Source organism: Terrapene carolina, unplaced genomic scaffold (genome assembly GCF_002925995.2).
Source record: "Terrapene carolina triunguis isolate 2854851 unplaced genomic scaffold, T_m_triunguis-2.0 Scaffold211, whole genome shotgun sequence".
NCBI lineage: Eukaryota > Metazoa > Chordata > Testudines > Emydidae > Terrapene > Terrapene triunguis.
This window is the reverse complement of record NW_020664562.1, coordinates 18,797,218-18,869,306: the sequence shown is the minus strand read 5'-3', so window position 1 is coordinate 18,869,306 and position 72,089 is coordinate 18,797,218. Positions and strand designations below refer to the sequence as shown.

At 42.2% G+C, this 72,089-nt stretch overlaps 1 protein-coding gene and 2 long non-coding RNA genes across 3 annotated transcripts; all 3 read left to right on the top strand.

Moving 5' to 3' along the window:
* The first annotated feature begins 11,788 nt into the window (after positions 1–11,788).
* Positions 11,789–47,730, top strand: LOC113407354. The gene is made up of 15 exons (XM_029912440.1): positions 11,789–12,031; positions 27,615–27,810; positions 31,432–31,568; positions 32,635–32,726; positions 34,095–34,206; positions 34,627–34,662; positions 35,229–35,267; positions 36,273–36,317; positions 39,899–39,943; positions 41,372–41,410; positions 42,912–42,950; positions 43,918–43,947; positions 45,438–45,476; positions 46,581–46,598; positions 47,674–47,730. The coding sequence occupies exons 1-15, from the start codon at positions 11,789–11,791 to the stop codon at positions 47,728–47,730; spliced, it is 1,167 nt and encodes a 388-aa protein (XP_029768300.1).
* A 6,850-nt stretch (positions 47,731–54,580) lies between these two features.
* Positions 54,581–62,186, top strand: LOC115271265. Its single transcript, XR_003899871.1, has 5 exons — positions 54,581–54,610; positions 56,375–56,419; positions 57,125–57,157; positions 60,316–60,360; positions 62,146–62,186. It is a non-coding gene; the product is annotated as an uncharacterized LOC115271265 (long non-coding RNA).
* A 449-nt stretch (positions 62,187–62,635) lies between these two features.
* Positions 62,636–67,007, top strand: LOC115271268. Its single transcript, XR_003899874.1, has 6 exons — positions 62,636–62,711; positions 63,308–63,349; positions 63,935–63,976; positions 64,192–64,227; positions 65,601–65,630; positions 66,391–67,007. It is a non-coding gene; the product is annotated as an uncharacterized LOC115271268 (long non-coding RNA).
* Positions 67,008–72,089: the final 5,082 nt, after the last annotated feature.

The window sequence follows — 72,089 nt, the reverse complement described above, 5'->3', positions numbered from 1 at the left end:
TTCTTTCTACACGTCGGGATGGTTTGTTCCTGCAACCCCAATAAGAATTCTTTAAAATACAGCCAGCTCTCCTGGACTCCTTTCCCCCTCATGTTATTCGGCCAGGGGATCCTGCCCATCAGTTCCCTGAGGGAGTCAAAGTCTGCTTTTCTGAAGTCCAGGGTCCGTATTCTGCTGCTCTCCTTTCTTCCTTAGCCCTGGTTCCCTTGTATGGGGCTTAAACACCATATGCATTTTATGCTTCCTATATTATTTTACTTTTATTGACCAGTGTTGTTTGATAGCCAGAAAATGGCCTAATAACTGCAAGAGGGTAAGAGCAAAAGGAATTACAATCTTGAAACTAGGAGAGCAGTGAGTTTGCCTCATTAGAGTCTGAAAATTGGGAAGAGACGAGAAAGCCTGAGAAAGAAGCAGAGTAAGAAGTTTCCTCCAAATCCGCTGTTGCACATTGGTAAGTATTAATTTGTCTTACACTGAGGTCACTGGTGAATATTCTTTGATTAAATACATTATTAGACATGAGGTCAGACAAGCCTTAACCTCAATTACTGTAAAACGAACAGCCCAATCAACTTAATATGTGAAGTGTCTCTTTGCCTCAGTCCATTAATTTATTTTAACTTGATGTGTTGGTTTAATCATGATTAGATCTAATTAGAAAATGGGTGTCTTTTCACAATTTTTTTTGACTTGTTGAAAAACAAACTTTATGGCTGAAAACCAAAAGTTTTGGGCTGAAAGTTTTCGGTTATTGCCAAAAAAAATTTATAGTCTTCATTTTTTAAACAAAAACTTTTGGTTAAAAAACACTTTTAGTTAAAAAATGTGTTGTTAAAAAACTATTTAGGTGGAAATTTTTCACCCAGCCCTATAGTTAGGATCTTATTCTTGTGTAGACCAACTTTAGGATGTTGTTGACATTATTCCTTTTTCCAGACAGTGATCAACAGCAGCCTTTTATTGAAGACCCAGAGGTGGTTTAAGATCTTCTCCACCTTCTCTAGGGGTGGTTGGAACTTGAAGAAATTTTGCATTTTGGAAAGTTAAAAAATGTATGACTTTCTCTCTCTCCATCCTTAAAAGAGGAAGCAAACTTCAACAATGGGTGAGAATCCTCCAACTCATAACATACTAAAACAAGCAATTTACAGTGTCGTCGTAACTGTGTTGGTCTCAGAATATGAGAGAGACAGGGTGGGTGGACCAATGTCAGTTGGTGGAAGGTACAAGCTTTTGAGGTACACAAAGCTCTGGGGAAGGAAGCAGAGTGGCTGAGCTAAATACAAGATGATACATATTGTTAAGTAGAAGGGGTAACACATGTTGGAACTTGGAGGCAGTCACTTGAAATGAAGTGGGCAATTGGGGTCTATGCATAACATCTAACCCCCAATTTCCCACTTCATTTCAAGTGACCACCTCCAACATGTGTTACCCCTTCTGCTTCACAATGTGTCCCAACTTGCATTTAGCTCAGTTTCCTTCACCAGATCAGAAGAGCTCTGTGTAGCTCAGTAAAAGGTATTACCTCACCTACTTTGTCTCTCTCTTCAAAACAAGTGATGACTTTAATTAGGTAATGAATTGTTGTTTCTCCCATCCCTAACTTTATGCCAAGCAGAACAAGCATGTTAGAAGAAAACTGCATTAGCACAGAGACTAAACAGTCTCTCTAGCTGCTTAATATCTCTGTCATGTTTTTTATAGTAAATAAGTCTTTGACTATTTTTTCCAGTCCTATTATTCAGTGTGTCCCACTGAAAACTGTTTCCTTGAGGATACCGAAACTAGAGAGGTTTAACCATATCTACTAGAAATAATCAGAATACTACAGTAGTTAGGCTTCTTCTAGAAACATTGGCCTTTTCCAGAAGCTATCGTTTTTTGCTAAATAAACATATTAGTATGGCAAGGCTGGAATGTTTCTCTTACAGAAGGAACAACATAAAGTATTCATTTATATTTATGGTTTACTCAGTCCTCGTCTCTTATGTTTCCAGCTGTTCAGCTACCCAAATGGGCCACTTAAAAGGGAGCAACACAGTGGACAGAAAAGGGAAATGGACAGCAGCCGTGAAACAGAGAGCTCGCTGTTTGTCTATATGATTTACCAGGAGACTGTGTACTCTACGTGGGGAATACATGTGACTTGGCAGGTAGGCATGGTGGAAAGAAACAAGAGTTTAAGGAAAATATAGATCTCAGCAATGCAACATAACACAACTTTATTCTGTATAGCCATACAATCCTGTATTCCAAAGCATTTTGCAGAGTTAAATATAACAAGATTAAACAATAAATAAGGGCCCAGGGAAGACGAGAAATACACAAGAAACATGTTTTTTTCAGGTAAGACTTGAAAAAATGAAGCTAGTCAATAAGGTGGACTTATAAAGTTGATTAAATGAAAACAACAGATTTTTGAGAACAATCTGCAGAAAAGTCCTGTGTGAAATTGTGTAGAATCTTTCTAAGTGAATATAGTTGTAAGCTGAAATAGAAAAGGTTAAACAATACAACATCACTTGTTCATTCACTATTATTTCAGTGCAGCATTTACTACATGGTGTAAGTTTGCTGTAGCTTCAACAGACATTGGTATGGCTAAACGTCTAACCAAACTGCATAATTTGCAGATTTTTCTTTAATACACACGCGCACACACACACACACCCACTCCTGTTCTACTTCACTAAGAAAGCTTTTTGACTTTTTATAGAGGTGACTGAGGAAACTGTATAAGGGGTTCCTTGTTTAGTAGCTGGTAACGTCACATAACACTTTCCATTAACATATTTGAAATATTTGTAAGGGCTTCATTTAAATCAATGGGACTATTTGTGGAGTATGGTACTATTTAACCTGAAAATGGATGGCTCAATCTGGCCCATAATATTCTTCGGGGGATTGGGGGAGAGCCATTTTTATGTCAGACCAATACAGAATCAGCCAGGCAATGAGCTCCATGCATGACCAAATCTTATTTTATAATGATCTTAATATCAAATTATAGTGGTTCTTGGAAGGTCACACAGCCCATGCATCTGATTCTATTTTGCATGCACAAGAAGCATATATTTCTTCTAAAGGATACTGCTATTGTTCAGCCAGTCTACTTAATTTTCCAGCTCACAACAAGAGGAAGATCCAACCACGAATGTCAAGGTATGGGACTGACTAATTACAAGGGCCAGATTTTCAAAGGTATTTAGTCATCCAAATATGTAGCTAAGCACTTCCCTGGATTTTCAAAAGAGCCTAAGCAGGTTAGGCCTCTAATGTCCATTGATTTTCATGGCAATTAGGTGCCGAACCAACTTAAGTGCTTTTGAAAATCCAAGTAGGCACCTAAATCCCTTTGACAATCTGGCCCTAAAGGATCAGGGGAAGTTAATTTATTTTGAGTAATGTACTTTTAACCTGCAGAGTTATTAATACTCAGAGAAGGTTTGTATGTGTATGAGGCCTGGTCTACACTACAGAGTTAGGTCGAAGGAAGCCGCCTTAAGTCGACCTGTTAATGTATGTGTCTACACTACCGGGTCCTTTACAACGACCTAAGTCACCTCTAATGTCAACTTCCGTAATCCACCTCTGCGAGAGGTGCAACACTTAATTCGATTTTCATGGGTTGACTGCGAGGTACTGCAGACGCAGCGTTGTGTAATTCGACTTAATTGGCCTCCAGGTGGTGTCCCACAATGCTCATCTGTGACCACTCTGGAGATCATTCTCAACTCTGCTGCACTGCAGTCAGGTACATAGGAAACAGACCCTCCCCTGCTAACGCCCTGGGAATTTTTGATTTCCCATTTCCTGTTTGATCAGCATTGGGAGTGTGCCAGCTTGAGCACGGCTGATCATGGAAACTACACACCCCAAACGCGCTCCAGCTTGGTCTGCATAGGAGGTGCTGGATCTCATTGCTATGTGGGGCGAAGAGTCTGTGCAGGAAGAGCTCCGATCCAGCAGAAGAAACGCTGACATCTATGCAAAGATCGCTTGTGGAATGGGAGAAGGGCTACATGAGGGACACACAGTGGTGCGTGTGAAAATAAAAGAACTTCACCAAGTGCACCAGAAGGCAAGGGAGGTGAACAGTCGTTCTGATGCGGAACCCCACACATGCTAGTTCTACAACGATCTATATGTGATTCTCACAGTGACCCTACCAGTACCCACACAAGCAACGTGGACACCTCACAGGTGTGTGAGTCTAGGGACAACAGGGAGGATGATATGGTGGATGATGAGGAAGAGGAGGAGGAAGAGAATGGGAGACAGGCGAATGGTGGATCCATTCTCCCCAAGAGCCAGGAAATATTTTAACCTTGGAGCCTTGTGGGTCACAGGACATCACAGTGGCCAATGGTGATGCTGGGTAGGCACCTCTGGTGAGTAAACAGTTACAATCAGAGTCCAATTAAACTTTAATGGGCACACACATGCAGTGGTATTCCATGTTTACTGTGAAGAAAAAGCGATGTGCTGTGGTTCTCTGCTTACAAGAGGCCGCTCCAGCTATGCAGAGGGTGGCCCCCAGAAAAGACTGTTTATGTGGACTGGGATAGCCCAGGAATTCTCCATAGATATCTCTAGGAAACTTTTATGGAGGTACTCTGCAATCCTTTGCAGAAGGTTTCTGGGCAGACTTTTGCTGATTAGAAGGAGAAGAAAGAATGCAGGAGGATGTGTTCACCAAGATAATGAACGCCTCTGGGACAGCTGAGACAGAGCTGAGAGCGTGGAGGATTTCACTATCTGAGAAGTTAAACATGGACCTGGAGAGCAGCCAAGGTTCCCATGAGCATGAGTGTGCGGCGCAGAATAAGATGCTTCAGATTATGAGGGACCAATCAGACATGTTGAGGCATCTGGTTGAACTGCAGGAACAGAAGCAGGAGGGTAGAGTCCCTCTGCAGACCCTGGTAGACAGCCAGCCAGCATCGCCTGGCGCAGAATCACCCTCCCCCAAGTGTTCCATGAGGCGTGGGAGAAAAGTCCATTATCCCTTTCACTTAACTCAGGGGGAGGGTATAAGGAACAGAAGGTGCCTATTCACAGACCTTTGATGGTCTAGAATGCGGTGTTATGTTACACAGCTGAAAATGATTCTCATGGTCCAACTTTACAACCCCTTTACCTTTTCTTTCTGTTCTCCCTCTTTACTTATGTTTGTTAAATAAAAGTAAATAGATTTGAGAAATAAATGTTCTTTATTGAGTAGAAGCAGTGGGCTTGGGCAGGGGTTTGGCTTTACAGGGACAGTGTTACAAGCCAGATGAAGCTTTGGGAAAGCACAATGCAGACAAGCAGCTCACATTACTGTGACTCATTACTGAAACGGCTTGCTGTGCTCTTCTTATTGCCCTGGTGTCTGACTGCTCAAAAATGGCTGCCATGTGATCTGTCTCAACTGCCCATCCCTGTGGAAAATGTTCCCCCTTTTTCCCCACAGATATTATGGAGCACACAGCAGACAGCTAGAACCATTGGGATGTTCTCTTCACTAAGGTACAACCTTGTTAGTAAAACTTCCCCAGCGCCCTTTTAAATGACCAAAGGCCCATTCAACCACCATTTTGCACTTGCTGAGCCTATGGTTGAACCTTTCCTTACTGCTGTCCAGACGTCCGGTGTATGGCTTCATGAACCATGGGAGCAAGGGGTAGGCTGGGTCCCCCAGGATAAATATAGACATCTCAACATCATCAATGTTCATTTTGTGGTCTGGAAAGAAAGTCCTGGATTGCAGCTTTTTGAACAGACCCAAGTTCCTAAAGATGCATGCGTCATGCACCTTTCCCGACCATCCTACATTGATGTCGGTGAAACACCCCCTGTGATCCACCAGCGCTTGCAACACCATTGAAAATTATCCCTTTTGGTTTATGTACTCTTTGGCAAGGCGTTCTGGTGCCAAGATAGGGATATGCGTGCCATCTATCTCCCCATCGCAATTAGGGAACCCCATCACGGCAAAACCATCCACTATGTCCTGCACATTTCCCAGACTCACTACCTTTCATAGCAGAAGTCGATTAAAAGCTCTACCAACTTGGAGCACAGCAACTCCCACAGTTGATTTACCTACTCCAAATTGATTCCCCACTGACCGGTAACTGTCTGGCATTGCAAGCTTCCAAATAGCGATTGCCACTCGCTTCTCCACTGTCAGAGCAGCTCTCAATATGGGGTTCCTGAACTGAAGGGAAAGGGAAAGCTCTGAACAAAGTTCCTGGAAGGTGGCCTTCCGCATTTGAAAGTTCTGCAACCACTGCTTCTTCTCATCCCATTCCTGCAAAATGATGCCGTCCCACCAGTCAGTGCTTGTTTCACAGGACCAGAAATGGCGCTCAACAGAGTGCAGCTGCTTTGTGACTGTCAGCAGCAACTGTGAATTGCTTTTTGCAATAGCTTGCAGCAGGGCTGTTCTCAGGACATCGCTATGTTCCATGCGGCAAACCCTACTTCAGCTCTGGAAATACTGCAGGAGAAGGCGCGAGGTGTTTGAGACGCTCACAGCAAGACTGCACAACTGAGCAGGCTCCATGCTTCTGGGGTTATGGCGTTCACGTGGCAGTTTTAAGGCACGAAAACCACTGGGTTGTTTGCCATTGATATGAGGGAGGGAGGACAGTGCATCATGGGATGCTGAAGCAATGTTCCCATTCTCCCCTGCGATGATGTTTTGTCCATGAGGCATTGCACAAACTTCCCAAAACACACTGCAGCAAGTTGCACTTTGGGATAGCTACCCATGATGTAGGTGCATCCATGCAGGTGCTGCTAGTGAGGACACACTCCTTCAAGACAATAAGCATAGTGTGGCCCTGCACAATCGACTTAATTAATTCGGAGGCTCAAGGTCGAATTAGATAAAGTCGACTTAATTTTGTAGTGTACACAAGCCCTTAGTCTAATTTTTTTAGAACTTTTTTTAGAACTCAGTCAGCAGGTAGCAAATTTCCAAATATCTTTGTGATTTCTGTCTTTTTTCCCCTGAGTTTGGATACAGTGTCAATTTTACTATGTTACTGGTATTGTGGTAGGGCCTCGGGGCCCCAGTAATGGACTAGGCCCCACTGTGCTGTCCAATTATAACCAGTTCGCGTATATTTGAATCTTAATGAACATTTGCTTGACTAAGTTGAGAACTTGGCCAGACTTTCTATGGGTATAGTTAGGGCCCTACCAAATCCGCGGCCATGAAAAACGCATCGTGGACCCTGAAATCTCCCCCCGTGAAATCTGGTCTTTTGTGTGTTTTTACCCTATACTATACCAATTTCATGGAGGAGACCAGAGTCTTGACCCACAAGGGAGTTGCAGGGGTCACAAGGTTATTTGGGGGGGGGAGGGTTGTGTATTGCCACCCTCACTTCTGCGCTGCCTTCAGAACTGGGCAGTTGGAGAGCGGCAGCTGTTGGCCAGGCTCCCAGCTCTGTAGGCAGCACCCTGCCAGCAGTAGCGCAGAAGTAAGGGTGGCAATACCATACCATGCCGCCCCTACTTCTATGCTGCTGCCTTCAGAGCTGGGTGGCCGGAGAGTGGTGGCTACTGACTGAGGACCCAGCTCTGCAGGCAGCAGTGCATAAGTAAGGATGGCAATACCATATCATGCCATCTTTACTTCTGCGCTGCTGGTGGTGGTGGCTCTGCCTTCAGAGCTGGGTTCCTGGCCAGCAGCCGCCGCTCTCCAGATGCCCAGCTCTGAAGGCAGCACCGCCGCCTGCAGCAGTGCAGAAGTAAGGGTAGCAGTACCACAACTCCCCCACAATAACCTTGCGATCCCCTCACAATTCCTTTTTGGGTCAGGACCCCTACAATTACAACACTGTGAAATTTCAGATTTAAATAGCTGAAATCATGAAAATTACTATTTTTAAAATCCTATGACCATGAAATTGACCAAAATAGACATGAATTTGTTAGGGCCTTAGGTATAGTGTTTCAAGAACACACTTTTGAATTAACATGGTTTCTTAACAGAAGTGTAGATAGAAGAGCGCTGTCTGGAAATATAAGCTAAAATTAAATTCTATTATATGCCATTCATTGGCTATAAATAATCCCTAAAAATGTAATAATCAGTTATAAATAAACATAAGTGAAATTACAAAAGTTCAATTACATTTTAGTTCATTGAGCACCGAAAGGGACTAAATCAAATTTACCAGCTATTGGCTTGATCCTCAATGACATCAATTGTTATAGTCTATTTTGTTACTTAATCGTTTCTCATGCATATTTCTCATGCACAGGTCATCACAATAGGGGTGGAATGCCTCATGGCTCTTCCATGAAATATGCCATCTTGGTTCTCCTGTGAAATGACCAAATTACAGAAATGTTCAGGTGGCAGATAAGAGATAAGCAATCACTGTGTAAAATAATACTTGAAGGTAAGATACACCAGCAATAGCCATGGACTCCTCATCCTGATCTGACATTCCCAAAAGAACTTCAACCAAAAGAGTGAGCTTTCATAAGACATGAAATGTGATGACCATGCCAGTAAATCAGTATTCCTGGTACTGTAAGGTTATTGGAGAAGACAAAGCCTCCTAATATGGCAGCTTCCCTGCGGATAAACAAATGTATGAGTACTAAAAGAATTATCCTTCCAGCAACCTAGTAAATTCTGCCATCTCTGCAGGTAGCTAAATCTCATGGGAGCACCTATGATATAATCTGTGTAAAGTATGTATAGCCAGATTTATTTAATCCCATTAGATGCAACGATTCCAGGGGTGACCCAATAATAATTATTCTAAACCATTCAGAACTTCTCAAATATGTAAATGAATTGGCAAAGACAAGACACCAACCATCTTTTCTACTGCTGTCCCCACCGGGACGATGGATATTTGGGGATAGAGAGGGTTATCATTCAGCTATATAGCTGATTAGAGCACACATTCAGTTCTTTGATATACATACGTAGCATTTGGTAATTTTTCAATAGAGAATATGTGCATTGTATGTTGTCATATGGTGCTACCTTTTGATTAGTTCCACCCTTTTTTCCCAGCACACCTCCATACCCTTTCTCCCCAGGCCTTTTCTCAAAAGTACAGTTCCTGCCCTTGTATAACTACCAAGCTCTTTGAGATGAACTCTCTATTGGAAGCAGCAGAATATGACTTGGATGTGAAGTAGAAAACAAAGCCAAGAAAAGTGCTCCCACTGTGCAAAGCCCTTAGAAACAATGAGTTGCTATCACATAAGAGATTGCAAAATAGTCTGACAACCTATAGAGAGATAATAGGTATCATTAATGCCTGGCACACCCAACTTTTCATTTCACAGGCCAGGTGAATAAGATTCTTCTTTGCAACTGTAAGCAAAGCCACACCTCTACTATTCCATTTGAGTGTAGGAGGGGGCTTCCTTTTAGAAATATTACACCATATTTGGAAGCTGACACCCTCCTAATGATATGATTAGTCACTTAGAAATCCCAGTGTTGTTGTTACTAGTTTCTAAGCTCCATTTTTAGGAATCTGGTCTTAGATTGTCCCAGAGACAAGAACTGCTTCAATCTTCAATTCAGTTTGTTTTCTCTCATATTCTGTTTATTTTTACTTTCTTTTAATTTTATCAATTTTTAGAAATAGTCTTATTATGGAATAACATTTCAAACATGTTTTTCTACCTCCTGAACTTCACTTATTCTTAAAAATTTTCTTTCTAGACTTTCTGAACTCATTTCACTGAGGTTTTATCACCAGCTACTTTCTTGTCTTTTAATCTCACTAATAAAAAATCCAGGTTAGGCCATTTTAGAGTTTGTATGTTGTGCTTTCCCTCCTGACTCAACTGTGGGGAATTAATTTTCTAAAATCCATTTGCTTTCTGTATGTTTGGCAGACAACTGCTTCAAAGAGTCCCCTTTGTGTGTGCGTGGCTTTGGGGTGTTTTTGGATTAGGGTTCAAAGTAAAAAAAACTGTAAATGGTTTAGGAAGTAACTCAGAGCCCCATAGTAGAGTCAAGTGTGTGTCTCAAGCTTGCTGCTTTGCTCAGTGGCTTGGGAATGCTGCAGACAGGGCCGGCTCCAGGCACTAGCTGAGCAAGCTGGTGCTTGGGGCGGCAGATTGTTGGAGGCGGCATTCTGCCCAATCCTAGGGCGGCACGGCCGCTTTTTTGTTGTTGTTGTTCTTGTTCCGCTCCAGCTACCCTGTAGGGGGCGGCGGCGCAGAGAACCAGAGCGCCCTGCAGGGCAGTCCTCTTCCTTCCCTCCCCGCCAACCGGAGCGGAGCCCTCGCGGCAGGAGGCAGCGCAGCAGGATAGGCTGTGTATTCCTGGCCGCCCCCTTCTCTCTCTCTCCCACCCGCTCCCCCCCCCCAGCCGGTCCCCCTGCACTCGCGCTCCGGCCGCGCCGCAGGGTTTTTTTGTTTGTTTGTTTGTTATTTTGGTTTTTTTTGCTTGGGGCGGCCAAAAAGCCAGAGCAGGCCCTGGCTGCAGAACAGCGCTCCTCTGACCTCTGAGCAAACTTGAGGGTAGCTGGAAGAAGCCCAGGGCTCCATGGCTAGAAGAATAGTTGATTCAGTGTGGGGTTATTAAGAGCAAAATGGGGGAAAGAGTGAATATCCTTGGGGTGCTGTGAGATCTACTCCTAAAAATAATTATAGGTTAAGCCTGATGAAACAGTTCAAAACAGGATGTGCTGAAGCACACAGCCTTCCCTCTGCAGCTCTCCCACACGTACCTGGTGTTTGGCAAAGCTCTATCTACACCTGCATCGGGATAAACAGCTGCAAGTCCTTGGTATGAGAACACCACAAATGCTACACATTCCTTTTTAGAGTCCGGTGGCGGTTGTCGTTGTTCTAAATATTGGCTATCGAGAGTTATCGTGTGAGTGTGGTGTTTCTCTCTCTCATATCTCCATTCTCCTCTCCCCTGTAGGCCTACCAGTTGTGTACCCACAACCCTGGTAATTACACTCATGCAGCTGATAGGATAGTCAAATAACAGGAATTTATTGCCCTATGTTGCTTTTCTTTTAATAATTACTTTGTCTCTACTAGTATTTGGGCACCAAATAAGTAACAATCTCTTTGTAGGATTATTGTTAATTCACTGATATTGATTGCTTTCTTTAGGAGGATGAGGATTAATCCTCCTCCCATGTCACAATATTAAATTTACTCAGAGTTGCACCCAGTTCCAAATTTGTCACTACAGTGAAAAATACAACTCAGCAACTTTCCATATTGCACAGAGCATCTGGATTCCCTGCTGTTGGTCCCATGTTCTCCAACATTCCTGCTGTATATAGGATGGGTGAAAACTGAAAAGGTTCTAATTAAAATGAGAACCAACCCAGAAGTTAGCCCATTCTTTGAACTGAGTGTGAACTTTGCCCCCGCACTTCCTGTTTTAGTGGTTACAGGGGAAGAAATAATTATTTACTATTGTTAGCATTTCTAAAGCACTCATGGCCATAGTGTCTAGCACTATTATGTAACTTTAGGAAAGAGACAAGTTCTTTCACTTTCCCCTTGAATTAAAGCTGTTTACTTTGGAGAAGTTAAGTCCAGGTTGTTATTTCCAGGAGTAGCATGGCCAGTCTGCAGCAATTTAATGGTTCATATTCAGAGCCGGCTCTAGGTTTTTTGCTGCCCCAAGCAAAAAAAATTTTGGCTGCGCCCTGAGCTCCCACCAGTGCCCCCCCCCACCCGCACCCCCTGCCGCCCCAGCACTGGGCTCCCCCCCAAATGTGGGATCCGCTACCAGCACACGTCGGCCGAGACCTGGCCCAGCCACGACTCTATCCCCATGCGGGTGCAGCTGCTGGGCGGCACGGCGTGGGAGTACTTCCAGGTGACGGTGCAGCTGCGGGGCGGCGCGGAGAACACGGCCCCCTCCCTGGGCTTCACAGCGCTGCTGGTGGCCGAGGTGGATCAGTTCGTTCTCACCGCCCTCACCCCCGACATGCTGGCGGCCGAGGACCTGGAGAGCCCCTGGACCTGCTGCTCTTCAGCCTCACCGCACCCTGGCCCAGCCCCGGCGGGCGGGAAGGCGAGGATCTCCGGCTGCGGGGCTACCTGCTCAGCACCGACGAGCCCAGCCAGCCGCTTACCTCCTCACACACTCCGGGAGCCCCTCTCACCACCGCAGCCCAGGCTTGGCTCCAGGGAACCCCACTTCCCTCCCTCCCCGGCTCTTCACACACTCTGGGAGCCCCTCTCGCCGCCGCCGCAGCCCGGGATCAGCTCCAGGGGACTCCGCTTCCCTCCCTCCCCGGCTCCTCTCACACTCTGGGAGCCCGGGCTGCGGCAGCAGTGAGAGGGGTTCCCGGAGTGTGTGAGGAGCCAGGGAGGGAGGGAAGCGGGGCCAGGGAGGGAGGAGGGGTCCTGCTGCCGCTCCAAGTCTCCCCAGGGCAGCGTGGCATTTCCCCGAATGGGCTGTGCAGGGCGCCGCCGGGCTGGGCAGGGGGCGCGGATCCCGGCTTGCGCTGACAGGGCGAGTGGCTGGGCCAGGGCTGGCTCCTGGCAATGCCGCCCCAAGCAAAAAAATAAAAAATAAAAAAAGGGGGGCCGGAGTGCCACCCCTTAGAAAGTGCCGCCCCAAGCACATGGTTGGAGGGCTGGTGCCTAGAGCCGGCCCTGTTCATATTCTAGGAGCAAGCCTGATGAATAAAGCCAGGGTGGCAAGAACTCTTGGTCAGCCTCAACTCTGTTGACACTTTGTTCCACAGCTGAGAACAGTTTCCTTTTCTAACCACCAAAACAGCAGAGCTAGTTGCAGTGTTGCCAAACACAACATTCAAAAGTCATGAGATTTAAAAAAAATCTCTTTTTCTTTGCCTTCTGGTTTCTGAGTCTTTAGGGTGCGCTCAGGTCAAATTTTCCGACTTGTCTTTGCAAGCATGAGGGCTAGAAACATACTGTTTTTAAAAATGAAAGCTGAGACTCTCATATAACTGCTTGACTCTAGGATCTGGGGCTTAAAGAAAAGCACACGAAATGGTGAGATACCTGATTAAATCTTGAGAGCTGGCAATGGAGGTTTCCATTAAACAAGAGGACAGAGAAACTTGTGATGTGCGCCAGCCAGGGCCATGATAAAATGGGAAACATGCAGATTCCCTACAGATTCAAGTCATCACCACATAGGTCTATGTCACACCTAGTTCCTCATGCTGCATGCCAGCAACAATCCCCTGCAGTTGCAGGTTTAACTGCACTGCTAGTCTGGGCTTGTCAAACAACGTACCATTAAAGAAGCTGCTCTCGCTGTCTTTCAAGCAGGCCCATTACAGGACCAGAGAGAACTCTCTCTATATATTTTGCAGGATGGAAGGACATGGGCTTTTGTGTATGTGTGTTGAGGGAGTGGGGTTGTGCTCATTTAGTGCAGCATTCTGACCATTCAGGTGGAGTAGAGTATCCAGGAATACCATATTTGATAGGGAACTTGAGGCCCCGACAACATAAAACCGCTACCTCCCCCTAGATCCTCTAAGTGATCTTTAGACTCTGAGGGTATGTCTACACTACGAAATTAGGTCGAATTTATAGAAGCCGGTTTTATAGAAATCGGTTGTATACAGCCGATTGTGTGTGTCCCCACATAAAATGCTCTAAGTGCTCTAGTCGGTGGACCGCGTCCACAGTACCGAGGCTAGCGTCGACTTCTGGAGCATTGCACTATGGGTAGCTATCCCACAGTTCCCGCAGTCTCCGCCGCCCATTGGAATTCTGGGTTGAGATCCCAATGCCTGAATGATGCAAAACAGTGTCGCGGGGGTTTCTGGGTACATGTCGTCAGGCCCCTCCCCCTCCATCAGAGCAACAGCAGACAATAGATTCGCGCCTTTTTACCTGGATTACCTGTGCAGACAACATACCACAGCAAGCATGGAGCCCGCTCAGCTCAGCTCACCGTCACCATATGTCATCTGGGTGCCGGCAGACGTGGTACTGCATTGCTACACAGCAGCAGCTAATTGCCTTTTGGCGGTAGACGGTGCAGCATGACTGGTAGCCTTCATCGGCGATCTGGGTGCTGGCAGCCGTGGGGCTGGCAGCCGTAGGGCTGCATTGCACCAGCCCCTTGCCTTTTGCCTTTTGGCAGTAGATGGTGTATTACGACTGGTAACCGTCGTCGTCGTACAGCAGTGGCTGGAACTCCGTATGTCCCCCAGTCCCCCATCCCCCCAGTCATATTCTGCTGCCTTCACAATGACGATGATGGCTATCAGTCGTAGTATGCCATTTTCTGCCAAGCGCCCAGTGTTTTCTGCTAAGCACCCAGAAGAGGCCGAGGGCGATCTGGGTGCTGGCAGACGTGGGGCTGGCAGACGTGGGGCTGCATTGCTACACAGCAGCAGCCCCTTGCCTTTTGGTAGAAGATGGTATATTACGACTGGTATCCATCGTCATCGTACTTCAGTGGCTGTCAATCATGGGCACCTGGGCAGACAGTCTTGATGATGATGATGGCTATCAATCGTAGTATGCTATTTTCTGCCAAGCGCCCAGTATTTTCTGCCAAGCACCAAGAAGATGCCGAGGGCTATCAGTCATGCTGCACCGTCGTCTGACAGCTTAAGAGGTAAGAGATAAAAAATAGATTTGTTCTGTATTCATTTGCTTCCCCCTCCCTCCGTGAAATCAACGGCCTGCTAAACCCAGGGTTTTGAGTTCAATCTTTGGGGGGGGCCATTCTGTGTGACAGTTGTTTGTTTTCTCCCTGATGCACAGCCACCTTTGTTGATTTTAATTCCCTGTACCTGTACGCCATGTCGTCACTCGCCCCTCCCTCCCTCCCCTGGTCCATCAGATACTAGTTTCGCGCCTTTTTTCAGACCAGACGCCATAGCTAGCACTGGGATCATGGAGCCCGCTCAGATCACCGCGGCAATTATGAGCACTATGAACACCACGCGCATTGTCCTGGAGTATATGCAGAGCCAGGACATGCCAAAGCAAAACCAGAACCAGCTGAGGAGGCGATTGCAGCGCGGCGACGAGAGTGATGAGGAAATTGACATGGACCTCTCACAAGGCACAGGCCCCAGCAATGTGGAAATCATGGTGTTACTGGGGCAGGTTCATGCCATGGAACGCCGATTCTGGGCCCAGGAAACAAGCACAGACTGGTGGGACCGCATTGTGTTGCAGGTGTGGGACGATTCCCAGTGGCTGTGAAACTTTCGCATGCGTAAGGGCACTTTCATGGAACTTTGTGACTTGCTTTCCCCTGCCCTGAAGTGCCAGAATACCAGGATGAGAGCAGCCCTCACAGTTGAGAAGCGAGTGGCGATAGCCCTGTGGAAGCTTGCAACGCCAGACAGCTACCGGTCAGTCGGGAATCAATTTGGAGTGGGCAAATCTACTGTGGGGGCTGCTGTGATCCAAGTTGCCAGGGCAATGAAAGACCTGGTGATATCAAGGGTAGTGACTCTGGGAAACGTGCAGGCCATAGTGGATGGCTTTGCTGCAATGGGATTCCCAAACTGTGGTGGGGCCATAGACGGAACCCATATCCCTATCTTGTCACCGGAGCACCAAGCCACCGAGTACATAAACCGCAAGGGGTACTTTTCAATGCTGCTGCAAGCCCTGGTGGATCACAAGGGACGTTTCACCAACATCAACGTGGGATGGCCGGGAAAGGTACATGATGCTCGCGTCTTCAGGCACTCTGCTCTGTTTCGAAAGCTGGAGGAAGGGACTTTCTTCCCGGACCAGAAAATAACCGTTGGGGATGTTGAAATGCCTATCGTGATCCTTGGGGACCCAGCCTACCCCTTAATGCCATGGCTCATGAAGCCGTACACAGGCAGCCTGGACAGTAGTCAGGACCTGTTCAACTACAGGCTGAGCAAGTGCCGAATAGTGGTGGAATGTGCATTTGGACGTTTAAAAGCGCGCTGGCGCAGCTTACTGACTCGCTCAGACCTCAGCAAAAAGAATATCCCCATTGTTATTGCTGCTTGCTGTGCGCTCCACAATATCTGTGAGAGTAAGGGGGAGACATTTATAAGGGGGTGGGAGGTTGAGGCAAATCGCCTGGCCGCTGATTACGCGCAGCCAGACACCAGGGTGGTTAGAAGAGCACAGCAGGGCGCGGTGCGCATCAGAGAAGCTTTGAAAACCAGTTTTGTGACTGGCCAGGCTACGGTGTGAAATTTCTGTTTGTTTCTCCTTGATGAACCCTCCGCCCCCCCCACACCCGGTTCACTCTACTTCCCCGTAAACCAACCACCCCACCCTCCCCTCCCTCCTTCGAGCACCGCTTGCAGAGGCAATAAAGTCATTGTTACTTCACATTCATGCATTCTTTATTAATTCATCACACAACTAGGGGGATAATTGCCAAGGTAGCCCGGGATGGGTGGGGGAGGAGGGAAGGAAAAGGACACACTGCAGTTTAAAACTTTAACTCTTATTGAAGGCCAGCCTTCTGATGCTCGGGCAATCATCAGGGGTGGAGTGACTGGGTGGCCGGAGGCCCCCGCACCGTGTTCTTGAGCGTCTGGGTGAGGAGGCTATGGAACTTGGGGAGGAGAGCTGTTGGTTACACAGGGGCTGTAGCGGCGGTCTCTACTCCTGCTGCCTTTCCTGCAGCTCAACCATACGCTGGAGCATATCAGTTTGATGCTCCAGCAGCCAGAGCATCGACTCTTGCCTTCTGTCTGCAAGCTGATGCCACCTATCATCTTCAGCCCGCCACTTGCTCTGTTCATCCCGCGATTCAGCCCGCCACCTCTCCTCTCGTTCATACTGTGCTTTTCTGTAGTCTGACATTGACTGCCTCCACGCATTCTGCTGTCCTCTGTCAGCGTGGGAGGACATCTGGAGCGCATCCTCCGTTTTCTCCTTCTAATCTTCACTAGCCTCTGTGAAGGAGAAACATTTGCAGCTGGTGGAGGAGAAGGGAGAGGTGGTTAAAAAAGACACATTTTAGAGAACAATGGGTACACTCTTTCACGTTAAATTTTGCTGTTCACATTACACAGCACGTGCTTTCGTTACAAGGTCACATTTTTCCTCGTATATTGAGGGCCTGCCGGTTTGGTGTGAGAGATCACTCACGCAGTGCCAGGCAACAGATTTCGGCTTGCAGGCAGCCATGGTAAGACACAGTCTTTTGGCTTTTTTAACCTTCTTAACATGTGGGAATGGTTTCAAACAATAGCGCTCTCATTTCTCATACCAAGCACCCATTGGGTTGGCCATTTAAAATGGGTTTGCAATGTAAAAGGAGGGGCTGCGGTTTCCGGGTTAACATGCAGCACAAACCCAAATAACTCCCCTCCCCCCCACACACCCAATTCTCTGGGATGATCACTTCACCCCTGCCCCCCACCGCGTGGCTAACAGCGGGGAATATTTCTGTTCAGCAGAGCAGGAAGGGGCACCTCTGAATGTCCCCTTAATAAAATCGCCCCATTTCAACCAGGTGACCGTGAATTATATCACTCTCCTGAGGATAACACAGAGAGATAAAGAACGGATGTTGTTTGAATGCCAGCAAACACCGGGACCATACACTGCAATGCTTTGTTCTGCAATGATTCCCGACTATGTGCTGCTGACCTGGCGTGGTAAAGTGTCCTACCGTGGAGGACGGAATAAGGCTGCCCTCCCCAGAAACCTTTTACAAAGGCTTTGGGAGTACATCCAGGAGAGCTTTATGGAGATGTCCCTGGAGGATTTCCGCTCCATCCCCAGACACGTTAACAGACTTTTTCCAGTAGCTGTACTGGCCGTGAATGCCAGGGCAAATTAATCATTAAACACGCTTGCTTTTAAACCATGTCTAATATTTACAAAGGTACACTCACCAGAGGTCCCTTCTCCGCCTGGCGGGTCTGGGAGGCAGCCTTGGGTGGGTTCGGTAGTTACTTGCTCCAGGTCCAGGGTGAGAAACAGATCTTGGCTGTTGGGGAAACCGGTTTCTCTGCTTCCTTGCTTTGAGCTATCGTCAACCTGCTCATCATCATCTTCCTCGTCCCCAAAACCCGCTTCCGTGTTGCGTTCTACTCCATTGACGGAATCAAAGCACAGGGTTGGGGTATTGGTGGCTGCATCCCCTAGAATGGCATCATCATAGAAGCGGCATGTTTGGGGCAGTGACCCAGAGCGGCCGTTTGCCTCTGGTTTTTTGGTAGGCTTGCCTGAGCTCCTTAATTTTCATGCGGCACTGCCGCGAGTCCCTGTTATAGCCTCTGTCCTTCATGCCCTTGGAGACTTTTTCAAACGTTTTGGCATTTTGTTTACTGGAACAGAGTTCAGCTAGCACGGATTCGTCTCCCCATACAGTGATGAGATCCCGTACCTCCTGTTCAGTCCATTCTGGAGCTCTTTTGCGATTCTGGGACTCCATGGTCACCTCTGCTGATGAGATCTGCACGGTCACCTGTGCTGATCAGCTCGCCACACTGGCCAAACAGGAAATGAAATTCAAAAGTTCGCGGGCCTTTTCCTGTCTACCTGGCCAGTGCATCTGAGTTGAGAGCGCTGTCCAGACTAGTCACAATAGAGCACTCTGGGATAGCTCCCGGAGGCCAATACCGTCGAATTGCATCCACACTACCCCAAATTCGACCCGGCAAGGCCAATTTCAGCGCTAATCCCCTCGTCGGAGGTGGAGTAAAGAAATAGATTTAAAGAGTCCATTAAGTCGAAAAAAAGGGCTTCGTCGTGTGGACGGGTCCAGGGTTAATTCGAGGTAACGCTGCTAAATTCGACCTAAAATCATAGTGTAGACCAGGCCCAAGCTTCCCTGCATGATGCAGACAGGGCTGTGATAGTGATGCCACAGTGACTCTTCAAAAACCTTCACAGCAAACACAATAATCAGGCAATTACTGTGCACTCAGACCTCACCTTCTATCTGAGGAGCTCAAGTACTTCACAACCAGTCATTAAGCCTCCCACCATTCTATGAGTTAGGTATGGATCATCATCCCTATTTTACAGATGAGGAAACTGAGGCACAGAGAGATTAAGTGACTTATCCCAACTCACCCTGGAAGTGGGTAGTAGAACAGGGAATAGAACTCCACTCCCTGACTCCCAGTCCTCCGTCTTAACCATAATACCATCTTTTCTCCCCATAACCATAATCACTACTGGTGTCTGACCACCAACAGTAATGCCACATATACATACTGAAAGAGGGAGACAGTTACTGAGTGGGATTTTCAAAAGTACTCAGCATTAGCCAAATTCTGCTCCTGTTGAAGTCAGCTAATTCCTATTGACTTCAATGAGATCAAAGTTAAGCCAGTTGAACACTGTTTAAAAATTCCACCTAAAATTTCCATCTCTGAATGAAAAAGAGCTTGTTCAGGTCTTTCTGTTTCATCTTTAGCTAGTAGCTTCCTTGCAGCCTCTCCCATGTCCTCACAGGAATACCCCTGCAGTATTTTCCTTGTCTTCCTGCACTGTGTATTCCTCAGCTTTGAACTGCCTACAATGGAAGAAATCAAAGAGGAACATTTGGTGATCTAGGCACCCCTCTATGATGAGATATCTTCTTTGGCAGCTGGAACAAATATTTCTCTTGTCTTCTTTAGATATATCTCTTTCTTCTGCTGTAGAGATAAATAGCAGAAACTGTACTAAAAGAGAATAGGAGACTGGAGGATGAAAAATGTCTCTTGTTTTACATTGTCACAACACAGCTGCATCCTCTGGACCAAATTCAGAGATGATGTGCTAGATCTCCATACACCAACCTCATATGCCCCCTTCTGCTCAGAATCCCTTAGAGCAGGGGTCCCAAACATGCGGCCCGCGGAGCTCTTCCCTGCTGCCCGCCAAGCTCCCCACACCCCCCCCCGTTACTTCCTGTCACCGCCAAACTCCTCTCACCCCCACCCCCCAAGTTATTTTATGTGGCAGCAAAGCTCCCTGCTTGCTGCTCTCCAATGTTTGGGGGCCGGGTCTCTCCCCCGGCCCCACCTGCCACCCCAACACGCCTCCCCCAAGTGTCCCCCGGGCTCACTTGCTGCCCCCTCACCGCCCCGGAGCCTGCAGCTCATGCTGACTCCGCTCTGCTCTGCCGGCTTCCGGCATCACCTGCTGCCGCAGGGTCCTAGTGCCCCCCTCCACTAGGGCCAGGGCAGGCTGCCCTTCCCCTGCCCTAGTCCTGAGCCTCTCCAATGCCCCGAGCCCCTCATCCCCAGTCCCACTGCCCTCACCCCTGCACCCCCTCCTATCCCCAAACTCCATCCCAGAGTCTGCACCCCCACCCCTGCCCCAGCCCAGAGCCTGCACCCAGCACCCAAATTCCTTCCCAGAGCCTGCACCCCAGACCCCCTCCCCCACCCAAACTCCCTCCCAGAGCCTTAGGCAGGTGAGGCGGAGTTGGGGGGGCAGGTTCTGGGCACCACCAAAATTTCTACAAACCTGCCACCCCTGGAAGAGGCAGAGCAGGGGTGGAGTGGTGGTGCAGCCCAGTGCAGTGGGGGGGGGGGGCTTTAACAGAAGTAAATCTAAGTGCGTGTTTTGTCCTTTGAGTGAGGTGCATTACTGAGTGTATATATTTTATTAAAACCGCTTGGAAATGACTTGTTGTAGGAGCAGCATTGATCTGTATGCTCTGTATAACGCTTAGCACTTTCCAGGAGGGGGGGGAGGAGGTGGAGAAGAAATGGGGTAGGGGTGGGGCCTCATGGAAGGGGTGGAGTGGGGGCGGGGCAGGGGCAGCGAGGGGGGGGTGTCAGTGATGCGGCCCTCGGGCCAATGCACTAGTCCTCATGTGGCCCTCATGGTCATTTGAGTTTGAGACTCCTGCCTTAGAGCTACTTATATCCTTCTACTGATCTCTAAAGGTGTCTAAGTTGGCATAATTTGCAGGCTGAGGAGTCAAAAGAAAAGTGTATGCTAAGGTAGGTTGAGAACTATTATTAAGTTAAACCTTCCACCACTTTCTTTCAGCTACACAGGATGCAAGTTACACCAACTAAACTCCCTTAAATATTGATACATTAGATGAAAAGAAGTCTACTTGAGTGTAAGGGGATCTAAGTTAATGGAAGGGGACCTAATTTACACATCACCTCTGAATTAGGACATCTGTCTTTACTGTCATGCAGGTGTCAACTATTAGAAACACAATATATCCATCATCACCACCTCCAAGTAATAATGTACTGCTTCCCACATTCTCATGTTACACATCTGGTCAGTTTAGTAAAGAATAGGTTTTAAATGCCTTTATAGTCTTCTTTCTTAGTAGTCATGCATAAGTCATGGGCATAACCAATTCTTCATTTCCATGACAATCTCTGGGTATATTCAGAGTATGCCTGCTTCCATTGTGAGCAGCATCTGTGTCAGCTACCCTCTTAACCGACACACCAATTGAACCAGAACTAAAAGCATAAACTGCTACAGATTGAGCTAAAGCCCCCTAATTGGGGGCCAAAACAAATCAGATCTAGCAGGCTACACATGCACATATACACTTTACATCAACATCATATACACAATTGTGTCTGCAAAAAGAACAGGAGTACTTGTGGCACCTTACTAACACGGCTGCTACTCTGAAACAATTATGTCTGAGTCCCCTTGGCCACGACACCGATTCAGCACTTGTGCTATTTTTCAAATGGCCTTTCCCATCCATACACTGTGGTTACAGTATCCTGGACACGATATAAAATACTTGCAAACACAAACATGCAGTGATTCTAATAGGTGTTTTGTGTAAGAAAAACCCTATAGATTGCCTATGAATGCAAAATTAATGATACCGTACGTCAATATTATGGCTTTCCTGTCTCATGGGTATAACCTTATAATCACATCCCAGTTCTGTAGCATACCCTCAGCATGGTGAATGGATGTTTAAATTGTGTATCTATGGCTGGGTGTAAAATAATCTACTATGGTGAGGCACGGTAAATCACCTGTAAATGGTAGTTAATTAGATGTGACTTTGCCTTGCAAGACATATTACATGTGTTAGCAGTTACACCCAAATACCTAGCTTAAAAGTATGCAGAAACTACGTCAGGTCTTGAGCTGCATTATATTGCACAATGCATCATCACCCTTACACATGCTGCTCATGTCCCTTGACATCTTAGGCAGCATGTAAATATACAGCAGCAATAAGCCACAGCAGGGTGTGGTTTGGAGGGATACTGATGCATATCTCAGGTGCACCCATAGCTTTCTCATGACACTGTTAGCATAAATTATTCCTATTAGTGTATGGCTCCTTCATTTTCAATTTAATATTTTTAAATGTTTTAAAATTAATCTTCAGAGGAATTTGTGCAGTGTGCCTTTCTACTGGGGATAGTATATTGCAGTAGAACTAACTGAGTGCATTGTCCATTTCTACTCATTCACACTCGTGTGAAAGTCCCACTGGCATGACCTGAGTAAGAACTTTAGGATGTGGCTCATTATTATTTATATAGTGCCACAGATGTGCATAGCACTTTAGAGAGGGAAAAGAAGAGAAGAAATGAGGATTCAATCAGTCAGACTCCCGTACATTATTATCATGCATTGGCCAAAGGACTTCACCTGTGCTTTGAGCTCTTTGAAAAAACACTAGGCTCCTTGAATCGGTTAAGCAACATCAGCTGTGAAACCTTGTGATATCTGATTGGTTATCAAAGAATACTGCAGTTCATCTCCCACCACTGTCCTACTACCAAGGTCCTTTGTATTCCACAGCAAATAGGACCTAAATTTTGCTGCAAAGTCCCTAGATTATTTGGCGCTTCTATGCTGTGGACTGAAAACTGAGCAGCAGCTTCATGTGGATACTAAACACTGATGTTTTTAAATTGTAACCGCAGCTTTCACCCTGTGTTTATTTTAAACAGAATTTATCTTATGCTTTCTGTTTTCCGTTTTCAGTACACCAAAGATTATTTTTAATGGACAATACATGATAGCTTCACAGAAGTTGTCAGAAGAATGCTGGAGGTTTTGGCAGTTGGGTAGGGGCTTTTGGCACCAGGAGGGGGGGGGAGGGAGAGTTTGGGAATGTATGGTAAGCACATTAGCTGGATATTTCTGCTAAAATGATCAGCAGTAACATAATTAAATGCTGACAGTTAAATTGTCATCTTTAATTAATAACCCAGTGAGAATGAAGAATTTCATCCCTCTCTTAGAACTTTTGTTTCAGACTCTCTGCAGACTCAGGAGGACAACACTATAGCAATTTACATTCTGTTTATGTTTTCAAGGTTGTCTGTACAAAGATCAGAAACAAAAAAACCCAAACCAAAAGCCTAGATTCTACATTTGGGGTGGAATACATGAAGGCCTGTCTATGACTCAGATCAAACACAAGTTCCTCTGAAATAAACCAGAAGAAGAGAGAGGCAATATTCCTTATAGGATCAAGGTACTAGGTTTACAGTCACTGCCTCATGACCTAATGGCCTAAGTCTCCCCTAGCTGCCTTTGTACACAGGCTATAATATTGCTATACCAATATTATAGCAAACACAAACATGTAACTAGCCTTATCAGTATTGCTTTATAACTGATCGTGCACTGTAGTGACACTGCTAGCATTACAACTTCCCACAAAACTTTTTTTAAATATTAGATGGCACAATCCAGCTTCATTTGGCTCTTTGGAAGAAGGAGGATGCAAGGGGTACTTACTAGCATCCCCCCGATTTGAATGTTCCATGCTGTAATACTGGGGCGAAACAGTGAAAAGCTGAACACAGGAGTCATGGAGCTAAAGTGAAATAGAATAGAATATACTGTACTTTCACTTGAGATCCTTATGAAATATTGATGTCTCTTGTATGTGTATTTTCCCATAGATTTTAGCCAATAAATGTTGCTTTAAGCCATCATCCCTCAAAAGTTTTATGTATCCCAATAGCAGTCATGGCTTTAAGGTCAGAGAAGGCATGACTCATTTGTGATCAGTATGCGTTGTTATTGCCCCATCTGGATGGGAGAATTCCATCTGTTGTGTCCTAATTTCCACAGTGGAGATGCCAGTGTTACTGATTGGCTGCTTGCCTTTCCCCACCCTGTCTGTGATTGGTGGATCCTCCCACTTCTGCCTTGATTTCTGTCTCTTTCCTTGCTCAGGTTCTTGCACTTCACAGCTGCAGCTATTCTACACTGATCACAGAGGGACCAGGGGTTGCTCACTGATCAGGACTCAACCAATAAGGTACATTGCTGGGATTTTGGAGGGAAGATGTACTCCGATCAGATGCTATTTGTTCTCAAAGGCTTAAGAGCAGTGGTGGGCCACCTGTGGCCCACTACTGCTTTAGAGTGTATTTATGGCTAATGAACAGGATGTAGGACTAACAAGGGAAGGAGAAGGATGTTTGAAAAGAATGAGTCTGTGAAGAGGGTGTCTGTTGGGTTTAGGGGATGCAGGATTTACCCCTAAATTGCAAGCATGGAAGGGCTCATCCAGGCTATATTTCAAAGGGAAATGTTTAGATTTAATTAAAGTGACATTGTTCATTATATTTTAAGGCTTTGTTTTTAAACAATTTTAGTCTTCATTTAAGGGTTTGCCCAAGATTCTATGGGCCAATGGGAATCAAGTCACCAAATTGTCTGTATCTGAACCCCCCCCAGATTTAGGACAGGGGAAGGGTCAATACTGAAATAATTAAATATATCTACAAGGACTTATGTTGGTGTGAAGTTATGCAAAATTAAATGTGGCTGGAGGTTTTGAAGGCAAGGGATTAGAGACTACAGTGATGAGGGCAATGTAAGTATTTAGAAGAGAATGTATCCAGGATGGGGATAGCAAAGAAAAGAATTAGAGTTTTGCCATTAGATATGCGCAGTATAGATCACTGCAATCAGTGGGGGCTGACTACATGTATCTGAGGGCACAGTTAATGTTTTGTATATTTAAAAAAAAAACCTCTTAGAAGCATGAAAATAACATTTTTCCCTAAAAATTTTGCCTGTTTGCGTTTGACAAATATTAATTTTTAGATTTGTATCAGAAGGATGTTTTCATGGAGAAAATTATAGCTTTATGCCAGCAAGAAATTATAATTACACTGGAATCTCTGTACTAAAACAAAATTTCCATGGAAGTTATTTTTTCTATTGGGATCTTCTGCACTTATCTCTAGTCCTGACTCAAAATTTAATAAGGTGTTAAGATAGCCACCATTTTTGCTCATTTTTAACCTAGTTCCCCAAGATGTCATGTCACAGATATATCTCCTGGCCAGAATGAATGGACTTCCTTTTACAAGTTCTTTGCATTGCTTTTCATCTGAAGGATCAGAGGGCTGATGCAGTCAGAAGTCCCTATCACTCATGGTTCAGCATGCTGCCTTTGGTCCTCTGTCTCCCTACCATCCAGAAATTGAGAAAATAAGAAACTTAAGGCCAGTTTTCTTGCATGACAGACCAGAGTACATCTAACTACAAAATAGCTCCAGACAACAAATATTTTAGGGTGAATTTTCTAGTCTTAGCTAATTTAAATGCCATGGATGCTATACTTAAAAATAAAGCAACTAATTAGAAACCAAAACACGTCTACCTATGATATGAGTCAAACAGAAGAATCTCAACAAGACAAAGACTAGTGATTTAATAAGAACAGCTTATCGCAGCAGTTAATACAGTAGCACCACATGCTATACTTAAATTTTAATTAGAAGTGGGCTATGTCAAAATTTTCACAGGGAAGTTTGTAACCACACCCACCTGAACATAATATATGGAGATATGCCTATCTCATAGAACTGGAAGGAACCCTGAAAGGTCATTGAGTCTAGCCCCCTGTCTTCACTAGCAGGACCAAGTACTGATTTTTTGCTCCAGATCCCTAAGTGGCCCCCTCAAGGATCGAGCTCACAACCCTGGGTTTAGCAGACCAATGCTCAAACCACTGAGCTATCCCTCCTCCCTTAACATAATACTTACAAGATTTCCATTTAAATGGCATTTTCCATGAGAGTTTTGGGGGAGAGAGTCTCTTCTTTAAAAGACATGGTTATTTGTTTAGACATCTTCCTGGTTGCTCACCACACTTATTGATTTGTGGCATTTCACAAACGCTCATCAGCTTCTCCTCATGGGATGGATTATGATGCAGACCTCACAACTGTCCATTTGGTTATCTGCTGACGGTGCCTTGTTGGCAAGGCGTTCAATTTCAGTTCAAAGTTAACCCAGTATATTCTTGGCCCCTTGCATCAGCTTTTTATATTTTTCTTACATCTGATTCTGCCTTCCCCTTTTTACAAGGTAGTTTACTCTTTTTTCCACACATGTACAAAATCAAATATTCCTCTATTCTAAATGTGGATGCAGAAATATGGCTCAGTGGAAAAAGGACAGGCATTCCTAGTAGACAGTGTTAGAAGTCCTTTAAGAAATCTTGAGCCAATTTCTCCTTTTTGATTTATTCTGTAGCCTAACATGTCACCACAAGACAACCCACCAACAAGCAGACATGAAAAACAGGGAGGGCTTTTACATTCTGAAATCCCAAATAGTATTTATCAGCACAATTATAACTGGGACAAAGTAGAATATTCACAAGGTTTAATGACCTTATCAAATTATGTGGTGGCATGGCTCAATATTAAGATTGCTTAGACAGTTGGTCAATAAAATCTAATTTTACAGGCTTTAGCAAAATTTTGGAAAATGTTCTCTCTGTTCTTCAAGAGATTGCACCATTTGTGCCACCACTGGAGTGAATTACAAGAATACTTCCTTCTCCCTCAACTTTTTATCTCATTGAAGTTCTTTGCAGCATGGATGTATTTTCACTCCTGCTCCCCATCATTATTTTTTGTGAAGTTGCACGTCTGAGTGACATTTAGTCTTAACTGAGATATATACAGTAACAAAAAATCAAGCTAAGAGTTTAACAGGGGATTTAACAATAAATTTCCTGGCAACCATTTGGCAGTGGAAGGGATGGGAAGAGCCCCCGCCAGTCATGATTTTTCTTAACAAGAAGCATGCTAAGGGACAGGGGCTTTTAAATTGACTATAGAGGGGCCTGAACCAAAACTCTGGAGCCACAGACCTGGGGGTTTAGTAAATGCCTCTTTCTAGTTTTGAGAGGCCATCATGAAACCAAAGAACTGGAGCCTTCAATTAAAGGAAGCTCATTGTTTAAGAGAAATATTGGTTAGGATCATTTACTGCACCTAAAAGGTTTGTTCTGTTTTCTGGTCTGGGGAACAGGAACAAGTATGACAGCTGTTGATAGGGGCTGGTCTACAGTGAAAAGTTACATCAGCATAGCTATGGCTCTCAGGTGTGTGAAAAATCCACACCCCTGGAGAAGTAGTTAGGCCAGCCTAACCCCGGGTGTAGACAGCACTTAGGTTGACGAAAGAAGGGCTGGCCTGTGCTAGAAAATTAGATCACCCCAGCTACATTGCTCAGGGGTGTCAAAAATCCACACCCCTAAGTGACATAGTTAAGCTGACCTAAGACCCTGTGTAGAATTCTTCCGTTGACTTAACTACTGCCTCTCTGGGAGGTGGACAATTACAGCGATGGGAGAACGTCTCCTGTTGCTCTTGTAGCGCTTCAGCATAGACACTTACAGTGGCACAGCTGCACCACTGTTCCATTTTAAGTGTAGATATAGCCATGGCAACTTCTCTATGCTTTCTGTTTTTCCACAGATGGACAGATATCCCTTCTTCGTGTTTGTGTTGTGTGGGGTATTTTTGCCAAGAATCCTTTGTTTTCCACATGAAAACTCTACAATAGATTGTGATACTATGCTACCGCACCATGGAGGTGAACCACAAAAATCCACTCCACCATATGTTATTGCTGTATCTTTTGATAAATATGATCCAGGAAACGAAATCCAAGGTAAACTATTTAACTCATTTAAAAACTCTGTCTCCGTGTAAAGGTGCAGGCAGTCCTTGAGCGCCCTCTTGCAGCCTGGTGTGGCCCTACAGGTGTGCCCTTCCTTAATTTCCCTAAGTGGAGCAGCAGTAGATTTCAGTTTAACAGTGCTGGGGCAAGGAGGAGCTGCCACAGATTAACAAAATGCCCTCGCATTTTAATCAGGTTTCAGGCCAGGAATCTTTACAACAAACAGTTCATCAGGCCCCAGGTTCAGGGCATCCAAATTTATAGTCCTCCACACCCAAGTCTCTGAATCAGGTTAAACTTGTCTCCAAGTGCCTGAGAGAGAAACCACCACCACCTACTCCCACCAGCCAGCTAGCTAGCCAGCCTGCCTGCCTGCTGACTCCCCTGTTCTGCTTCCAGTCTTGTTCCTGTTTATATGGCTCAGCCCTCAAGATGGGTATGGCCTCCTTAATTATCCCCAGGCTGCAGGTTGTGGGCTATTGCCAGTCAATTAAAGGGCTAGTACCCTTTTCCCCATACACTCTTTCACTCTCCTTCTCCTACTGAATTCAGGCTGCACCAAAATTTCACCTGGTTTCCTTCTGCAGCATCCCCAAAATATAGGCCTTTCTTTCATCCCCACTCATCCATACTCAGTTCATATCTTGCCTCTCCACGTGGGAAGATGTTTTTCCCTTGCCTATTGGGCAAATATGATTTCATCCCATTACACAATGTCTGTGATGGAACTAAAGTCAACTGGCAAAACTGAGCTATGCTATTATTTATTTGATTTCATTTCATTTGTTGAATACTGGTTGTGTGCTGAGCGCTGTACAGAAGAAAGGGGAACTACCCTCAACTTGCTACAATACTGCAGGAGCGTAAAATTTGCCTACAAAACTCAACGTGTTAGAACTCCAAGGGTGGCTTTGTATGTTGTGCCTTTCAGAGGCTCAGCACAGAATTAGCAGCCTAGGCTTTACATCACCTTTGCACCTGCCCAGTCCTGGGCTGGGGCAGCACCTGGTGTAATTTACACATCCCTGTTTAGGTTACAGCAGCCTTCCTGCTGCCATGTGAACAACAGGGCTGCTCAGATTCTCACTATTACCAGCCTGAAGCATTCAACACGCATGAGTCAGACCCTGAAATTTCATGAGATTGGATGAAAAGTCATAAGATTTCTAAAAATAATACATTTTGGGTGCTTTTTATTTGCCTTCTGGTTTCTGAGTCTCTAGATCATGCTCACTTCATGTTTTCAAGCTTTTCTAAGCAACTGAGAGGGCTAGAAACTTTCACTTAGTTTTTTTTTTTTTTTTTTTTTTTTAACTATCTAAGATTCTTCTGCAATCTTGAGTCCACCAGCTGGGGCTTTAAGAAATACACCAAAACTTGCGAGACTTGTGATTTTTTTTTTGTTTGTTTTTTCTTTCTGAGAGTTGGCAACACAATGTCCACAGTTCTGCATGCTACAGCCCCACCCCGACACATTCTTCCCGCCACCATTCCTGACCTCAGCATACCTTCTATGCCGAGGTTTGAAAGGGGGTCCTCAGAAGGAGCACAGTTCTGGCTCTTTCAGGGGGACAGAGCAGGGGTGAGAGTCTCTCTCTGAAGCCACAAGAAGCTGGGGGCCCAGCTTAGCACATCTCAAGCCTGTTCCCCAGCGCTGATCTGTGGGCCCCTCTCAGCTTGGTGGCAAGGCTCCTAAAGCAACTTCACGACTATTGACTAACTCCAACAACAAGCCTGCAACAAGCCCCCACTAAGATGAGCAGGTGATGTGAAGGGGAGTTAGTCAGGTCAGTTTCCACTTTGAAATCCAGGCAGCTCAAAATGGAGAACAGAGCACCTGCTGTCCTACTGTGCCCCTAGAATGCCTTTGGAATCCCAGGGACCCAGTCCCATGGAGTTGAGATGGAGGGGCTTTCATGGGGGACAGGATACCAGGGGCAACATGTAGAAGAAGGGGAACATGTGGCTCATTTTGACTGGAAACATCAGGCAGAATCCATGCAGCTCTAAAGAAGAGGTTTTGTTAATAGCTCTTCCAAAGATGGCAGGGCTGTTAGACTACTCAAAAGTGCTTGTGAGTTTTAAAATAATTCTCAGCAACAAAATGATGGTGGATTTTAAAGGAACATTTAGGTGTGGGAGAACATTCCCATCACATTATAACATAAAGAAACAGTAAAACAAGCAATGGGCCTTAGCAGCTACTAAGATCCTCCTTTCCTGTCCCTCTGGCCTTGCCCTTTTTTAAATCCTGCCACTGGCTCCCTATTTTCCATTGCTTCAGATTTTAAGGTTCCTACACTTGCCTTCAAGACTCTGCATAATTCTGCCTCTCCCTGCTCATCTGCTCTTATCTCTTTTTACATTGTCCCCAGCTCCACTAACGACATACTCTTTATCTGCTTCTTTTACAGCCACTTTGGTGCCTTAGTCTACACTGCCCCCAAGTGTATGGAATGCCTTCACCTGAATTGGCCTCTAGGCCACTACTCTTTCCTCCTTCAAATCCCTCTTCTACCACGACACCTACAAGAAAGTAGTTGACTAATTATGGGCAGGTTGAGGATTAATTGGAGATAGTCTACTATGTCTTTTTTAATGTTTGCCCAAGTACAGTATTATCAAGACGTAGCCAATCACTACCTTAACCTTGACTTGTATGTTGTCCCCTGGGTCCTCTATCATTCCTCTGGCTATCTTTGTTTTTAAGACAAGTTCTTTGGGAAAGGGACCAGGCTTTCTGTTATATTTGGGAAAACACCTAGTACTTTGTTGGCATTACCCGAATACATTTATAATAATAAAAACTCGTCTGTGTCCCTTTAAAGTATGGTTTCACGTTGCAAAGTGACTCTTCAAAAATGACATTGTGCGGTTCTCTGTTTACTGTCTCTCGAGTCTTTCAATAAGAGTTTATGAGTAAATCAGTGTGTTTCCTAACTTGCAACTCTGCATACTCAGCAGCCTGGTATCTGAGAGCCAAGTTGGGTTTTTTCCTACCTTGTACATCACTGAAAATAAAGATTCTGCAGTTGGAACTTAGCTAACAAAATACCGGCCCCCCACTTCTGGAACTCAGACAGAAGAGAAACCATCTCTCTCTTTCTCTCTCTCTCTCTCTCTCTCTCTCTCTAATACCTCCTAGCCCCCTACACTGTTGGCTTTGCAGGCCTAACAAGTAAAAGTAGAAAATCTTTGTCACTAAAGCCAGTAGGTAGGACTCTGAATACACACAAGGAGCAGGTTGGATGAATAAGAAGATTTTGATTTTACAGTTCACTGTGTAGAGCATCTGTATTGCATTTTAAAGTTGTTCAAAGTTGTTTGTAAATTATATGGAGTGTTAAGTTACTTCACAAATGTATTTAGTAATATGTCACACAGATGCCTATGCTACCTTTGTTTCTTTTCCTCCTTGTCAGTCTCGGTATTGCTAATAAAAACTGCAGTTAGCCATAACATTTAAAAAAATATATATATATATATAAAAATGAGCATAAGGCATTTCTGTAGATGCAGGATGCTTTGATGCATGGGAAATGTGATAAGTATTATTTAAGACAGCTCCACAGCATGTGAAACTTACATTTCTTTAAATGACTGTTTTCTCAGTGACTCTAGAGGGAACTGCAGAGCGTGGTTTTCAAGGATTTCATCTACAGGCTCGAGAACTTGAAGGAGATACCCCTGTTGGTTCCTTTAAAATTACAGATCCGAGCACGCAAGCCCTTGCATGTCATAATGTTTCGGTATGTGCTCACTCGTTCAGATTAGTTACTTAGCTAAGTTAACTTTTACATACTTGTATTGATACTGATCAAAAGAAACATACATTTTTCATTTTGCAATACATGTGAAATTATATCAGAACTCCAGGGTTCTGGCTCACAGAAAGAAAAGGACTCTTGTTCAGACAAATCATTAGAACTATTCACCGGTTTATGGCCTATGATTTCCAAGCCTGTTTGCTATATGATATGTCGGACTTCATAGTGACTAGAATTCAATGTCTAGAAGACACATTTGGATGCAGATCAGTACCCTTGGATTTTTATGCACAATATTGCAGAGGGTCGACTGCAAAATCAGAGTAAAATGTTTGTGGTGCATGGCCCAATTCTTAGTACTGAACTAATGTTCCAGCATGGCGCTAGGGGGCTCTGCTGTGCTGCTAGATGTGCTGTCTTTTGGATGAGGTATAGATCAAAAGTCCTGACCTCTTGTGGTAGTGAAAGATCATTTGTCATGGCTTTTTTTTTTTTTTTTTTTTTAACAAAAATAATACAGCAGTCATGATAAATTTAGTAAAAAAACCATGGGCTTAAGGGGAAATAGTGTGTAAAGTCATGGGTATGGACAGAGAAGGGGGATGGATTCTGTGCACAACCCTGTGTACCAGGTCACCACACCACTTACTCAAGTTTGGTCCGGCCACCCTCCATCATGACAGAGGGGCATCTGGGCCAAATCTGAGTGGAGCTGTGACCCCATGTACCAGGTCAGAACTCCTGGAGTGGGAAGCTAGGCCAATCCTGCGGGACAGGAGCTGCTGCTGTGGGGTGAGTGCTGGTAGGGTTCACTCTCCAAACCCTCTTCTTCTCCCCACACCCTGGGGTCTCCCCTCTGCATGGGTGCTTTATTAAAATCATGGACAGAAAGAAAAGTCACGGACAGAGAAATCACTGTATCTTTTCAACCACCATGACAAATCTGCAGCCCTACCCATGGTGTTGTAGCCAAATTCCTTTACTAATATTTGCAAGCACATATAGGTAAAAAATGCTTTTGCATTTCATATTTATTTTTTTATTACAGAATTCAGCAGTAAGCCACACAAATTCAGAGGTGAAGCACAAAGTTACAACAACTTGGATTGCACCTTCGGACACCAAGAGTATTCAATTTAGGTATATATTTGATTTTTTTGCTTTGATATTTTATTTTCATGGGACAATTCAATATGGTTTCCTTGGGTGTACACTTTCATTGTGGCATAACAAGTCTATGCACTCCATATATTTTCCCTGGTATTGTTTTGTTTCATTGTTTGCATTATCTCCACATTGTATTAGTATAATAAAACCACTACCATTTTTATGTAAACTTTGTTAAAAGTAACTACTGTATATGTGGCCCAGTCCTACAAACCTCTACTCACACAAATAGTTCCAAGAAGGTCCATAGCATTACTAGTGGACCCTGGCTCAGAAAGCAATTTTTACCCTTTAGGTCCCCATTCCTTATGCACATGAGAAGCCATATGCATGTGAGTAGTCCCATACATGAGAGAGGCCTTTTATTGATTTCAATTGGCTTTGGCTCAGGCCCTAATACAACACTGATAAAAATATTTGCTTTTTTAATAAAATAATTTCTTTCATATTGAATATGGAAAAAATAATGATTAGAAGTGGGAATCCTTGAAGATTAATTTTTAAACATCACTTTATTTATTTGTTTATTTATCTAATTCTGGCATTTTCATAACCTGTTCTCAGCAAATATTTTTTTCAGGCCCTTTTGTGGAAATGGCACAAGACACACATTGATTGAGTGAAGAGAGCTGCTAAAGCCAAATGTATGCCATGTTTTATGTAACTTTAATTAGCCTGGCATATTACAAAGTTTTGATTAACAACAAAAATAACATCTGGGGCTAACAATATGTTTGCCAAGTGTTAGTCAAAATCCATTTGAAACAGCTGAGATATTAAATTTCTGAAGTTTACAGTAGAAAGGCCAAATCAGTAACTCCCTTAAGTTCTTACAAGTACAAAGGGGAGCAAAAAGACACAGAAATTGAGTAACTCTTCCACAGTATGATCATCTCCTCTCCCTGGTCCAATCAAAGCCATGCTTCAGCCATAGGTTGAGACTATATGAAAGTGAGAAGGTCTGCCAAGGCCTCTCCAACACTGGTGGATATTTGAGCAGATATCCACACAGGAGTCTAAGCTTCTCCAAGCAGCTTTCATTCCTCTTCCGTGCCTTCTAACCTTCTATTTTGTTGATCCTTAGCATGATGTTGGACATTAATATAGGAATTAGAAAATAAAAAAGTTTCTAAGATTTAATTACATACTCTTGAAACTTTTTTCTTACACCTTTTCTTGAAGGCTGCAACATGAATTCATACTGAAAATCATACAGTTTCAAATAACTCTAACAAGCATGAGTTTTCTTAGCTAAAAGAAATCTTGTGATTCTATTTCATAATATACTGAAATATAATTTGCTAGAAAAAGTAAATTGTACTGATCTTATTTTCCCTCTAGAGCAACATTTGTTCAAGATTCAAAGAACTTCTGGGTTGGAGTTCTCAGCAAAACTGTCACTCCTAGACCTTCTCAGTCAGCCAATGTCACAGAAAGAAGGAATAATAAGAAGGTATGTTTTGAATTTATCTTTGTCTGAGTAGTATAAATAAATGAGGTGATCCAAGAGGCATAACCCACTTCATAAGCCATGTCCTCCATGGCTACCCCGGGCCATAAGGATTGCGTGACTACACTGGATGTTCTTAGAAATGAAAGTTTAAGTATCCAGTTAATTTTCATTTTCAAAGAACTCCTCATACTAAACTTTCCCATAGTGTAGGGAGGTGAGGTGAAGGAAGAATAAACCAGGGGACCAGATCTTTCGCTGATGTAAATCACCATTGTTCCATTGAGTTCAATGAAGCAATGCTGAACATCTTTCTCTGGCCCTTTATCTCACCAAGTAAATGGGAGTTTCTTTCCCAGGAAAAAGATAATATTCAAACAAGCTCTTTTACAAAGTAATAACTGGCTTCTGTTTTCTTTATAGGCTTCACGGATTGTGATTGAGATGGAATGTACCAAGGTAAGAACTATTTCTCTACATTTTCCCAGTGTCTTTTATTTTTTAATTGCATTGTGTTATTATTTGTTTTGTGGGAGCATTTAAAAAAGAATATCACCATGTGCATAAATATTTTTCTCCTGAATGTTTGGTGTGGCTCTCACAGAAAATCTTAATAAGACAGATTGACTTTTGAAGGACTGGCATTAATTTGAGGCTTTGATGATCTCAACTTTAGAATTCCCATCCTTCATACTCCTCATCCAGTAAGTTCTGGTCCGTTCATTCTATTGACGCTATAGTAGGACATGGACAATGCTATTCAAACACTTTCACAAAAAGTTGACACTGCCTGTGGTTTCTACTCAAATCTGAGTGCATCAGTATCCAGTTTGTTTTTATTTTCGGGGAGATACCCTATCAGTTCTCATATCAGACCATTACATAGAGTAGGGTAATAGAATGGAAACAAACTTCTCGGGTTCTTCACTCAAACAAAGCATGAAAAAGTGTTTATTTACCTGAAACAATATGGTATTTATACAAGCTCTTTAAGAAGAAGTAACTGGATTCTGCTTTTCTTACAGAAAGGAGGAACTTACTCAAGTAGCGGTGGATGTATTCAGGTAAACATTCCTTCTCCAGAGAGCACTGATTCACTACTTGCCATCCACAAATGACAAGAATTGCTTACTTAGAGTTTCTCTCTCTTAAATTTGAACTGGTTGCAGGGAGGAGAAATGATTACTCCCCATTCATCAGAATTTCTAAGAATGTTTCTACTTGTGATAGGCAAAGCTATCACAGAAACTGACCTATATCATGTAGTATCTCTAACTCAATTTCTTCTTTCCATTTGACAATTTGCCTTTGGGTGAATAAAATCCGCCAAAACTTCTAGATATCTATTTGTCATTCCTGCTATATCCTCCAGATGTTTCTCTCTAAGGTCAGATAAGCTCAAGACTTTCCGCTGTCAGCTTATTTCCTTTATCTTCACTTTCCAGCCATAATGATTCCTTCAGGTTTTGTAGTTCCACCAATATCACTTACCTCACATATTCTGAAATCTTCCTTTCAGTATACAATAATTTCTATATGAAACTGAATAAAATATGAGTTTTGTTTAAGAAACAAAAAGGTGACAGCTCAGTGAAGATGTCTTTTTTGTTTTGCCTTTCTTGCTCTCAGCAACTATGCTATACATTTCATACACTCCAATGGTTGTGTAGTCAGATTGCTAAATAGCTGCGTACAATCATTTTTCATCTGAACATTACTTAGTTTGGAACACCTAAAAGAATTTACCAGCTCAGGCTCACTCCTAGTGCTGGGCATTAAATATGAGGCTGAAACCTCATATTTAGTAAGTAAATGGAATAATGCCAATATAAACCCACTGAAGATCTGGCCCAATATGTATATTTAGGATTGTTTGTGTGGAGAGGGGAATAGGTTTAAGTTCTCTGTAGTAAACTTTTTAATGGTGTAGTTTGGTGGAATGAAATGACCAAAAAATGTCCCCTGTGGTATTTCATTCCACAAGGTAGTTCTTTTTTCCCCCTGAAGCAGCAGTTTATATAGAACTAGTCCTTTGCAAAATTAATAATTGATTTCTGATTTGTTTACAGGGTGGATCCTCTGGTTCCTCTCAGACCAGCTATTCTATTGGTCAGGTAAGTACCCTAGCTCCTCTCTATTTATTTATAATTTTTCCCCAGTGTTAATTTTAGTATACTTGAGTATCCAAAATTATAGAGATAGAGACTGACTGATGTTATTCAACTCTGTGGTAAAATATGTCTCTGTCAGTAAGCTCAGGGATTCCAAACAGTTACTGATCCACAAATGCATGGTAATAGTCAATAATCATACAGGATCTAAGTCCTTGCAGGTTAACTTGTTGTTGCACTCAGAACTCACCATCCTCATCCTCACAACAAACATGGCCACCTCTACTTTATTAACCAAGCATTAAGCTGATACTGTCAACAAAACAATAAATAAATCCTTGTTTCCTTATTTGTGGTGTTAATGCTATCTGGAATTATTTAAAAAATGAAATTATTCCACGTAGCTAACTTGTTGTTTCACCCCTTTAATAGTCACCTATTTTTTTCATTCCACTTGGACAATAAAAATAGAATGTGCAGTTTCTCTTTTGTTTCTAGCCATTTTCATTTTTTCCTTTTAATTCATTCACAAAATGTTACAAAACTTTCTGACCTAACGTCCTTGACATTCACTTAATTCAATAATATTTGCAACACCATCTCTAATGCACAGCATATGACCCCTTCAACGTGGGACTACTTTTGTAATTGATTTCATTTCCGATTGGCCTTTTTAAATTCCAAGTTATATATGTGTTGTTATGGAACAATTTACATCTTTTTAATCCAAGTTGTTTTGGGCACAATTATATTTGCACTTAATTTCCTTCCTAATAGATATGGGCCTTTTTAAACCCACAGGGTCAAATTCATTCTTATTTTATCTCTGTTGGCTTGAACTGAGTTACGCTGTAGATGTACTTAGTGTATTTATTAGTGAGTTATTTGGGAACAGTTTCCACTCCACATACCCCATCCCCAAACCTTGTTGATTCCAGTTATGTCCGGCTATTGTGACACTCTCTGAATAGGTATTTCTTAAGCAATACTGTTACACAGCAAATACTGATTTCCTTAATCTTCAGTTTCAAGCAATAATTCTGTTTTCTCTCTCTTTTCACCATGTGTATGGACTGGGGTTTGGATTGGCATGCCTTGTGTATGGATCTTTTTCCTGGATTTTGCTTACACTTAGGAAATCTTACTAACTCAGACTGACTCCTGAAGGAGACGTATTAAACTGCTAGAGCCCTAGGCAGGTCACTTTCATTAGAATTTCTCTCCTCCATACCCAAAGCTCACTGAAGTCAATGAGTGTCTTTCCATTGACCTCATTCGGATTTGGATTAGGCTCCATATGACTAGTTCAGGTCAAATATCCCCTCAGCATATGTGGTATTTTTTCAGTTTTGATGACTCTTCAGCAGAATCCTTCTGCTACCACTATATCAAGACTTTCTAGTGTAAAGCAATAGATAAAGGCAGACAAAATGGAATGTGAAACTTCTGTTACCCTTCACCTTACCACACAGGAAATTACAGGAAGGTTATCTTTCTAAAAAGCTATTGTAGTCTAACAAGTCCTTCTACAAATAAATGGCTGATTTATGGTTTCTTTACAGGGTGTGCAAGGTTCCTCATTGGCTGGCAGTAGCTATATGAGCTCCAAAGTATTAGAGTTCGTTTATTTATTTATATAGTTGATCAGCATTTAGCTCAGTAAGCGCCTGATACAAAGTGAATTGAAATCAATTGAAATACTCCCATTGATGTCAATGTTCAGGACCACACTGCAGTGATAGTTATCAGTTTCATTCGGTTCCTTACTTTTTGTTGTTGAGGCTCTTGCTGAAAGGTCACATTATTACAGACAGAAAGCAAGAGAATCACAATACTTCTTTTTCTCTTATCATCCCAGTAAATTGTTTTCTTCTATTTGTTGCATTTCAGACCTCTTCATCCCCACCTCTTTTCAGTTTGCAAAGTCACCTCACTAAATTGCATGTACAACAATTGTTTTTCTCCTCACATGCACTTCTTGGAAATTTTACTTACCTCAGTCTTGACTCCTGAAGGCTGAGTATGGAATTTTTGTGGGCTTACATACCTCACCCTCCATTAAAATTTTCCTTCCCCTCCTTCATGCTCCCTCATGTGATTAGCTCGGCTCACTGCATTTATTCCAAACCATGGACTATTTTCCATTTTCAGCATCTTTCAGACAAACAGAACTTTTTCTCCAGTAAAATGATACCTTCTATAGCGTGGGCTTGAAATCTCACTATATGTAGTTAATTTACTTTTATTTTCAAATAAATCTTTCCTTTACGTTCCAATTTTATTTTTATGAACGTGTTCATTACAGTGGTTCCTGAAGGCCAACCAAGAGTAGGACCCCATTGTGCTAGGCACTGTACAAACAGAGAAGTAGAAGATCCTTACTCCAAAGAGCTTACAGTCTAAAGAGACAAGACAGACACAGGATGGAGGAAGGGGTAGAGCACACAAGCAGAGTAATGTGATGGCAACAATTATTATGTTCCATGATTTTTTGTGGGGTGGTATTTAAGATGGGATCAACTACATGGAAGGAAAAGGGAGGGGAAGGGGCAAGGGGGAGAGGACATGAGAGGAGAGGGTAAGAGAAGCAGGTGTGGAGTGACGTTGAGGTGAAGAGACTATGAAGGAGGAGAGGGAAGGAAGGTTGGATGAACAGTCAGTCAATGCAAGGCAGAGAATATCCAGTCAAAACTGTAGAAAGTTCTTTGAATGTCTGAAGGACCAGAGGTCCCTGCTTCTGCCTATATTGGCTGGCAGCTCTGGCTGGTTAGTGTCTCCAGTTTTCTCCCAAGCCCCATGACAAGCAGAAGGGGAGGCACCGCCTGGGTCCTAGAGCCCCCAGAGTCAGTATGGGGGGGTCTCCCCTTCACAGTGTTATATGCAGGAGGGTGCTGGGGGGAGGGGTGGTCCCAGCTGGGTCCATTTGACTGCCTCCCCGCCAGTGCTGCTTTTGGCTGCTTCTGCCCCTATCAGCTAGAATCTCAAATTGAAGGAGGGAAAGTCTTCTGAGGTGAAGGGTAGGAGAATGGATGGAGACATCATGGAACGTGGAACCTGCTCTTGTCCTTCACCTCACCAGGGAGGTAGCCAGAGGGAGTTCTCTGTTCTTAAAACAGTAGCTTAGTTTAGCAAGCCGTGTTACAAGGAAATATATTATTTCCAATTTCTTTATAATTTATCCATGTTTCACAGGACAGCAACAGCTATTCCCAAGTCAGCCTCTTTCTCTAGTTTGTAGAAGGTATCCCCACAATGCAACTTTTAGTAACTTTCCAGGTGGAGAATTAGTTCCCTACTTCTGTGGTGAGGGGTTTGATGAAGGGCTACATGCCTAAGGATAAAATGGTATGGAAAGTAAGAGGATGGCTGAGGTTATCCTACTGAAATGGAATTGTTCCAGGCAATCACAGCATATGTGTGTGCCACAGTTACTGACTCAAACGGTATAATAACGTCCACCTGTACGTATCCCCAGTCTCCACATACGGCTGAATGGCAACACAGACTTTTGGTGCTGAAAATTGCAGCTTTCTTTTTGCGTGTTTCATAAAGCATGGAAATAAGTGGCATCTTCTTTCTTTCAGGTTGGAGTCATTCCTCCAGGAAGCAGCCAGGGTGGATGTGTCCCAGTAAGCACTTTTCTCATCTTCACTGAATTTTGTTCCAGTGTGACTATTTTAACTACAATGCTTAGCTATCAGTTACATTAGTGTTAATGTAGGAGCTTTTGTTTTATAGCAAAAGTAATGTAGAAAAACTAAGAAATGATTTTGACAATGTACTATTCAAGTAGAATAGACTCAGCTAGTCTCAGCTAATCAGAAAACAAGGATGCTGCCCAGTTCGTAGACTCATAACATTTATAGACTATGCCTGTCTGTGTATTCTGATTTGCTGCTGACCTCAGAATTCAGCAGCTGTAACTCCACAATAAATATCGCTACTTCCATTTTATATTCCTTCCTATTAAAGGAACACTGTCAGGTTAAAATCTTAGACAAGTAAATCCAATTATCCGGTAAAGCGCTAAGCACACTCAGTTTCTACTGAAGTCTGTGGGTTGAGAACACTCAGCACCTCACAGGACTGAGTGCTTGGAGAACATCTGAAATGTTCATATCATGAGAGGCTGGAATAAATAAAACTCACTTCTGTATGAATTTTGAATTCAGCAGAAAGAAACTAAAATGTAGTAATCAGTGTTTACCTTTATTTTGGAAAAAAACATCCTTGCTTCTGTTACTAATAACACATAAGATTGTTACTATTAAAAGAACTTTTAAAATGTACACTACTTTTCACCATTTATGCTGGTTCTTGACATTTTACATTTCATTCACTTTGAACAATGAAAATAGAAGGCTCCATTTAACTTTTATTTCTATTCAGTTTAAGCTTTCTGTTTTACATGCACCAGCAAAATACTTCAATGTTGGGCTGTGTAATGGGGTCTACAAACCCCATACTGAGCATAAACAGAAGGGAGAGGAGAGTCTCTCCTGTTTACAAGCGAGCAGTCAGAGGCAGGCACGCACAGCCACAAAGGAAACAAGGCCTGCTATAAAGGGGAGAGTACAGAGAAGGAAGAGGAGGCAGAAAGGCCTGGGACAGCAAAGAGGTAACCTGCGCCAGGCTCCCTCCACGAACACAGCCAAGAGACTCGGTCCAAGAACTGCCCTGACTGAGAGCAAACTAAGGAGGGCCAGTCAGGAGAAGCAGAAGTCCCTCAAAATACCATACCAGGAGACAGTGGCAGGCTACAAACACAATGCGGGTGCTTTTTAAAAGCAAATTTAAATTATTTTTCTATTAAATAAACTATTTACAAAATCTGTCAAACATTTCTGTTAATACCAACATATATTAATTTATTTAGGGCCAGAATGTGCCTAGCTCTTTTGTGGAGGTACAGTGCAGAACTGGGGGAGGCATCAGGATCTTTTGCATCTCCCAGACTTGAGGACCAGCCAGAGTTGAGGTTCTGTGTACTTGTGCTTACTCTCCTCTAGTAATTCTAACAACAGTAACAAAATAAGTGCTTTCTGTTTCCTCTACAGGGCACTGATGGCATATACAGCAAATATGGCTGTAAAGATGTAAGTATTTGTTTGCCTCTGTATTTGATGTTTTCTCCCAAAATGCAACTCAATAACTCAACAGTTTGTTGCAAATTGTATTAGCTCCATTACAGTCATTGTGTTGCAGAGTTGGATTACTCTGGATAAAGATGAGGCAGGAGCTAGAGGATGTCTGAGGTTAGTTAGCATTATACTGAAACAAAATTGTCTCAGCTAACGAAGCACGAAGATGTTGTAGGGTTACTGACCCAAAAGTATATGCTAATTGTCAATAACCATTCCACTAATTTGTTAGTGGTCTGATATGTCAACATCCGTATCTCTAAAACAAGAAAGACAACCATAACTGTTAGTTTCTATCCCCAGTTCCATATTCTGCATAACTATTCCCTACCTTCATCTGAGATGATGCTCTTTGTATTATTCTTAGTCAATTACTGCCTGCTTTTAGGATTCCTCTTTTAAATATTGTCATCCACCCCATATTGTGTAGTATATCACACTCACTGATCAATTTAGTCTTTCTTTTCTTGGTGGAGTTCCCTTTGCATGGCTGAAAAACATGTCCCATAATATCAGTTGATTCTTTTAGCAACGGGTTTTTTTTTTTGGTATTTAATCTAGAGAATTTATGTACTATCAACTTCCCTTTTTTCTTATAATTTTATTGAAATGACATTATTTTCTATTTTGAATACCATAGAAACAAGCAAAATATTTTCACCAGAAAGGTGGCATTTTCTCTGATGTCTACTGAGAACTAAGGCCCTGATCTAGCAAAGCACTGTTTACAATGGGACTACTGCCATGCTGTGCTTAAAGTTAGGCTTGTGTTTACATGCTGTGCTGGATCATGACCTAAACATATGAGTGTCAACTTTAATTTCAAAAGAACACCATCCATTAAACTTACATATGATGTAATGTAGTTGAATGTTGGAAGAGTCTGATCTCTGGATTTACACCAAGGTTACTAAGTAATTTAACTGAAGTCAGAGGAGTTACTCTGAATTTATTCAGATGTAACTGAAATCAGAATTTAGCTTAATATTTGTACCTTCCCCTAGTCCTCCATGCCACCAAACAAAGAATTCCATATAGCAGTGGTTCCCAAACTTGTTCCGCCGCTTGTGCAGGGAAAGCCCCTGACGGGCCGGGCCGGTTTGTGTACCTGCCGCGTCCGCAGGTTCAGCCGATCACGGCTCCCACTGGCCGCAGTTCGCTGCTCCAGGCCAATGGGGGCTGCTGGAAGCAGCGCGGGCCGAGGGACGTATTGGCCGCCACTTCCAGCAGCACCCATTGGCCTGGAGCAGCAAACCGCGGCCACTGGGAGCCGCGATCGGCCGAACCTGCGGACGCGGCAGGTACACAAACTGGCCCGGCCCGCTAGGGGCTTTCCCTGCACAAGCGGCGGAACAAGTTTGGGAACCACTGTTGTATAGGTTTCATTTCCAAAAATGGTATTTTATTGAAACACGCCATTTTAGAAAGAAATAACTAGTCTGTGATTTGTTTACAGACTGCTGTCTCAATTAACACCGGCATGTCCTATGGCCAGGTAGGAACACATTCTCTACTGTATTTAGAGTTTAAACTTGCTATGCAACTCAATAATTTAAACAGGTAGGCCCAAATTTTGCCCTACTGTGAGGAAATCCATGGGAGGACCTCAGAGAGGGATGTCCTGAAATTATTAGGTAATATTACTAGCCCAAATGATTTCAGCAGATGAATGCTGTATTTATGGGGCATTACATGGCTCCACCTTGTTAGTTTCCTTCTTCCTGGTTAAACTGACCCTGGGTTAGTCATTTTTTCTGCAAGTGGACAGCAGATATTTTCTATTTTGATTACTATTGGAAACAAACAAAATATTTTCACCAGAAAGGTTTTATCTGGTGGATACTCAGAACAAAAAGCAAAGCTCACACATAGGAGTTTCCTCTGATTCTGCTGTATGGGAAGTGTATGTGTCGGTCAGTGTGGTGGGAGGTTCCTGGAAAGTGTTTTAAACTTCATAAAAGCATTTCTGTTCATATGGAGATTTCCATTACTTCCAGCTGTCTCTGTTCCTACAGTCTTCTATGTTCTCCTGATGTTTCTACCTCTGATCAAGGGAATCAAGGTCTAACTTTCTACTATCAACGTATGACTTATCTTCCATTTCAAATAATCATTTCACTCTACTTAACATTCCACCTAGATTTGTTACTTCAACTATTTGAAACTTTCTTTTCAACATAAATTTGTTGTGTATGAAACTGGCAGAAATAACTGGGTATTGTGCTAGAAACAATGGCGACAATTGGGTTACAATAACTCTTTTCCCTCTTGTGCTCCCATTAATCTGTTGCATGTATTCTTCATTAATTGCCTCACATAAGAATACTTTTTCTTTCAAATGTTTCATGGTTTGGCAATCCAAGAAGATCTTAGAGCTATTACTGTCTCCTGTCTGATAGGTACTGAATTAAATTTGGCAAACTCTTTTCTAAGTAAATAATTTGTTTCTGTATTCTTCACAGTCTGTCTCCTCAGGCAGTGGTGTTAAAAAGGTAAGCACTACTTCTCTGTTGAATTTAAAGGGCCAGTTTCTCTGCAGGTGTAAATCGGTATAGCACCTTTAACTTGAATGAAGCTATTACTAGTTTACCCCAGCTGAGATGCTGGCCCAAAGCTGTTTCCCATATTATCTCTCAGTAACTGAATACTTGGTTTACTAGCTGTCAAATGTATTAGGTTCATTAGTTATATTTTGGCAACTTTTCTTGACAGGTTGACTGTACTGTGGATAAAGTAGTATAGTTACAAAGCTGTCTATGCATTTATTTTTTTATTTATTTTTTAGACATCCTAGAATGGAAGGCACTATAGTTATTGTTACAAAGGGAACTTTAGGATGAGATCGATCTAAACTCATCCCTGGTGTAAAGCCAGTGGAATTGGCACCAGGGATTAATTTGGCCCATAATACTGAAACCAAATAGTCTCAGACAAACAATTGGAGTACAAGGATGTTGTACAGGGACTGAGTCAGTATTGTATGGAAATGATCGATAAACACATAGTAGGCAAATCCCTACACTCAGATTTGTGACTGGTCAGACCTCTCCATCCAAATCACCATAACTATGGCCACTTCAATTTTCTATTTATTCCGGCATTAAAAGGATACTGTCAGGTTTTTTAAAATTACCTATTTTTAAAATCAAACGACCCAGTCCTCCCTCTCATCAGAATTCCCTTGTATATGCGATTTAAAATCACTTCCTGTCACAGTAATTACTCCACTCAAGGATACGGGCTATTTTCCTTTTTTAATTCAGTCAAAACAAACTTTTCACCAAAAAAATAACATTATGATCAAAACAACATATTACTATTGAGCTTACTTTAATTTTCAAAGGATCTCCATATTATCCTTTCCCATAGAATAGGAGTGAATAAAAGGACACAAAACGGAGTGTGCTTTGGCCTTCCATCCAAAGGACCAGTGGATATGTGAGGATATGTCTACACTGCACAGCAGCAGCAGCAGCCTGCATCAGCAAGTCTCCGAGTCCGAGTCTATAAATTCGGGTTTGTGGGGCTCATGCTATGACACTAGGAACAGCTATGTAGACCTTGCAATTAGGGCTGAAGTTCAGGTTCTGAAGCCCATCCTCCACTCTAGGCTTCAGATTCCAAGCTCCAGCCCAAGCCTGAACATCTACACAACTACTTTTAGCACTGTAGCACAAGCTCCTCCAGCCTGAGTCTGTGAGACTCACTGCTGGGGGCTGCCACTTGCTTCCCAGTGATTCACTGTTGGCCTTGGGCAAGTCACTTAGCTCTTGGTGCTTCAGTTCACCCATCTGTAAAATGGGGATAATAATACTTTTTGTAATGTGGTTTCAAATATATAAAAACGCTATATTGTGTAAGTGCTAGTCATTATTATTCCTTCAGACTTTTAAGTGCAGAGAGGTTTCTTTTCATGAAACAATACTGCATTTTAAATAAACCCCCATTATGAGAAAATAACTTGTTTCTGGTTTCATTACAGCCAGTGTCCTATCCCGACAGCAACCCCTACCCACCTGTGGTAAGCATCCTTTCTCCACAACTCTTAGAGTTATGAATCTAAGTGCTTCTGAATAGCCACATGCTTAGCTCTCAGATACAGCAGTCTGGTTGTTGGGCGGAAGCTTTTGTTGAGCGGGATTATATTACTGATGCAATAGTGCATAGAGAAAGAGGCTGACTAAATAACTAAAAGTTACATCCAAATCTAAGAGATCACTGCAATGATTTGATGTTATCCAGAAATGAAATTGTCTCAGTCAGGTTACAGGAATGTTGTTATTGACTCACAAGTATGTGATTACGTTGTGTAATTGGATAGTGGTCTGATTCACTGCTGATCCCAGAACTTACTGTCCATTATATCTATCTCGAACAAGGCCACTTCATCTTCCTGTTTCTATTGCAACTTTCTTCTGTAAACTTACTTCAGTCTTTAGTTTCCAGCTGTTGAAGTTCTACTGTACCCATTCACTTTGAAATCTTTCTTTCAGACTAAAATAATTTCTGCCTAAAAGTGGATGAAATATTTAGGGCTTGTTTCAGAACGAAATGTGGCAAAAAACCCTTTTTTCCATTTTCCTCCAATAACCTTCCTTAGAACTAAATCCTTCAGATTCCTCTATTCTTGGTGTAGTCAGCTGACTGAAAAGCTGCACATATCTCACAAATGATGGATGTTAAATGTATGGACACCTCACCGTGCATCAGAATTCTCCCCCCCCCCAACACCCCCAATATTCTAGGGTACAAAGAGACTCCAACAGACTTCCAGGCTTTGGATCAGACTCTGTGTACTCTATAGGAAGACATAGACTACTATCATTTTAGGTGCCATTCAAATGAACAGAACTCTTTCACTAGGGGACAAAAAGTGTCATAATTTCTAGTGTGTACTCAAAACCGAATGGAGAAGTATACACACCACTTTAATTTTCAGAGACTCATCATACATGGTAAACCTTTCCATAGTGTAGATGGTGCAAAATGAAGAGAGACAAAATAGGCTGTGCACTTGCCTTTGGTCTTTCACTTCACCCAGGCAATAGGGTTCTTTTTCTGAAGCAGTATTCTATCTTAAACAAACCCTTACACAAAATAATCAGGTTTCTGGTTTCTTTTACAGCGTGAAACTTTCCCATCGGTAAGCATATTTTTTTTCTTCTTCTGTATTTATAATGTCATGCTATTATGAGTGCAAATCCTATGCCTGGTTTCTGCCATATGGAAGGATGTCCATGATCCCTGCAGAACCAGTGGGACCGATCTGTATGGAAGTGGCATAGGATTTTGGGTGGATTGCTGTTAGGAGGCGGAATGGAGCTTCACCTGAAAATTTTCATTCCACTAGATAAAATGATCAAAGGACAGATACTATGCATCCATATAAGGCCCAGGCAGAGAGGGTGAGGGAGCATAAAGGTTTGTCCCCAACCTATTATGGCCCACAAAAAGGCGAGGCAGAGTTCCAGTTTGTTCAAGGGCAGCTCTATCCCTATTCACATTGCAACAAGGCTCCAACCCCCTCTCAAGCACCAACAAGCTGAGCACTGTGGCACTGTCAGCCACAAAGGGCTGTAGTAGCAGGCACTCTAAGGCTATGTCTACACTGTGAGCTAGGGTGTGGTTCCCAGCTCATGTAGACATACTTGTGCTAGCTCTCATCATGTGGCAACACAGGCTAGCTGTGCCAAGTACAACCCCACCTGAAGCCTGTGAGGTACATACTCAGTATGACTAGCTTGTGCCACTGCCTGTGCTACTATGGCTATGCTTCTATTTTTAGCACACTAGCTCAATGAGAGCTAGTGTGAGAGTGTCTACATGAGCTGGGAATCACGCCCCCAGCTCTGAGTGTAGACATACCCTAAGTTAAGCTAGGGACCTGCCAGCCTGCTTCCTGAGCATATATGCAGAGCACAGATCAGCCACATCTGAAGATCTAGCCCAGAATTATATCCAGTTTATTTTTAGTTTCAAAGAATCTCTCCATAAGTATTGTGTGGTGGAAATGAGGAGATAAAATCAAGTTTCACCTGCTGCTTTACTCCCTTAAGCAGGGAAATACAAATCATTCTTTCCTGAAAGTGTATTTCATTTAAACAAGCCCAATTCAATAGCCCCTGGTTTCTTTACAGATCTTGGCCAATTCTGGACATGGCGGCAGCAGCAGCATTATCCATTTACAAGTAAGCACGCTTTCCTGATTGTGTTTACAGTTTAATCCCAACATGTTTCTAAGTGAACTGAATGCTTATTCAGCTCCAGTGGATTAGTTGAATGGGAGCCTTCATTGAAAATGGACAAACTATGGACGGAGAGCTAGGGGATGTCTAAGATTATCTGACAGTGGTCTCAGCAAGTCAAGGATGCTATAAATTAGTGACTCAAGACTATGCCGTTATTTTTAGTAACAATACAATCATGATTCTTTAGTACTCTCAATATCTACGTGACCTTAAGCATCTAGGCCTGCACATCTTCCAAGGCCAGATCACAAGGTGATGTAAACTGGCAAAGCTCCACTGGAGTCCATGAAGATAGATTGATTTGTACCAGCTGAGGATTCTGGCCCTCCATTTTATTCAGTATTAAAAAGATTTTGCAGGTTACAAGTCAAAATTGTAACCTGAGAGTTTACAAGCTCTTTTACATGGTAATAAGTAGTTTGAGTTCTCTACAGACTTCTTCCTCATATGAGATGAAAGTCCATACTCAAATGAGCATTTTCCCTTCTGTACTTATAGTTTTGTGTCAGCATGTCTCTTTGTAACTGAACAATTAATTAATTAGCAATTAGATTATGTCCATTACTTTTATTGAAGGGTTACATCATACTTTTATATCCTACGAGGAGATAAATGGCTTCTGGATTATACATAGTCTTACCCACAAGGCAAACAGTGACCTGCCCTCCACTCTTCTTCCCTATTATAATCAGTAAGGCCATGGGCCAGATTGTCAGTTTCACTGAAGTAGCTACACCAGTTTACACAAGCTGAGAATCTGGCCCAGTGTGTTTATGACTGTCATGGCAAAAAACAGTTACTTTAAGGATATTTTAATACATTTGCCAGCCCAGTATGAAGAGAGATCCCTCCATGATTTTTTTTTGTCTAATTTGGCTCTATACATGGTCACTAGTGTGGATTACTTGGTTTTTGAAATGGTTTTAAACAATATTATGTTGTAAAGTGAAGAAGATTTGTCTCATAATTGCACATGATTTTTATTTTAAAGTTGTATACCATGGCTTTTCCTTTTGTTTTTTTTTTTAAATCTATAATTAAAGGTTTGCATTTTGCATTTGGCCATAACAAATCTGTATTAAGACAAATCTGTGTTTGGTGAACAGGATTATTTGGACCACTTGGAAATACTATAAAATCAAACAGAACTTATTCTATAAAATGACATTTTCTCTGAAAATATAACAACTGGCACTAGATAGAGTGGTGGAATAACAGGAGGGAAAACTGAACCTCGTCTAGTTTTTCATACCACAAGCATAGTATGGTTTCTTTTTTTGAAACAATATACTATAGGAACAGTTCCTCATCAAAAAGAAATTGGCTTCTGGGCTCTTTATAGAGTGGACACTGTTCCTCGGGCAGCAGCAATATTTATGTAAGCAACACATTGAGAACTTTTCCATTGACTTGAGCAGGAACAGTAGAATTTTGAAACTGCTTCCCCAATATTTTATCCATTGTTTAATTCTATTTTAGGTTTCCCAGAACTTTTTAGATTTATTTATGGTTTTTTTCTGAAAAATCATTTTTATGTTCCCTAATAGATGCGTGTAAAATGTCAGGGCCCCAAAACATCCTTTATCCATATTTTTGTGTGTGATAAGTAAAGGCAAATCAGTATATTTCACTCAGTAGAGGACATAGTCCACTTTCTCTTTGGAAAAATTACATAAATAACCAGAATTATCTTGCTGAAAGACTATGTTTTCTCTTACTTAGAAAGAACCCCCACATGAAAACTTCCCATAGATGTTCTTTGTACAAACTGTACACTCTTTTAACAAACCCCTTTTCCAGGTGATAACTGGTTTCTGATTTCTTTTAAAGAGATCACAAAAAAGCCAGTCCTATGGCCGAGTAAGCCTCTCCCACCGCAGTTTTACTTCAATGTGCTGCTTTCTAACTAAACATGTGCTTACCATTTGATTATGGCTAATTGTTATGGTTGTTGGAGCCTTGCTTAAAGAATTAAATAAATGTGATTAAAAATTGAGAGAGGTGAGTGAGACTCTGGGAAAGCTCATCTAGCTAGCCAGTTTGGGATTCCCATGTCATGTAGAGCCAATATGGCCAGCACATCACCTTCTAGTATATGTAGAACGATGTAGTACATTACTTTGCCCCCCACTCCTAAGCCCAACGTAGTAGGTGTTGCAGGAAGAAGGAACATGGCCAAAACACTGCTGTGCTCTATCAATTGCCAACTATGGAACAGTCCCTTGCGGAGATTCAGGTGTTGTCTACACTAGATCTGACACTACCACCAGTGTGTTAGAATAGACAGGACTCACCCATTTTTACCACAGTTTACTGATGTGGTGATAAAACCACTTGTGCCTGTTCTACAGTAGTGCATCATCTGGTACTAGCAGGAGGGTAGCACATCCCACTGGGAGTAATGCATGAAAATTTCTAGTGTGGACATGGCTACAGTGGAGTCTTCTCCTTCCTCTAGTCTTTCCCTCCCACATATAGGCAAATAAAAATAGGTGTCTTTTGAGCAAGCAGTAAAATATTCAACATACAAACCCATTTACAAGGAAATAAATGGTTTTTTCACAAGGTTGTCTTCATCACAGAGCGGCAGTATCTTTGGTCAGGTAACCACCTTACAAACAAACAGATCCTATTTGACTAAAAATATTACATTTCTCAAAATGAAAATTGTCTTTGTATTCAATTTATTTAATATTTGGAGGAATCCCACCCATACTAAACCAATCCATAGTGCAGGGTGGATGAACAAAGGGAGGCAAACATGGAACCTCCTGAGGTCCTTCACTCCACCAAACAATTTATACATTTCTTTTCTTGAAACAGTGTTGTATTTAAACAATCTATTTTACAAGGAAATGACACGGTTTCTGGTTTCTTTACAGGGTGGACAGAGAGTCAATCCTTGTGATCAAGTGAGTATTCTCCCTTCCCTACTTCCTCCCACTGTACTTGTGTTTTTATCTAACTTGCCTCTTAGTCCAACTCGCAACAAAACATTTATTTACTACTTCCATTAATTGTTGTGTGGCAGCTTTTGTTGAAAGGTAGCATTACTATGGCTAAAGTAATAGAGAAATCTAGAGGATGATGGTGGCTACTTAAATGATAAGTACAGGGTTCTTCCTTTTTTATGAGGTAATAACAATATCCTGGGTTGAGTGAACTCTGAGGCTGAAAATCAAGGTGTATAGAAGGAAAACAGCTCCTTGGCCAGAGGTGGAGTTTGCTAGCCAGTATATGATTTATTACCAAGTTGAAAGATTGTTCAATTATTATTGATTACACTGACATTTTTAATTTGTTTTTTAAAGTTTCAATTAAATAGAAGAAAAAATACAAATAAACCGGGCTGTAAAACTGCTGAGACACAAATTGTTTAAAAATTAATTTCCTACTCCATGTTCATATTTATTTATATTTTCTTTACCCAGGTCAGTAAGGCATTTCTCCACAGTTTAACTCTAATATGTGTGTTTACATTGCATTGCAAGACTGAATTGGGGTGCTTGAAACACTGGAATTTCCTCACTGTTTAAAAAAAAAAATGGAGACAGGAGTAGTTGGCCCATTAGGGAGCAGATTGTTATCCAAACGTTGGATACATCCTCTGAGGAGTGACTTCAGGGCAGGAAACTTTCTATGTGGAAACCATATGTACCAAGGGGGAAATTTTCAAAGTAACATGGAATAGTTAGACTCCCATCTCTTATTGAAAGTCAGTGGTCACCTTACTCTTAAAAAATCTGCCCCAAAGTCCTCTAGGCACACAGGTTTCAAATTTTTATCTGAAGTAAGGCACCTACAGAAAAGTGGCCTGATTTTTCCAGAGGTGCTGAGCACCCACCTCTCCTATTGACATGAGTGGTAGCTAGAGATGCTCATCACCTCTGAAAGTCATCAGTGTTATTTAGATGCCTATAATATGGATTTGGAGGCCTATCATTAGAGACAGATTTGAAAATATTGACCTTAGTACTTAGGTGCCACACTGCAGTTTATACAGGACATTTTGCAGAGCTAGACCACCATAGGGAGATTTTGGGAATTGTGCTGAAATTGTGTCTCCTAGAGTCCCCAGGGCTACAATCTACCCAGAGTGGGTCTGGAGAGAGGAGTGCAAGTTGGGACCATACCTTCTTTCCCCTCTCTAAACACCAGGCAGTGTCAAAGCGCTCTGGTTGTGACACATTCCCCCTGGCAATTTCTTCTAGATTGGTATGGCCTGACAGTGCCCTTCATATAGACCAATGTATAATTCACTAATTTGGCCCATAATTATCTGGGGTATTTTTGGTTTTGGTGTCCGGTGGTGATCAGTAGACACAAAATAAGGACTAGGCAACTCTCTGCAGGCTCTCCCCTAACTGTGTAGATAAATGCAAATCGTTTTCTTTTCCTGAAATGTGGTTGTATTCAAACAACCCTGCATACACAGAAGTAACTGTTGTTGGGTTTCTTTACAGAGTTCATCCTCCTACAACATCATTATCTGTAAATTGGTAAGCACAATCTTACCACTGTGTGTAAAGATTTGTCCTGATGTGCCTCTCACAGTAACCAGAGATGTAGGGCTAGATTCTGGATGGTCCTTACACAGGCATGCAGTGGGGTGGAGGGAAGAGAGAGTTTTGAAGGATTACCGCAAAAAGAATGACCAGAATTGCTGCCCCTTCACAAAGGGGAGCACTGTACCCTGAAGGGGCAGATAGGAAGGAGCATAAGTTAACCATGGCTCTGCCCTCCCCATGGTGGGACATGTGTATGATGTACCCCTTTGTAGGGGTGTAGCAGTTTGCACCTCACCCACTGCACTGGAGAAGTGTGGGAAGCTTTATGAGACAGAATGTGTCTTCACTGCTCCCTATCAATGGTGAAAAGTAAAATAGGAGCTTATCCAACACTGTTAACTCAAGCAAAACTCTCATCAGGTTAATATTCTGGCAAAACACTTCAGATTCCTCTGTAGTTAAATAACCTGTGTATACACATTTGTCTGACTTTCCTAGGAGATGCTATTAGCTCAGATTGACACCTAAAGAATGATCATTGAATGTACACACACCTGGACACATCAATGTTCATTAGAATTTGCCTCTTCTATGCCTCTGTATAGATTCAAGGCCACTCAGTATATTTTCTCTGGAGGAGATTTGATTACCATTCAGTAAATGGTGCTCTTTCACCAGATATGACCCTTTCGTAGAAGTATACTCTCAACTTTCCATACTGTAGCCTAATGGAACAGAGACAAAGCTTGTACCCTTCTTTGTATATTCCTTCTGCCATCCAGATAAATACAGATGGGTTTCTTTTCCTGAAACAGTATGGCATTTAATCAAGCCTTTTCACAACAAAATTACTGATTTATGGTTTCTTTACAGAGACAATCTTCTACCTCACAGAACAGCAATACCCAAGTCCACGTATGTACTTTTATATCCATTCTATGGGTTTTTTGTATGTGTTTTTGTTTTGCTTTTAAGCACGGCAAGCTTCTAAGCAGCCAAAATCTTAAAACACAGATTTGGTATATTGGTGCCATTGGTGGTGAGAGCTATAAGGGGGAAAAAAATTTTTTTTTATATAACTACCGCAATCAAATTTACTTCTGTGAATATTCTAGCAAAGCACGCACGTTTGTGGTGAGCCAATACAAATGGTCCAAAGTCAAATAAAGAGCCATTGAGTTGACTGCAATTATTTGTGTTGTTCTTAAACAAGAGCAGAAGGATGCTGTGTAATTACTGACAATCAACTCTACATCCAAGTACTCCAACTCTACATCAGTTAACAGATGTATCCATGCAGTGGATAAATCCCTTTCTGGTGATTTGTTTCTCTCAGAACTCAATATATACAGATCAATAACAGCTAGAACCTCCACGGTTTCTTGTTTCTGTCTAACATTAATGTTAATTTAATCTTAACTTAGATATGTATTCAAGTTGCTGAGGTTCATACAATTAATTTAAAAACCAAGGAACCATTTTTTCACATCTCTGCTTATTCAGACTGTCCTCTTTTTACTCCTGTCCTAACTTTATGTTTATTATTGAATAATTCTGGAACAGTTTCCACTTCCTCTGTTTCTTTTTCTTTCATCTTTTTGGCCTCTCCCAGTTTTTCCCAAATTAATTTCAGATCAGCACATTTTAAAAAGGAACCACACCTATTTGCATTAGGGTCACTATTGCTTAGGGAAGCTGTCATATAGTTTCCAACCCTTTTGCAATTCTAGTCATGTCCTCTGTGTTATTCAAATGCTAAGAATCAGGCATAGTTAGATTCTTTCTTAAATGTTGTACGGACGCGATCATGTGGTTTATCCTTTCATAAAAAAATAACTGGCTTCTTTAGAGAAATCAGTCCTCCTCACAAAGCCAGGTAAACCATATTTATTTTTCTCTCAATTTTTTCCCTGAATGTTGCTTGCAGTAGTTGAGCACTCATAAGAAAACTTACTAGCTCAGACCAGCATCTAAAGGATGGTCATTCCATTGATGGGATCATGGATATCTCATACCTCATTAAAGGCTCAGGTGCACTTAACTACACAGACTCCATATATTCACATGAATACAATTTATGAATACAATTTAAATGAACAGCACTCTTCCATCTGAAAATCAAAATGGTCTCTGCATGCTCAAAACACAACATAACATCACTTTAACTTCTGCAGGTCCCATATTAAATCAGTGGAGTGGAGTCAAAGGTCACTAATACAGTGTTTTCCACCTGTTCCTTTCCTTTCACAACTAGGAAAATACCAATAGACATCCCTTGCACAAATAGTAGAGTATTTAAATATGCTTCTTTTTTTTTTTTTTTTTTTTTTTTTTTACAATGAAATAAATGGCTTCTGCTTCCTTTGCAGGGTCAGTCCACTTTCTCACAGGGCAGCCAAGTAAGCAACCTATTCTCCTCGCTCTTAGTTATCTTCTGAGTAATCAATCGCTTCCCTACTGTTTGGATTATGTCCTTTAGTTTTGGTATAATTTGTTGTTGCAGGGTTAAATTACTCTAGGTTAATATAGAGAGAGGGCTGATGGCAGGGGATACAGAATGCAGAAATGCTGTTTGCAACTGGTCCAAACTAGAACCGTCACAACATAGGCAAATCACTGCACTCTTCTTCACTAGTGCCCTGAAATTATGTCAAAATCTATGGGCCAAATTCTCTACTGGAGTAAATTGGCACCACTCTATTGAAGTGAATAGTGCTATGACAATTTATATCACCAAAGAATTTGGCCTTATTTGTCTCTGTCAAACATGACTTCCTTGGCTTCTTGTTTCTTCCTGTTGAATGGCATTCAAAGATCTAGTAATGCATTTTCACCAGAAGAGCAGTGATAGCTGGTGAGCTTTGGGGCAAGTGGTGCAGAGCAGGGGGAAAAAAAAAAAAAAAAGTCTGGTCCCGTGAATAACCTACTTGGCCCCTGGAGTCTGCACCAGGGCATGTGAAGCTGGTCCCTGAAGTGTATATGTGGACTGGAGAGGAGTTAACTGTAGAGTGCTCTAAAACTGTTGCAAGCTAACTTTTCCACGTTGGCCCTTCTGGCGCACTCTAGATCAGTGGTTCTCAACCTATTTACCATTGTGGGCCGCTTTGCAGCTCTCTGTGTGTTGTGGGCTGCATTCACATGCCATATATGTATGTATATAGCATGTATATATCGCCCAGAGGATGTCACATGGGCCGCAGCTGTGTGCTGACTGGGCCACAAGCGGCTCAAGGACCATGGGTTGAGAACCACTGCTCTAAAAGGTATCTAGAGCACGTTAACATAGTCCTGACTGAAAGGAGACTACATCAATGAGAACTAGGTACGTTTTAGTCCTCCAGCAGGGTTTAACATGGGTCAGTAAGATATGAACACTTTAATGACACTCTATAGTCACTGCAGCTTGTGGCTTGGGAAGTGAATCCAGTACCCTAAACCCCACTGAAAATCAGTGTTGGCTTCACCTTTGGTTAGACCTTAACTACACACGTGCCAGAGGAGTGGTGGTGGAGAACACCTTGTTACTAAATACAAATTACAAATACTGCAAATCTGTAGCAAGCTGCTATAGATTTGCTGTGTTTGCGATTCATATTTAGTCACATGCGTGTGCTCTCTCTCCTTCTCTCTCTCACATACATTCTATATGTGTGGACTTGCATACTTCGAAGAGTAATATCTGTTTTCAGTGTATTCACAACCAAGGGCCAGGGGTAGAATTTTCAGTCATCTGAGTGACTTAGGACCCTGACTCACATTTTCAAGAATTATTTAGACACTTAAGAGCCCAAATCCCATTGACTTTCAATGAGATTTAAGCTCTTACAGTAACCTGAGTCTCTTTTGAAAATGGGAGTTAGTTTCCTAAGTCACTCAAGTGCTTCGGAAAATTTTATCCCAGGTCCAAACCCCATTGCAGTCAATGAGACTTTCCATTGACTTCAGTGGACATTGGATCAGGCCCTAAATGTATAAGTACCTTCTTCACTTTAATTTTGAAAGGTAAATCTTTCCATAGTGTAGGATGGCAAGATAAAGGGAGGTAAGTTGGAGAACTTACTATCCTCTGGTGCTTCTCTCCTTCAGACAGAATTCTGTATATTTATCTTCTTGAAACATCATTTCTACAATGAAAATAAATTGTTGGGATTTTTTTTTCCCAGCAGGGTGGATCGGCTTCCTCCAGTGTCAGTACGGGTTGTGGAGACGTAAGTCCCTTTCCTCCTCTATATGTGAAGATTTGTCTCAATTTGCTACTTAGTATTAAAACATTTTGTTATAAATTGGATTGTGCCCATTAACTGAAGTAGGAGCTTTTTGTTTCCATTGTTGTGCCTGAAATTATACAGTGCAGAGAACCAGAGAGACTGACCTTGGCTACTGTACTGAACAGGAATGGCCTCAGTTAGACACTAGTATATAAATAATAGGTACAGTTAATGACCCATCCATTTTGAGAATAATCATTAACCATATAGTTCATAAGTACCTGAATTCGGATCCTCTACTCCTCCTAAATCACAAACAAGCACAGCCATGTGTGAATATTTCTCAACTAAATGTTGCTTCATTTAACACAACTACAATCCGAGATACTCTCTCAGGCTGACTCCTCAAGAATGAGAGTTGACTTAGTAGTTTCCTGGTCAAAGACAACCCTTCGTTGGAATTTCATTTCCCCATGTGCACACTTGAAATGAGCTCAGGCTCAGTAACTCTGTATTGAATAGTGAGAACCTGGCTATGTGAGGAGAAAAAGGGAGTCAAATATGAGGTCAAAGTAGTGATAGCGAAACTAGGTAAAAGAATATAGTGGAGTTAATAATGAAAAAGACAGACTGAGACTAGAAGCTTCAGGAGGAAAGAGAAGTTGTTTGCAAGGAAATGAATGATTTGGGTGTCTTTTTACACAGGGTACTTCATACGACAGCAATCCCTGCCACCAGGTGAGTAACCTTTCTCCATTGTTTTTAAGGTTTGCCTTAAACTGGTTCTTAGTAATGGAATGTGTTGTCATAAATTTAATTTCTTGTTCTCAAACGGTGGAACAATCCTGCAAACAATTTCTCTGAAAAGTATGTACAAACCTCATTAGATTTAGTTTAAAAAAAAAAAAAAAAGCACACACACCCCTACATAACTTTAGAGAATTTGACTTGTCACTAAAGTGCCTAAATGATTTAGGGCAAAATTTGAAGAACACCTAACTTACTTGGCAGTTTCTTTTTAATTTAATTAAACTGTAGATCCAGATCATCCCCCCTCTCCCACCTGTAGGAGGAGGTGTGGGGGATCCTTTCACAGTGATCCCCCTCCCCAACACCAACGTTACCCCTTTGAGGCAGTGAGTTTGGCCCCTTCTGCTGGACCCAAACCCAAACTTAGCTGTGTCTCTGGCCCCTGGCTCCCTGTCATCGTGACTACACTAAAGCCATACCCAACAGTATTTTTATATTTTGAAACTCGTGTTAAGCACAAGAAGAGAGGGACCCTCACTGTGCTGGGTGCTGGTGAAGAAGCAGCTCCTCAGCACTAGAGAACTGAAAGACAAGTGACCAGAGAATAGAACATTAGCAAAGACAGAGAATTCCAGGGCCCCATATTGGGAGTGGGTTGTGTCCTGTAGCGGCGGGAGCACTAGCTCACAGTTCCCCTTGTGGCTCATGTCTGTGGTTAGCATTAGGGGAACCCAGGCTCTCTCGCTCCACCAGATTCTAACCTGGAGCCCTGGAACTGTCAGTTCAGGCATGCAGCCTGGGCAAAAGTATCACGATCCCTGTTCCCTGGATCACTTCCTACAACAATTAGGGTTACCATTCGTCCGGATTCCCCCGGACATGTCCGGCTTTTTAAGCTAAAAATAGCGTCCGGGGGGAATTTGTAAATGTCCGGACTCCACTCCCCCCCCCCCCCCATGCAGAGCACGCGTGGCTAACAGTGCTGCCGGCCGGCCGGTGTCACTTACATGGGGCTCCGACACTCAGCCAGAGAGGGCTCCTCCTCCCCCTGCAGCTGAGATCACTCCCTCCCTGCATCGCAGATCGGCTACGGCAGTCTGGAGCTCCTCCCCCGCTGCTGCCCAGCGGCTCAGGCAGTTCCTGAGCAAGTTCACCGAGACATTAGGTGAAGAAAGGCCAACAACAAGGGGGCCAGGGGGTCGGAGAAGGGGCAGGGAGGTTTTGGAGGGGGCAGTCAAGAGACGGGGGGAGTCAGGAGTTCGGGGGGGGCTTTCTGGGGGTGTGGATAAGGTTTTGGGCAGTCAGGGTACAGGTAGGGGGTAGGGTCCTGGGGGGCATTTGGGGGGGGGTCTTAGGAGGGGGCAGTTAGGGGACAAGGAACAGGGAGGCTTAGGTAGGGGGTGGAGTCCTGCGGGGCAATTAGGGGCAGGGGTCCCAGGAGGGGGCAGTCAGGGGACAAGGAGCGGGGGGAGGGTTGGGGGTTCTGAGGGGGGGGAAGTGGGAGGGGCAGGGGCGGGGCTAGGGCAAGACAGGGGCGGGGTTCCTCCCGTCCTCTTTTTTGCTTGCTGGATTATGGTAACCCTATACAACATTCAGTCTCTTTGGAGGCCCAATGTGGGCCCAGCTGTCAATTCACAACATGCCCTCAACTGAGAGGGGTCCAGGAACTCAACTCCTTCTCCCATGGGCAGGCGTTCTGCTTTCTCTCTGGAGCTGGCCTGCAGCTCTCTATTGAGGTTTGTTCCAGGCAGCATGGGACTTCTGCTGTCCCCTGGCAGGAACTACTTGTGCAGGTCTACTCCCTTGCACTCACCACCCCGACTGACCTGTGCTGCACCCTTTTAAGCTCCACTTACCGCATGGAAATTTATTCCAACGTGCCTCTTGGTACTGGAACACTTCACTGTAATTTGCATTTTATCCATTAGCTGTTGAGTGGGAATTTTTGTTGAAGGATGAAGTTATATAGAAAATTAGAAGTTGAATTATATTATTTGCTACTAGAGAGACAAGGTGGATGATGTAATATCTTTTACTGGACCAATTTCTGTTGGTGGAAGAAACTTGAGCTTCACGGAGCTCTTCTTTAGAGCGGGTAAACAATGTCACAGCTAAATACAAGGTGGAACAGACTGTTAAGCATAAGACAAAGTGGGCAGTTAACACCTCTGCAGTCCTAGAACAAAGGAGAGTTAGGTTACAAATTGTTGTAATGAGCTATAAAATCAGTGTCTCTGCCAGTAACCAAACTATAAGGTAAGAACATAAAATCCTGGGCTCAATGAAGTCAGTGGCAAAACTTCCATTGACCTCAGTGGGGCCAGGATTTCACCCATTCTTTGTTATACATTTTGTATTTCCCTATAGTTAGAAAAGTCATCTTGCTGTCTGACCCAGGTATAAACCATTATCTCCTTGAAATGCCAAAACTCACATTACTATTGTAGATCAGAGTTCCTCCTCATGGATGAATGTTGACCATCTTGGAACCTTCACTTCAGACCATTCATTAAAATTACCCTCCTTGAAGCTTCCGAGTTCCCATGTGACAAACTTATGGTCATTCACTATATTAATGCAATAGAAGGACATGGAGTGCTCCGTTTTTAATGCCATCTACTTAAACAGAATTTTTACTGAAAAATGATACTTTCTGTGGAGACTGTTCAATATTGGGCATCTGAGTGCAGTGTGGAGCATTTAAAAAGGGATGTTTATTGCTCCCCAGTATTTACCTTTTTACTATTTTCAGTTTACATTTAAGTCACATAATCAAGTCTGCAGTATTCACCATTTCCCTAATCCATCCTTCCCCTAAATAAATATCAATAGGGTTCTTTTCCTTAATAAAATCATAGTGAACCAATCCCTTTTACTAAGAAATAATTTATTTTTGGTTTACTTTGAAGACTGGATCATTGTCCTCACAGAGCAATGGCAGTAGCCACATAAATAGCTCTTCATTTTGCTTGTTAAGGTCTCATTTTACTCCTTATCACAAACCTTAGACTTTAGGGACTCTTTATACTACCAAAGCTTTCTATTTGTGTGACCTTAATTTCCAAGCTACAGGCCCCAAGATCTAGTCCATTGTATTTAAGCAATCCATTTTATGAGGAAATAACTGATTTCAGGTGTCTTTACAGGGTTCACAAAGTAATTCAGGCAGCAGTAACCGTGATTGTGATCAGGTGAGTACTTTTTTTCTCCAGTGTGTCTAAGTTTTTGTCCCAACTTGCCTCTTAGTACATGAGCACTAATTTACTTGTCATTCTATGTATGCTCTCCTAATTTTCACCTTTCATTCAGCTGTGAAAACTACTAGCCAGGGTCACTTCTGTTTCTAGATACTGCCACTTTTTTCCTCCGGCACTAGCACAGTGCTGCAGTGTTTTCATTGAAAACACCAAAGGGAATGTCTCTAAATCCCAAATAAAAACTCATGAAAATATTTGAATTAATATTGGAATTTCTAAACTATTATGTATGTGATAACACTTGTATTATGTGATCTTTAACATTTATTTAATCATGGTCAAATGAAACCCTCATTAAAAAGCTTTCAGTGAAGCTACACCAATTTATGCCAGTAAAGAATTTTGGCTCAAAATGCACCAGTGTCCATTTTACTGTCATTTTCAATGATACCTCCCTGCAACTCTAGGAAGCCTTTCATTAGCCTAAGATGAGTGAATAACAGGAGAAAAATTTGTGCCTGGTCCTCCCTGTTTTGCACATTGTTCAAAGAATGTACAATGCTAACAGATCAGAATGGTAAGATTTCAGATTCATTTGGAATCTATTTTACAGCAATATAAACAACTAGCCAAGATACAAGGCAGTAAAGAACCAGGCCCACGGTACACAATCTCCTATGCTTTCATTGCACAAGAGGAGCAAATTTCTGTAACTTTATTCTATTTAAATAAGTTCTTTAACACATAAATAATTGGTGTCTTTCCAGGTTGACTCCTTGTCATAAGGTGCTGGCCCCTTCATGGGAAGCCTGGCCCCAGAATCCTCTCAAAGAGCTAATTTCAATGGGAAGGAGCCTACCTAGGCATATAATTGAATAATAAGAAGCTGAGTTGGATAAAAGGCTATCAGGGCCAAGCTGTAGGGAGATGCTCACAGAGAGACGCTACCCTATGGGACAGGAACTCTCTGAGACTGTAGGCTCTAAGCAGTAGGGCTGCGTAGCCCTACAGCCAAGGAGTGAGACTTTATTTCAAGTTTATTTTAATTTAGTAAAATAAAATCCCAGCAAGGGAATTTTGCCTTACACTCTTTGAACTTGTGGAGTTCTTAACATGTCCTGGGGAAAGGGAAACTGAGGCACAGATTGCCTGCAGTACCATACTAGGTCAGGAGTGGGTGCTATGGGGCAGGCCACCCTGTGTCACTTCTCTATGTATCAAGTTAGTGGTCAAGTAAGCTCTTTCTTTCTCCATAGTATTGAAGTCCTTGTGCTGAGGTGCTTCCTACTAACTGAACGCTTCAACATCAAAGATCTGGGCCAATAGTGTATGGGTTTTTTACTGTTCATTTGATCATTTATATAAAGACTGAAGCTATTTGATCTGTATTGACCCCCTTCAACCAGCTTTTAATGCTGCTGCACAGTTGTTCAAAATATATAATACTTCAATTTTTAGTAATCATATAGTACTCAAACCCATGTACTCTGACTGAATACTTCCCTGAGAACTCACCCTCCATATGCACATGGGCACCTCGAGCTCTTGTGTCACCCAGAGTTAGCATTCATTTAAAACTACATATATGCCATTTAAAAAAAAAAAAGTTCTCCTCTGGCTGCATTTACCCCATTAGGGCTCTGCTCCTGGGCTTTCACCTAATGGAAGCCAGGGTAAATCTAGGCAGAATCTGTCCCAGGGAATTTTACCTTTGTGTAGGTGAATGGACCATCTTGTTACTTCTACAAGACAATAACTGTCTTCTGTTTTCTTTCACAGAGTTCATCCAATTGTGCAGGCAACAAGGTTATCGTTGCCCGGGTAAGCACACTTTCTTCATCATATTTAGGGTATTTGCTCTAGTATGTCTCTAAGAAAATGAACACTTGGTTTATATATTTGAAGAGTAATTTTACTGTAAAGAGAGTTCGTTTTTAGGAGAAGACCTGATCTTGTAAGGTCTTGCGCTGGGGTTCGGGACACCCTCAGTTTCCATTCATCTTGCAGAATTGGGACATACTGAAATTAGTGGACATTAAACTGGAATAGAATTATTTCATCCAAGCAGTGCTCAGGAACGCTGTACAGTTGTTGCACTCAACAAACATGGGGGGTGTGGACCTGGAAATTATGTACAAATAAGCATTTATATTATACTTATGTATTATACCATTTAATTTATAGGCCAAAAGGTCTCTGGATATCAGAACAAATAAAAATATAGCCCAAAATGAGGCATTGTGCCTGAGTGTACATGTCAAATTTTTCTTGGGTTACTAGCTCATTTAATTGTCTTTTCACAGGATACATCTCATGCTCTAAGCAGAAGCAGTTACAATGGACAGGTAAAGCAACGCCTGTCATTTTTTCCCAGAATTTTGTCTGAGTAAAGCTGTTGTAATGCTAGCAGTTTTAAGGGTAGACATACGCTAAGGCTATGTCTACACTACCACATATGCTGGCAAAACTTATGATGTTCAGAGCTGTGAATATTCCACCCCCTAGCTGTCACCTAAATTAGTGGCTAAAGACAGGGGTACAAGGTCACTGGACCATATTCACCTGTTTCCATAAGATGTCTCCTGGCAAGTAGTAGTTTTTCAGGATAAAAGACCCAAGGTGATATATGCCAAGAGAGTAGTATTCAGAGTCTCTTTTATGTGATGAACCCTCAGAACAGAATAAATATTGTTAGTGACCTGAAGAGCTCAGAGGCAGATCCATCCAGTGGAGACAGAGCACTTCCTGCTACAAGTGCATTCTAGATAGAATGTTATGTGTGTATATGCATGGAGAACCCAATATGCACTATTGGCAAACAAGAGTGCAAATCTGGCCTCTAAGCCCGTATAGTACTACATTTTTGGGGAAAACTTCCAGTAAAATTATGGTGGTATAATTGTTCTCACAGGGAAATTACTCATTTTTGTTTTCTTTACAGAATGAATCCTCTAGCACAAACAGCAGTAGTGCCAATGTCCAGGTAATAACACATTCTCTACTGAATTTAAAATCTCCTCCCAAAATGCTTCCTAGTGAATGAATGTTCAAGTTTCAGAAATTACCTCCACTTGTGGTGTACAGTGAACATGGTTACATAGAGATTGAAGTTATTTGATGATGATCTGATTTGGAATGTCACCTTCTGATCAGATCTAAACTCCTACATGAGTTATCTCATCTTCCTTAGAATCTCCATCCTTCATACTTCCACAGCTGATAAAAGCCTGTCTAATCATTATATTTACTCCATCGCAGGACATGAGCTGTCTTTCATTTTGGCTACTTTCAACAGAAAAACAAACATTCATTTCTCCTCCTGTTGTGGTGTAAACGGATCAACATCCACTGAATTTAATTTTTCAAAGAACCTTCATGTAAAGACTGCATAGTGTAAATTGCTCGAGTGAAGTAATAGGAAAGAGACTCTGCATTTTCTGCTTACCCTACACTTCACTAAGCAGTTAAGCACAGACTGGGGTCTTCTCTCTTTTTTTACCCTGAATGAAGTATGGCACTTAATCAAGTCTCTTCACAAGAAATTGACTCATTTCTGGTTTCTTTAAAGGGTGGAGCATTTATCTCATTCAACAACACTTCCAGTGGCCAGGTAAGACTACTTTAGGTTTCTCACTCTACTTTAGTGTGTTGTTCTAAGATAGGGTTGTGGAATGAAGGGAAACACAATAGTATTTTCACTCTCCTGTTTTTTGTTTTCATTCCATTAAGCAGGAAAGTACAAATAAAGTAAATATCTGTTCCTCAAACTGAACTATAGTTAAAAACACTTTTACACTAAAATAACTGGTTTGTACCTTTTTACAGGGATTACCTTCAGGAGGAAAGCAGTCTGGTGGAGACGTAAGTCCTGTTTTCCCCATAGTATTTACCACTTTCTTCCAGTAAAGTGAAAACATAGATATCGTTTGGATTAGGTCTGTCAGTTCTGATGTGAGAAATATGTTCAAGAATTACTTTACTCTGGATAAAAAATACATTAGAATACTGGATGTTCCTACTCTGCAATGGAGTAGTAGCACAAATGCTGCACATCACAATGGGGAGCCATTACAGTTTTAATCTATTCTGCCACTCAATAAATCAACACATGTGGAGCATAATGTAGTTTCTCTCTCTCTCTCAAACTAGTCATGCATAATCACCAGAGGGTCTCATTTATGATGCAGGCACACTCCAGGTCTGCATGCTCAGTCTGTAGGCACCATCTTTTCATGTAACTAATAGAGTTGTGGTTAGAACTTTATATTCCTGGTATCAGTCTAAGTGCCTTAAGTACAGAGGCTGCAGCAAACTCATGAGACGATACTCTGAGGCATGGTTGTTGTTTGAATGGCACCTATTTAGTTGTGACATGGGATACTTCATTGAAGACTTCCTTCAATTTCAAACCATAATGACACTATAGTAATCCCATATAAGGAATCACATCTGACAGAAAATTTAGAGTCATTCAACAACAACTTCCTTTTTCATTAACCAGAATGAAATAGCTTGGTCTCCTTGCAAAAAAAGAAATAGTGGCTGCTATTTTAAAAATACTTGGGTTTTTAATCTTACTGTAGCAGACTTTTGTGCTGTATTAAGACCACATAGCTCACAGTAGTTGGCTCATGTAATGGTGGAATTCAAACCAGTGCAGAGGGCCAGCACAAATAAATTTTAGGTTGCTTTTCCTCACAGACCTATAATCACAGAGGTTTTTTTTTTTTAATACATTATACTTTTTTTATACTTTTTGTCTGCTAGACTGAAAATCCCTCAGTTTTGAAATTTCTGTTCTTCGTGTAGGTACTTACAGATTGTGATCAAGTCATTGATAAACTAAATAGATATTGAGCTCCTCAAGTCTTTCACTGTAAGGCATATTTTCTAATCTTTTAACCAGTCTCATGCCTCTTCTCTGAACCCTCTCAAAGTTTTTCAACATCCTTCTTGAATTATGGACACCAGGCCTGTGTGTAATGTAAGGTAGCTGAATGAAAGGAAGCAAAATAAATGTTCTTTCATTCCATTTAGCAAGGATTTTTAGATAAAGTAGGTGAGCCTGATTCACTGCTCCATTTTGTCACGTTTTATGTTCATGCAACTTTGTCTTTGAGATTACAGCAGTTTCAATCCACTTTCTCAGAGTAGAGAGTCAAACCCTCATACCAGAAATTAAAAACCATTTTACATGTGGGGGGAAATAACTGTTTCCATTTTTTTTTTAACAGGGCTCACATTCCTCAGACGGCGGCCAAATAGTAAGCACTCTTCCCTTATAGCTTTTACTGTTTTCTTCCAATATGCAGCTTACATTGAAAATATGAATATAACTTTGATTAGGTCTGTTTGTGATATGGGGGATCTATCAGAGTTCCTTTAGTCCATACAACTATCTGAGAATATTGGACATTATAGTGAAGTATAATAGTCTCATCAAATTTGAATAGAAGTATACAAAATACTGAATTTCCACTGTATTGCTTCGATTCAGCCTGCCACTTAGAAACTGAATGCGTGGTTATTATTTAGATTAGGTCTAATAATTGGAATATTTCATTATTCAGAATCCTCTGCCTTTAAAGGACCACCAGTATTTCCTTTTCAGTACCAGGTAACTGAACACGGCACCCCATTGAAACCCAGCATAAATGAGCACAACTCTACAGGAATCTCTGGCATGCACCTCCTTAAACCAAGTCTGAATTTGATGCGCAGATTCTGAGTTCTGCAGACAAGCCAAAAAGGCTAACTGTCACACACATTCCTCCCATACAGTATTTTTTGTTTACCCCACCACATAAAGTTATTTATGTAACATACTAGCTAGCCAGTACTTCTACCCAAACCACACAGTAAACATTTATTAATGAGAACAGATAAGTAGTACAGTTATCTGGAATTTACCATGCTTTGAGAATCACAATGAATAAAATTATTCTTTGCCTCAGATTTATCAAATTGTTCCTCATTGCCTGGCTGTTTCTGAGAATGAATAACATGTCTTTCTGTTCTTTGTAGAGCTCTGCTGGGAAACAGTCCAGCCCTAGCCTTTTGGTGCTATTCAGTGTTTTGAGTGCCTTTGCCACCTCTTCAGTTGTGCCCAAGTGGTTTATATGAACATCTGAATACGTGACTGGAGACCACGAAGTGTATTCTGTAATAACAGATTAATTTTTTGTACAAAATTGTAATCAAAGTTGAATATATAATTTGTTGGTTTGTTGTAATGTCATTATGTATGGCTAATATGCCAAGCTTTTGATTAGTTCTACCTTTTTTAGTTTACAGTATATGCCGGTTTATTTTTCAGTATTTTAGGCATCATTTGAAAAGGAGATATTGTGCCCTAACTATATGAATTTTTATTTCTAACTGACGTGATGAATACCTGATTTGAATCTGATCTAGTTGTGAATCCAACCACTCAGAAGATATCTGGAACCACATGACTATTAACCCAGGGAAAAAATAACAGCAGATTGTCATGTGTGCAAGCTGAAGGCTCTCACTTGTCATTACGTAAAATAAAGCCAATCCTGTCATTTTTTTATAAAAAAGCCTCAATGGAACAGAAAAGCAGTGTTGGAATATTACTCTTAATCTATTATAGTAATTAAACTAGAGTGAAGTGTAAATCTTGCAATGCAGAAATTTCTTATTGCAGTGAAACTTTTGGATATTCCACCTCTTCCACAAAAGGCCACTGAAGGCAGACATTCTGATACTTAGAATAGATCACCATGTGTCTCGACCAGCGGTTTTCAACCTTTTTTCACCTTTGGAAATCTTAGACATAGTCTGTGGACCACAGGTTGAAAACCACAGATCTAGGTACACTCCACCTAGAGCTTTAGTGTAGGGAGTGTAGCCCAGAAGAGGCTCTGGAAGGCTAATAACCTTGGAACTGATGAAAACCACCCACTCTGGGAATGTTTGAGAATTACTCCGGCTACTGAAACTGCTAGTATCTCTGTGTCAGCTCTCTTTCAGCAAGTATTTTGCCTAAACTACGAGACCTGATTTATTGTCAAATTTAATTTCAAGAATGATATTGAGATCCATAAAATAGTATCGCAGTGCAGCAGACATAGTCCCAGAGAAACGTCATCTTTGACTGGCAAGGATTTCAAGGAAACAAAGTTTCACATATAGCATCTTTTAGCAGTGTTTTCCCTTGGAGATCTATTCAGAAGTGTTGCCTTTGAAAGGCTGGATATGTGATCTGGGAAGATGCAGATTACTCCCAGAAAATGCAAATGCTAGTAGTTTTAATATGTAACCTGTTCATACTCACTTTCAAGCAATAAATTCCTAGCAGCAGGTAAATGGTGTTTAATAAATTACATCTTTATTGTATAGTATTGTCTCTAACTGATGTGTACAACTGTCATTGTTCTACTAGCATGGTATGTTTTAAGATAGGTCAAATGTTAACCAAGTGCACCTAAAACACTTTTAAAAAAATCATTCCAATACCTATAGAAGTTGTGTGTAGTCTTAAAGCACTTAAAACTACATTCACACTGTAAACCTCCTGAGGTAGGTACATGGATGAAATCCTGTCCCCATTGAAATTGATGGGGAATTTTGACATTGACTTCAATAGGGCCAGGATTTCACTCATTGCTGTTTTTTTCCCTATGTTCTATACAGAGCACACTGTCAGCACTCCATAAATTCTTAATATTCTCAAACCAAATCCTGAAGTCATTACTCATTCAAAATGAGTTCTGCTTGAATAAGAACTCCCAGATTTGACCCATCGTGCATATCTTTAAAACAGATTAATATATACAATAAAATAGCTATCTAAAATACAATATGCTGTGTAGTGTTCATTTGCATAACTTTATTGAAGCAGGGCAATATCTATCATTGGGTCCATACAATGTCTTGCCATTCATCACTTTTCTGAAGTATAAAAAAATTAGTTTTTAAACTGTTTTTGGTATAATACTGGTGTGCAGTTTTATGTGAGTTTCATAACACACCATAACTAAGTGTGGGCGAGTGAAAATGCAAGGATTGTAGGTGTAAATAATGTGGACCTGAGAATTATGAGTTTGGGTGAGGTGATGTTTGAGAGAAAAATACCACCATTTTCCCTTATTACAAGTTGTTGTTCTTTTTAAAGTATTCACTGTATGTCTTTGTCTCTAAATCAATAGGAGGAACAAAGGTAACATGGGATAGTTGGAATGAATCTTTTCAGTGAATTAATAAGAGAAAAAGAGGCTTTATATGTAATATTGTTTTTTCCTTATTCTAATAAAACTTGTTCAGCTATTAGACAATTTCTGTCATTATTTTCCATTGGCACAAGACACCCACCAATAGATTTGATCTGAGCAGTTTCTATAGTGAGCTGGGAGTTTTGGGCTGCCACTTCTAGATGGGAAAGAAATTGAGTCAAAACTATTGTTTGGGTAAGATGAGCATCAAGGATGCAACTCTAACAACCTGAGTACACGTGTCATGAAGAAAGCTGTGAAAATCAGTGGGACTTCACCTTTGCTCCAAGCACTTGCCAGGATTATTGTTTTCTATAGCACTTTTCAGAAGCATTAAAGTGCTTTACAGAATTATAGACAAAGCACATACTGTAGACATGATCATGTCATTAAATCCTCTTGTGAATAGAGTAGCCATAACCCCATACAGCAAAATTGCACAACACTTTTAGATTGGGAAGTGAAGACTATTGGATTCAAATTAAGTGAGGGGAAGTGGGTGGGCAAAAAGTAATTACCCAAACTGGAACTTGGCCATGACACCAGGGCTTAGATCTTTATTCTTGCAAAAACAAAACAAAAAAGCCATATGCTGTTTAACAAGTGGTCACATCCTTTGGTTTTGTGTCATCTGAAAAATGGCATTTTCTGTCGCTTAACACCATAGTAGGACATTTGCTCAGTACTACTTACCTGTTTGCCAATAGTGCATATTAGAGAAAGTTTGCAAACCTTCCCCACTGTCTGACACTGACAGTTTCAGTGTTGACTGGCTGTTTGCTGCTTCTTTCTAGTGTCATCTAGTGGATGGATTATTAAAATGTCAGTATCAGCTGGCCCACAGTAGGAATGCCAACAGTGTTAATGCTGGCAGAACTGAATCAGTACTAGTAACAGTGAGAAATCTTTCTAAAATCTCCTTTAATGTGCACACAACTAGAAGAAAAGTGTTAGCTTGAAATCTTAGGAAATCAGTCAGACTTTGATTGCATGAAGTTTAACTGATGGCTTATGGCTGATGTTTTAGGTATTTTTCTTTCAGCCACTGTTTTATGATTTCTTCCCATTAAATCTACAATTTGTTTTCTCATCCCCCTCCCCCCCCAAACAATTTAAAGGGTGGAACCAGGTTTGCCAAACTTGGCACGTTTGTGAGGCCAGACTGGTTTTTCCTGTTCAGCATGGAATTTCAGTTCAGTAGCTCAGGTTTCAGAGTAGCAGCCGTGTTAGTCTGTATCCGCAAAAAGAACAGGAGTACTTGTGGCACCTTAGAGACTAACAAATTTATTGGAGCATAAGCTTTCGTGGGCTACAGCCCACTTCTTCGGATGCATATAGAATGGAACATATATTGAGGATAGATATATATATATACACACACACACATACAGAAAGCATGAACAGGTGGGAGTTGTCTTACCAACACTGAGAGGCCAATTAAGTAAGTGGGGTTGTCTGTAAGTGAGGACAGGTCTGTCTCCCAAGATCTGTGAGAGTGAGGGATCATCTTTCAGGATAGGTTGTAGATCTTTGATGATGCGCTGGAGAGGTTTTAGTTGGGGGCTGAAGGTGACAGCTAGTGGTGTTCTGTTATTTTCTTTGTTGGGCCTGTCTTGTAGGAGGTGACTTCTGGGTACTCGTCTGGCTCTGTCAATCTGTTTTTTCACTTCAGCAGGTGGGTATTGTAGTTTTAAGAATGCTTGATAGAGATCTTGTAGGTGCTTGTCTCTGTCTGAGGGATTTCTTTAAAAAAAAAAAATATTTCACTCTTAGTCTTAGTTACACATTTACGAAGTCTGGGATTCTCTTCCTATGCAAAAGAGCCTGTTGCTAACTGTGCCTTCAATGCTAAACCTTATTTCCTTGAATTATGATGTTGAGCATGCATAAGCACCATGTATGTCACACTTTTACACATGGGCAAGTGAATCATTTGAGATTATTATGTTAAATGCTTGCTGCTATGGAAAGCATACCACAAACTATCGTTCCTATGAACTGGAGGTTTCCATCCAAACAGATGAACAACACACAATGGACAGAGAGAGAAAGGCTCTTCCTTAGGTTGTATTTTTTCTTTTTCACTTTAACATACTGGGGCACTGCTAGGTCACTGCGTTTACAAAGCTCTTATTCAGGGGTGAAAGTAACACTCAACACTTACCGGTATGGGGCTGGCTCCCCCAACCAGCCCATCTGTGCTGCCTGGCCCGCGCCGCCAGGGGCTCCAGTGGCAATTTAAAGCACTTTAAGCAGGGTCCTTTGCCACTGCAGCGCTTTTAACATTGCTGCCCCTTTTGGCCCCCCTCCCTGTCAGCAGCCCTGACAGTAGGGACCTGGCAGGGCCGCAGATGGAGGGCACAAAAGGGGTAGTAACGTTAAAGCACGGCCAGCAGCGCTTTAATGTCAGCTGGTATTGGTGGCCACTTTTTACCGGTATGCCGTACAGGCCCGTACTGGCTTACTTTCACCCCGATCTTAAAAAAAAAATAGTGAACAGAGTTTGAGCATAGAAGTTTCTGGTTATCAGGGAATAACATACAGATTATAGAGGGTGCAAAGTTTGTTTTAAAATAAGGTGGCATGAGGAATACATAATCTGCAATATCCCCGATTGGGGGTAAAAGGTTGATGGGTCAAAGTACAGACATTGAGATATGAGGGTATGAAGTTCATAAAGTGGCTATGTTCAGGTGTGGATTATAATGAGTGGATATGATGATGAGGATGGATTGACCCTCATTTGGTGAGATTTAATGTTTAGGGAGTTTATGGTTTCAGTTCATATGATCCAACGGAGAAGGTCACTTGGTCCCTTTCTCGTAGTGGGAGAACGACATCACGCTGGCTCACGCCTCCTGGTACTGTCGGTGGCCGGTGATGTGCTCGATGTAGATGTCCCTGGACCATCGGATGGCATCTGAGACCACGAGGCGCCGCATGAGACGTGCGTAGCGTCGACCGATCCCGCAGGTCCGCAGCACACGCTCGTTGCAGGGGTCCCAGGCGCCCAGGGCTCTGACAATCAGGGCGTCCATCTGCACCTCATAGCCCTTCGCTCTCAGGGTGTCAGCCAGGGGGGCGTACTTTTCCAGCTTACGAGCTTTTACAACGTGGGTTACATTTTCTCTCCTCCTCGCTGACTTTCCATCACGCTCCCAAGCCATGACCTCCCCTCTCTGGCTCTGAGTATTGTTCCCCTGCAGTCTCTGACTCTCAGGGTTTGGCACAGCATGTGTGTGCTTGGCCTGCCCCCTCCTCTCTTATTAGTAGCTGTGGGGGAAGACAGATTGTATCACCATAATGATCATGCTGTCTCTTCCAGGCACTGCCCCACATCCTGCCCCAACACCTGTTTGACTGCTGGGTACCGACCTCACACCCCATTGCCCCCCATCACCCCTAGATACCCTATGTCCCAAACACCCCCACGTACACACCACGCTCCTAGCCCTTGCTCTTTTTTTTTTTTTTTTTTTTTTGACG

Excerpts from the sequence above, each read along its gene's own strand:
- LOC113407354 (XM_029912440.1), top strand. The coding sequence starts at position 11,789 with ATGCGGGTGCAGCTGCTGGGCGGCACGGCGTGGGAGTACTTCCAGGTG. Across the intron at positions 39,944-41,371 it reads GCCAGGGTGGATGTGTCCCA|GGCACTGATGGCATATACAG; the intron begins GTAAGCACTTTT and ends TTTCCTCTACAG. Across the intron at positions 42,951-43,917 it reads CCGGCATGTCCTATGGCCAG|TCTGTCTCCTCAGGCAGTGG; the intron begins GTAGGAACACAT and ends TATTCTTCACAG.